Source organism: Pelophylax lessonae (assembly GCF_965119305.1).
Source record: "Pelophylax lessonae genome assembly, chromosome: 8".
Taxonomy (NCBI): domain Eukaryota; kingdom Metazoa; phylum Chordata; class Amphibia; order Anura; family Ranidae; genus Pelophylax; species Pelophylax lessonae.
Genome location: NC_138775.1, coordinates 237,406,907 through 237,467,854, shown reverse-complemented (window position 1 = coordinate 237,467,854; position 60,948 = coordinate 237,406,907). Strand labels below are relative to the sequence as shown.

Genomic DNA, 60,948 nt, shown 5'->3' with positions numbered 1-60,948 from the left:
TTAATTTATGCATCATTTCCCACAGTTTGGCATTTCTAGAGAACTTATGGGTGGCTGAGATAGCTTGTTGCCATTGAGCTGGTGTATATCTACTGCCCAGATCTTCTTCCCAGGATAGGATGGGAAAGGGGGTGATTTGGGGAAGGCATGTTTGTCGCCCAGGTTTATGTATACAAGTGAGATACCACCCTTTAATACGTCCGGGTTTTGGAGATATGTAACCAGACATTCCAGTAACAGGCATTGTATATTGAAACTACCTCTCAGGAGGGAGGAAATCCTCAAATAAGTGTAATTTTCTCTGATAGACCGAACTCCCTCTGTAGGGTAGAAAACGGTTTAAGTTTTTTCACAGAGAATAAGTCGTGTATGTGTGATACCCCTGGTGTGGGTATGTGAACCAATAGTTGAATTGGGCTAAAATTGAAGCTAGATGATAGTCACGCAAAACCGCAAGACCTAGTCCTCCTGCTTTCCTAAGTTCAATGAACCTCCCAAAAGCACACCTTGACCTTCTGTTCTGCAGAGAAATGGATTTTACGGCAAGTACAAAAATCCAATTTTCTCTTTCATTCATCGACGGACACTGTGCTCCATAAATCAACACCCTGTTGAAGAAAGGTTAAGACCTGAGCCACAGAAAAGGATCGAGGATGAGTGCCAATTGACTCACACCAAGAAATGTATGCTTTCCACGTACGATGGTATATCTTGCTGAAAGACGACTTCCTTGCCTTCACCTTAGTAGGGATCACGGATCCAGACAGACCGCTATCCCTCAGTACCTTGTTTTTAATAGTGAAGCCAATAAAACCAGTGACTATAAAGCAGGATGGTAGATCAGCCCTTGGGACAACTGGTTTTCTCTGAGAGGAAGCCTCCAAGGGACCTGTTTCAGCCACCAGGATGATTGGAATATCCTCGCTCTTGATTCCTCGCAGGAACTGTGGAAGAAGCCTTAGCCGAGGGTGATACTGCCTTACTGTGGCCCTTGGACACCTGCGGCGTCTGTCAGAGGACCCCATGACCTTGTCAAGAACTTTGGTATACTCCTGTGGAGCCGAACCTGCTAAAAAAGGAGATGCATGTAGGACTGTGCAAACAGAACTGTCTTGAAGGTGGATGCCACCAGACTCAGAACCTGTATGCAAATCAGGAGGGATAACTGTCTGTGTGACATCAGCCTGTGGTTCCTGGAATTTGTCCAGAGGAAGGACCACCCTGGTCAGAATTAAAATCAAACCTAAGTAAATTAATTCCCTGGACAGGGATAGGGGGGGCCTTAGGTAGTTCAGACATCACCTAAACTTTTGCAAGAATTAAATCTGCACAAGGAGACTCGGGACCTAAAAAACCTGAAAAGGAAAAGCTTTGTCCCCCTTTCAGGGTATACCCAAAATACATTTTACGGATCTCCTTGGCGCTCACCAAAGAAGTCCACGGGGCAGGAAACCAGAGAAGATAATGGGTGAGGGCAGACCTTTATGCTGAAGGAGTCTTTTCTGTTGGTCCTGGGGAAGCTAGCTCTAGGCTTACCAGACCAAAGTTGCTTAGAACCTCCCAGGGAAGATCTATTTCCCTTATTCTCCTTCCCAGAAGCACAAAATAATTTTCTATGGGCTGGGAAGGAGGGCCACTGTCTGTGGTGAGGCTCCTTCCCTTTCCTTGACTGTGGCAGAAAGGTACTCCCCCCCCCCCCTGTGATACCCTTAATGATGTCATCCAGGGTAGCCCCAAATAAGCGATCACCTTGAAAGAGCAAATCAATGAGAGCTTTCATAGAGGCTTGGTCAGCAGACCAATTCTTAAGCCACAGCACACGCCAAATCACCACCGCTGAAAAAGAAAGTTTGGACAGCACAGGAGCTGTATCCAAAGCTGTATCACAAATAAACTGCAGCCCATGGACCAACTGGTCCGCTAAATCAACATAAGCAGCAGGGACCTGCTCACCCCCCTTACCCTAGAGCAAAAGCTTGGGCCATTCAGTTAGGGTCTGAGATACCAGGGCTGAGGCAAAGACTGGCCGTAATGCCGAACCAGCCAAAGTAAACATGCTGCGTGCCACAGCCTCCGCTTTCTTGTAAGCAGAGTCCTTAAAAGGACTAGAATTCCTCGACTGGGATCATGGTTGCTTTATTCAACCTGGAGGGTCCACCACTGGTGGACTAGCCCACTTTTTTTAAAAGTGACTCCTCAAAAGGGTAACGTGCAGCAAAACTTTTGGGGACCACAAAGGGTCATTTTGGTTGTTCCCATTCCTTGCAAGAAAACCTGTCAAAATAAGACACATAAAGAAACACCTTTGGAATACGATGCACATTGTACGTACCAAATGACACAGCCACGTCCGTGGCTACATCAGCTGCATCCTCCATTTTTAAAGTCTCATGCACTGCAGTGATAAGTGCGTCTACCAGCCCGTTTTTATTCGCTGCTGCAACCATGAAGGAATCGTCCTCACTATCAGATGGATGAGGTTGTGTGATAATAAATCCCCCTGGACGGGCCGCATCAGGCTCAGAATCAGATGAGAAAGCCTGAGCAGGGGAAGGCAGGGGATGCTTCCCTCCTGGACCTTTGCCCACACACCACTTCCACCCGGGACACTAAGAACTGCAGGATCGCCGTCAGTGCAACCATGGGAAGCTGGGGTTCCGAGGAACCTTACACCTCCATGAGGGGGTCAGTGGGGGAGATGTGACCCTGAGGCTCCATAAGGAAAAGAAGACCTTGCGGTACAAAAACGATCTTTTGACACCACTAAAGGATCCCCTACAGGCTCAGGGTACCTACTACAGGCTACTGACCGGAGGAGCGCCGAGAATTCGAAACCCAGCATCATCATGGACGCTATCCCTGTTCATATGTAACAGGCACAGAAAGAGGAAACTAAGGAGGAAGAGGGGGAGGAGCTTTAGCATCCCCACGAGGCTTCAGTTGTCTCCAGCATCTCCCAGACTAAGGGAAAATGGCCCCCGTGACATCATTCGGCTACACAAACATGGCCACCAACCGGAGACCAGCCGACTTAGGGAAAATGGCCACCATCAGCTACAAATACTGAAGCATGCTGCCAGGATCTTTCCTGTGCCCTCTGCAATGCTGCACCCTCTGAAAGGGGACCCCCCCTGAACACGTTTAGGGGAGACTGCTGTGCACTCTGCACCGGTCTTTGCCACTGGGACCCCCCTGCACTATACCCACACTGGAAACAGCAGGGCATGTACCTAGGGGACTCCTGCACTGGGGCCCCTCCAGACTACCAGGGCAGGACACACACTATCCCAGGACCCTTACAGAATGGGGATAGCAGAGGAGATCCTAGGGGTCTCTGCCTCATTCTCTGCCCTGGGACCCCCACCAGACTAGGTCCAGACAGGGGGGAATGGGAGTGGGGGAAGCCCAGCTCAGTGAGGGATTTAAGGATGGGAGGAGGGAACCTGCAGGAAGGTCAGACCATCCCTGGAGGTTACCTGCGTCTACCCCAAAGAAAACCACAAAAAGGGGAGAGGGAGGTTTGTACTTACCCTTCCATGGTGCAGGTAATGCTCCAGACAGAACTCCTCACCACTGAAGTAGGGGAGCTGTCGGCCCGGTTATATACGACCCTGAGAGACATTTAACTTGCGGGCCAGCTTCTGTATGTCAGGCTATGTCGCGGCCGACCTAGTGCATAGCTGCGGTCTGCACACGCTCGCTGGCTGGGCTGGGGGGACCAATGGATCTAGATTATCCAGCCCGTCGCTCAGCCCGGCAGTTGATTGTGGATCTCCCAAGAGAGAACAAGGATGTAAGGAAGGAGAAAATTTCTAGGACCAGAGATCCCAACCAGGAGCCCAGGTCCTAACTCCTGACTAGACAGATTAAAACTGATTACCTAGAGCAGAGAGGGGGGTTATATACCAGCTGACGGCCCATGGGTGTAGGCAGGTATTTTTTTTTCTGCCTAGTCCTACTCCTGGAGGAGGCAAAATAACCCATTAGTTATGATTTATGGAGCGCTGTGTCCATCGATGAACGAAAGAGAAAACTATTTAAAGTTCTTTGCAACCTTAATTGAACTAGTGAACTCTAGGCCATATATTAGCTTTCTCAGTAGCTGCGTACCACCAATAATGAAAAGCCTGTGCTAGTTTTTCATTGCAAGAGAACAATTTAAAAATTTTTAAAGTTATTGTATTAAAGTTTTCTTTTTTTTTTAGTTACTCCAAGCTTTTTTTTCTAAAAGAATATATAACGTTTTAATGATTTGATTTATATCAAGTTTAAGATTTTTTTTTTTCTGGTGTTTCATGTTATTTTTTAATAAAACTAAAGTTATTTTCCACCTTGACTGAACTATTGACCACTTGCCTGTTCATTATTAGCTTCTTCGGTAGCTGCATGCCACCAATAATATATATAGCTTGTGTTGGTTTTTCATTGCAAGTGAACAGTTTACAATTTTATTTTCCACTTATGGTGTTATCAAATAAGTTTTTTTTTTTAACCTCCAGTTTAATACACAACCACATTTTACTTTTTCCTAGAATATATCAGCCCCTGGCAAGGTAGTATTTGAATTCAGCAGAGATTTATTTACACTTATTTTGGGTGTGCTCGGGGCGCAGAGCACTGAGCCCTGAGCCCACCGATTTGTGTGACAATAATAGCTATTGTGACACAGATCCTCCTCCTGGCCAATCAGGAAGCAATTCCGAGACCCGTTTCCCGATTGGCCATGGAGGAGGAGGAGTGAGGACTCAAAGAGACGCGAGGGACTGAGTACTGAGGAGAAGCCGCCATTGCATGACTCGCATCTTATGAAGGTACAAGGGCTCTGTGTATGGTCTCTTGCAGGTGGCAATGCTAGTGTTTACAGGCCGGTGTGGTCTGGTGGGGGGTGTATGGTGCGGTCCGTCTGCCACCCCCCCCCCCTTACCCCCCAGTCCATGGCTGGTTCTCGGCACACCGGATCCCCTTCAGCTCAACTCAGCACCCAGAGACATCCGCTTCCTCTGACAGGAGGAGAGGCAGCTGTACTCTCACTCCTGGGACTCTGCTTCCCGCCAAAGACGCTAAATCATGCACACCCCTCAAACTTATACCCACTCCCAGAATCTGCCTTCTGGGGTAGTTACAAGCCTGAAATGTGTCCCTGATTGGGTTTCCTCCTCTCGCAGAGCCAGTGGGGAGACCCCCCCCCTCTCAGCAGACACACCTGAAAGCCATGACACCCTGACCAAAAATAAATCATGGCCCTGCTGTTAGGCAGACAACGCCCACTATGCATTTACCTAGCACCTACCTGTAGGGTGCTACATCCACCCCACACCAAATTGACTCAGGTCCCTCTGACTCTGAGGCAACTGCCTCCTGTCAAAAACTCTGCAAAAAATCAGGAGTATCCCACAAACCTGGAAAGGGAAAAATAAAATTTACAAATAAATTACGGTGAAAAAATAGATCTTTACACTTTACAAATCTTTACAAATTTACAAACAACTTAAGGTGCATGAAAACTGATGCACCCCAAACCCCCCCCCCAACACCACCACACAAACTCGTTTGGTGGGGAACAATGAAGAAAAATACAATGCAAATTTGCTAACTGACTATCTCAAAGATGGTCCCACCTGTAGAGAAGAAAAGGAAGCAAAAGTTAGTCAACTGCATACACATAGAAAAATGCAAGCCTAACTATCTCGACAGTTGAATGGAAAGACCCTCTTAACTGCAAGGGCGACCTTTCCACTCCCTCCCTGACTACCTCTTCTAACCAGTTTCTTGACTCGCCGGGGTCCACTTCTTGGCTGGAAGAGTCTGTCCCCTATCACTGGCTATCTATGCAGAGTCCTTTTGATGAAGCAAAGCACAGCACCCTCTAGCTGTCTTTCCAAGCACTTCTTTAGGAAACAGGGCAAGTCACAGTTCCATATGACCAGCAGCCCTGCTGAGTCAGGGAAGTAGCACGGGGGTCTTGTAGGGCACCCCCCACCAAAGTTCCTGGACACACCTTCCTTGAACTTTGTAGCAGCAAAATCTTCTGTCAAAGCTGTGGATGATGTCCCATGCAGCAATTTGTAATCCACAGAGATCCTGGCCCGATGGCCCAAGGTATCTAGCACAACAAACAATTTCCCAGAAAACACGGGCCCGATGGCCCTAAGAGGTCTGACACAGCAAAATTTCTTCCAAAAAAGACCCTGGCCCGATGGCCCAAGGGGTCTACATCAAACTTAAACTCTTTCAAACTTGTGAATTCAGCATTATATTTGCAGTTCCTTGGTCAGTTGTGGTGGCCAGCCAGCCAACACAATTTTTTTTTTTCTTCTCCTTTGAAAGTTTCTCCTTGAAGTAGAATATTTTCAACCCTCAAATGTAATAGTCAGGGTGAGGGATCTGAACATATTCTCCTTGCTCATTTTTGACTCTGATGGACCAAGCGTGCCTTGATCCATCTGGGTGGCAGACCTCCACCCTATCTATATAGATGGAGCGCCCATAGTTCCATTGAGTCTTTACCTTGTTAAATTTTTCCTTAAGCCCTTCCTCTGGAGAATCCCTGTAGGGTTTTGGGACAAACAGGAAGTCCCAGATTAGCTCGTCACACCAGAAGTCCCGAAACTTTTCCACCATTATCATAACTTTCCTTGGGGAATAGGGGTAGTCATATCCATACTCAAGCGCAACTTTCTTTTGCATCCACAGTTGCATCCTGGACAACCTGGGGAGAGTCCTCCTGTCACCTCTCCCTGGTGGAGAAAATCGGTTACATACCCTTTGAATCATCTGTTCATAGGCCGTATTTTGGTCTATGGCCCTAGCAATGTTTCCTGGAGGGGAGAGGTCTAGGACCCTTTCAACATAGGCCTCACAGAACCCCAATTTCTGGGCCAGTTCCCCTCTCTCTATAGCATCCTTAGCTTCCTGATCAAGTGGCACAGTCACTTCGGGACCTGGGGAGCTGTTCCCAGCTTCTGACCCCCATTCCCACTCAGTCTCATCAATAGATCCCCAATCGTCAATCCCTTCCTCGACTGACCCATATCTGGCCTGGAAGGATGGGGACTCGATGTGTACAGGGCATCTCTCTCCCTCACTACTAGCACTAGAGAGTGAGGCCAAAATCTCTGCAGGTTTATCAGGCTGCTGGATGCTGATGATGGCGGATCCGGTCATGACTGCTGAGGTAGCTAGGCCCTGCGGGCACCTTCCTTGTGCCAGTGTGATCATGAATCCCCTCCCCACGGAACTCTGCGACCAGGTCCCCCCCCCCCCCCCCGTCCTCAAAGTCTAGGCCCTCCGACTGCTGGTAGGGCCTCCAACTGCATCATTAGCCTGAACATGCCTCTACCGGCTTCGCGGAGGAACTTTGACTCAGTCCCGTTCACTTCCTGAGTAAGGCCTGACTCCCACATGACAGAGAGCTTCTTGGGATGGCCCACACTCTTTTCTGCCTGGGTCCAATTGCCCACATTGGACCCACGCTTGTACTTTCAAAGTGACAGCAGCACACTGAGGACATACCGCTCCTAGGAACTCCCGGCCGCCTCCTGTGCACAGAGCGAGTCCACCGTCTGGCACCATCCAGATACCGGTATCCCAGACTAGGGGGTGGGATGGGCTGGTGGATCTGCTCCTGGTTCTGCTTTGCAGGGTCCACACTCATGGTGGCAATGGTAGCGGGCACACTCTCCATCTCTCTCACAAACTACATGCTCCTCCCTCCTACACGTGTCTCCCGCACGGGCACTCCCGAAGGAGGGCATATTAATAGGGTACCTGAGTCACTCCTAATTGGCCAGATGTTCCCACCGTCTCCACCCTTGCGCCATATTGGGTGATGACTCCTCCTACTGTGCAGATCTGCATGTGGCACACTTTCCCTCGTGGTACTGTAACTCTTCCCCTGCCATGCTTCTTCACTGCATGCTTCTGGGAAATAGCTGCTAAGCAGATCATGTCACTTGCTAGACATGCATCCACCCGTCTCAATTGCACTAGGGCCACAGCTGCGCCTTCCTTTACTGAAGCCAGCTGTCCCTCCTTGCTTCGCAAGAGTAATATCCTGCTGTCGGTCACATAGCTGATACTTCTCTTCCTCGCCACACACGTGCAATTCTCGTCTTCCATACTGGCTCCGGGGTCAGCCCCACTGCCCCCTTCGGCATGGCCGACTACGATCCCCACAGTATCGGTGCAACAACTATAGAGAATAAATGCCCCGCTGTCAAATGCACGGTCAACATCCATCCATATAGCATGCACATACACCAGGCCCCTGGCACCTCTCTTCCCATGCCCCCGGCCTCCACCTTCACTGTCCACACTAGGACCTCTGGCGTTCTCTTCTCTGTCCTCCCTGACGCCATTCTTCACTGTCCACTCTAGGACTTCTCTCTGTTAAGCAGTTGCAGCACTCATACCACTTTAACACTTTTTCCCCCTGCTCTCCATCTTCTGACAGCAGAGTACATCTCATAGTCCATATGAAAAGTCCTCATTAAATTACAGGTTCTCTTAGAACATTTGCGTTGCCACAAACAACCTTCGATATGGGCTTCTAGCTTCAGCCCACTCCCCTTGGCTCCCACAGTTGCAGTCTCACACCTGGCCTCGCGCTTGAACAACAGTTCCGGGCACAGAAATAGATTTTTTTTACTTTTCCTTTTGCCATTGCCAGGGGCAACTGGCCCAGTAACTAATAGCAAAATCACGGACGAGCCCCCAAATGTAGCAGGTTTTCTAGGTCTTGAGCCTAAGGTGGGTCTGCCATTGTTACAGGTAACACTCTCAGCCCATTTGAGCTGTGAACTCAGGTGTGAGAACTGAGACAAGGACCAGCAAAACAAACCGGCATCTTTGGTTTGTTTGTTTTATTGTAGTTAGCAGATGGGAGAAGGGAATGAGTGGGATACTCCTCTGGCTCAACTAGGTACAATTTTGGGACTCTTCCAGAACAATGCCTGTTAGCGCTGTCTTGAAGCCAGCCGACGCTAGCCAACGCTTCCTGACGCTTGGAAATACGGTATCACTGAAAACTGTGCTGGAACCTCGACTTTAATTCAGAAGATCCAGGACTGTAGAATACTTGACTTCTGACACTGCTTTGCTCAAAAGTCACTAAACAGCTCCCTCCAGCTCTGTACTAGCTTGAGGTAGCTCTTTGTACATTCCTGTGCTGCTGCAACTCTCAACCTGTACACTCCACACTGTACAATGACTCTTCAGGGCCCAAGCTGCAGGCGCCCCCTTTAACACTTTCAGGGTCCTCAACCTAGGAACCCCCTCTAACACTTCAGGGTCCTCCGACCAGGCACCCCCTTTAACACTAGCTGACTCTTGGATCCCAGAACCTTCTCCAGAGTGGTCCCCTATGACACTATGCAGACCCCCAGGGGCAATCCACAGTACTCACGACCTTTGTAGGTTTTCCTGGGACTGGACCCCGCTCTCTCTCCGCTGATTCTCGGCACACCGTATCCCTTCAGCTCAACTCAGCACCCTCTGGATTCTCAGGCAGCACCCAGAGACATCCGCTTCCTCTGACAGGAGGAGAGACAGCCGTACTCTCACTCCTGGGACTCTACTTCCTGCCAAAGACGCAGAGTCATGCACTCCCCTCAAACTTATACCCACTCCCAGAATCCTCTGCGGCAGAATCTGCCTTCTGGGGTAGTTACAAGCCTGAATGTGTCCCCGATTGGGATTCCTCCACTGCTCTATGAGAAACCTCTCACAGAGCCAGTGGGGAGACTCCCCCCCCCCCCCCCTCAGCAAACACACCTGAAAGCCATGACACCATGACCAAAAAGAAATCATGGCCCTGCTGTTAGGCAGACAAGGCCCACTATGCATTTACCTAGCACCTACCTGTAGGGTGCTACATCGGTTTTATCCAATAAGTATTAAATTGCCTGTTCATTCATTTTATAATTTCTATGTTTGCTTATGGGTTTTACGCCAGATCCCCTTGAGGGCTAATCTCAATTTCAATGTGGGAACCAGAGCGGTTTCTATAGCAACCGCCACGCTATTTAATCCCGGTGATCATCACCCTGTTACCTTTACCCTTGATAAAGTCACGTACTGGAGTGATGCAACACGCCGGGAGGAACTGGGTGATGTCACTTCCGGTCTACGGCCGTGACTGGAAATTTGGAAATTAACACGCCGCCGAGTGCGGGGACCTAGCGGTCCACTTCCCTGCATACTGTACTGTAAGTGATTCATTGTTTTATAATAAATGTTTTTCAAACTACTACATAACACTATTTTACTTTTACATGAGTGAAGGGGATGTGCATAGCCAACACTAGTGAAGCGAGTGTCGCCATTGGAACGTGACAGAGGATCCCTATACATATGCTGAAATGCTTTTATTTGCCTTATTTGAGGTGAGCAGCCACTGCACCCAGTGTTGGATTTTGTGTTTGGGAGTGTTTCACATCGATGACACTGTGATTGCCTGACATCACCACTTTGGATTACCACATATTTTATATGAATTTCCCCTACACAATCACATTGACGTCTTGCATTGAACTTGTTTTAATAATTATAACAATCACCATTTCCTTTATATGAACTATATTGAATTTTGTAACCATTCACCGCATTACGAATGGCTTTTCACATGATTATTTAAATAAGCACTCTCCCATTCACGTTTTTAGATATTCTTGGAGCACTAGTCACTTTAAATTCTATTTATTATTATATCTGCATTATTTATTGATTACTTTTGATTGATTTTTCCACTTACCTGCATTAATTTTTGCACAATTATTCACTGCAATCTGTGTAATTTTAGCGCAGATTTTACATATATATTCTTATATAGATTTTTACAATAAATATGGATTGAAATTCAAACACAAAGGCCGATTAGGAGTAGGTAGCTTTTATTTAAAATGGTGCATTGGTTCCAGTGTATAAAAAGAAAGACTTACTTAACTATGGTTACCACAATGTAGCTATGGCTATACCTACTTTAACATTGTATGGCTATACCTACTTTCCCATTGTGTCAGAGATTTAAGCCACATATTACTCTCTTCATTGTATAGTCCGTTACATAGTGCAATTCATTTAAAATGTAACATGTACATTATTGTACCTGCAAGGAAGAAAAACAAAATGTGCAACATTTTCATCTGCTTTAAAGCAGACCGTAACTCGCTTTAAATTAAGTTGCTCTTACTCCTCCTTCCCTCCTTTTTTTAAGACAAAAACATTTTTTTTTTGGGGGGGGGGGAGGGGGAGTGGATGGGTGATAAATATTTTTAACAGAGCGCTTCCAGTGATTCCACCTTCCTCACCTAGATTAAGATTAAAATTACATTCCCACCACCCAAAGCCTCCTGGTAAAGGCACTTCACACATCTCAGGAGGCTTCAGGGCTGTGCAGAACAAACTATGCATGCGCAGTGCAGTGTCAGGAGGCTGGCTGCTGGGATCCAGAAGAGACAGCTGGCCTCTTGATAATGTCACAAAGAAGATGGTGGCATGGCACCTGGCGTGCAATACGCAATTCACTGGGTGGATGAGCATGCTATTTTAGCTCAATTCATCGGACCAAGTAAGAAGGGGTACAGACTAAAATGAGCCCCCGGGAGGTGAAGTTCCTCTTTAATCTCCAAAATTTTTATAAACTAGTTTATGAATTCCCCTTACTCCCTGTCCTTGGGGCTCTGATCACAGAAGAGTATCAGATGCCCTATAAACTCACTCTACTAGCAGAATCAATTCTGATAATTAGGCACTCAAGGCTTGTTCCGAACATTGCATGCAACCTTTAGGTTGCTACACTGAACAGCATTGCCAAAAAATAGGTCCAAACAGATCAGGCATTTGAGGGGATGCTTGGCAGTCAGAACTACCTGCCACCCCATTTAAACCACCTGTATGAACAGGGAATATAGAATATATGGAGAGTGAAGTTTGCATTACATCGATGGTGGTCACCAGGATAGAACAAAAAATGAGAACAACACACTCTACAAAATATTCACAGGGGATCTAACCCTTCCTTAAAAAAAAAAAAAAGTTTTGGCTGGAGCTACACAGAACATATTAAAACTGAAGATAGGGTAGTAAAGAGATATTTTCAAAAATGCCCTCAGCTGCACAGATAATGTGCAAAACGTACACACATATATATATAATTTACCTCCTTTTATGTATACCTTTACATACTGTAATGTAGTTGAGCATGTTCTTAGTGGGTCTTTTAGGCATAGTGTTTTTTTAAATAAGAAGAGATTAACCCTTTTTAAAGTCTATTAGCATAAATAATCTAGCAATATTAGTAGTGTTTTCCCTTCTGCTGCTTCCCGACAATTCCTAGCTGTCACCCGGAATATTACACAACACAAATAGAGCCCCTCAATCAATATTTTAGACACTAAGAAAAAAAAAAGTAAGGATTGTGACAAAGCGGTTTATGAAGCACAGCTGACATCCAGTGTCCAATTCACCAATCCAGCATGAGCGTCCCTGCTCTCCATAAACAAAATAGGTCCAACTAAAAGATAAAAAAAACAGGTAGAAAGAATTTTAAAATGTTATATCATTTCAATTTAGCAAATGGAATTACATTTTTGTAATTTGGAGTATATTTGGCCAAACTCCATGCACAGATAAGAGTGGGCAAAATTATATTTTTTAAAAAGCTCATATACTAGCACTGCCGTATACAAGGGTATAGCCGTGGACAGCCATTCATTAATGACAGGCTGCACCTTGCACCTGGGCTGCAGAAAATACAGCTACAGTTATGATGAACATGCTCAGATGGCCCATGTGAAAGGGCCCATAAACACAAAGCAAAAGCTCATTGGATTGTCCTGACAACTATCACAGGGAAGTTAGTGAAGGTTTACAACTGGCTGATGTGCCACACACAGTTACCAGAGGTTGCCTAAGACTGCTTCTAATTGTCTTCCCTACAGCCGGCATATTGACCTGTTTGACCTGTTTCCAATGCTCATACTGACTTAAAGTGATACTAAGCACTAATGTACTAATTTACATTGTCCATTTAAATTTCTGTATATGGATGATGGCACTGCAATTAATTTAAATAAAAAAAAAAACAAACATTCAAGTACGCTTTTCCTAATCAATTTACAGCAGTCACATGGCCCAACTCTTTCCCAGCCTGTCTGCAGGGAAACAATCAGGAGGAGCTTCTAGCCCTCTGCTGCTGGTCACATGTTAAAAAAAAATCCTTTGGAATTTAGATTAAAAATTAATATCAATAAAACTATTTTAAATTTGCATACAAATATATATTTAAAATTAAATCTTTATTATTTTGCGAAAATAGGATGGTGTGGGCGGATTTCTGCTAGTCACAGGCTGTGTCAGGCCCGTCCTGCCTGTGTCTTAGAATAAGAGGGAGGTGAAACCTCCTTCAATCTATATCAATATCCTGCCCCCCATTGTGTTTAGCTGTTTAGAGAGCATGGAGGAGGAGGAGGGAGGGAGGGAGTGGGCTGTCTTTCACAACTGTGTATACACCCACATGTGTGACTCTACAGTCACATGGGCAGGTCAGATGTGATAGGGAGGAAGTGCTCAGCATAGCAACTCACTGAAAACTGAGCATGTGCAGAGTTGCCACCAATGCTCTGCAAAATCCCTAGCCTAATTAGGGACATGGACAGAAGGGGGGAATGGAAAGCAGCAGGATCAACCAGGTTTTTTTTTTGCAGAATACAGAAAACGAATCGCATAGTGACTGAGTGAGTATGAACAGCATGTAATACAACATTTATTGATAGTTTTTAATGATGTGGGTTTAGTGAAACTTCCATATCTTGACCTCCAGAAGATTTACCCCTCTTCATGACCAGGCCATATTTTTGCAACTAAACATTGCATTACTTTATTATAGTGTGGATAGTGGCGCGCTTTAGGGGCTGGATGTCAGTATATAAATTAAGAGCAAAGGTCGAAAAATAATCTGTGTTAGGTGTTGATCTGATAAAAATTATATGTGTCTATATATGTTCGTTTTGAGAGGTGTACATCAATAAGAGCTGATTGAAGAAAGTGCTGAGTGCTTCAATACTGGATGTGAATCGTTAAATAATTAAGCAGTTTCTATTGTGTTATATCTATAGTTGTGCTAATAAAAGTGCAATGTGCTTCCTAAAATCATCAAATACATAAAAATCAATTAACATATATCTGATAAATACCAAGGTGCGCTGGCATAAGATTATTCCATCAAATAAATAAATTATTCCATCAATTCCACAAATGATTATCAAAGTGCTATGGTAAAATATTAAGTGAATAAATAATAATATAGTGACATATAAACAATATGTCACTATATTATTTATTCAATTTGCAGACAGGCTGGGAAAGAGCTGGGCCATGTGACCGCTGTACATACATATATACACACACATACATATACACACACACACATTTTTTTTTTTAACTTTCTGCTATAAAACATATCCAATAAAAAAATTGATAAAATCAATAATCTTATATAAAAATGGCAATAAGGGTCTATTGATTGGTTTGCGCAAAAGTTATAACATCTGCAAACTATGGTATATATACTAGAATTTTTTAATATATTTTTTTACTAGTAACAGCGGCAATCAGCAACTTATAGCGGGACTGTAATATTGTGGCTACAATATTGCGGCATGTAATCAGACACTATCTGACACTTTTGTGGGAACTAGTGACATTAATACAGTGATCAGTGCTAAAAATATACACTGTCACTGTACTAATGACACTGGCAGGGAAGGGGTTAAACATCTAGGGCAATCAAAGGGTTAAACGTGTGCCTAGCCAGTGTTTTTGTGTACTGTGTGTGGTGCTTTTACAAAAGGGATATGATGGATTTTTTTCCCTGCTTTGCAGGGACACAAAATCCATCACTTTCCCTGCTGACAGGACAGAGCTCTGCCTGGTTTACATAGGCAGAGCTCTGTTCTGTGTCCCTTCCCAATTAATGATCAACGGGTGGCAGTGGACATCCATTGCCCGGCATTCGCTGATCGGCTTCTGCGGTGAGCAATCACAGCGGAAGCAGCGCATGCTCGCCCCTTGGGCGGGAGTGCAGAATCACGTACATATACAGGATTCTGCACAGAATGGCCACCCTGCAGCAGTGTATCCACTATGGGGCGGTCAGGAAGTGGTTAAGCTGGCCATACATGCATCACATTTTGGCAGGTTTAAGCTAAATTGGTAAAAATTCACTCTGTGGGTGGCCATGTCACTAACACCCAACTTTTGTTGAAAGAGCCAGGTGGAAAAATGTTAGCCAAACAGTGCTGTTTGGGGATTCGGATAGCTGGCAGTGCTGGCTTTTAGAATACAATAACCCCATGTTTAAACCAGGGGTCCCATTTATTGTCATAGAAGTGGGTAGAGTTGTAAAAAGTGTGAAAGATTTTTTTCCATGAGGCTGATTGCATTAATTCTTGTTTTGAGTTGTTAAGAGGGAAAACGATGGCGATTTCCAGTGTACTGTTATCAACCGGTGTATAGCAACACTTATTGTATGCACTAGCCTCATATGAGGGATTGATAGGTGATTAATGGAAGAGAATAGAAGACAATTAGATAAATTAGGAGTAATAGGAGTACCGGAGATAGTGGAAGCAAATTCTTCTAATTGATGCCAAATGTTGGCTATCTTTCCACATTCCCAGAAGATGTGTGTGAAGGAACCTGGAGAATCACAACCTCTAAAGCAATTTTGATAAGATGTTGATCCTTTGCCTTAGATTACTTTGCTGAGTAAAGATGCCGTTAGAAATATACAATATACTGTGACACCAACCACAAAATATTTCTTCTACTTTTATCTGACTGACAACTACAATAATTCTGATATTAGACTATATCCTATCTTTTGTACCCTGATAAAAGTCTATTTGTAATACCATGCTTGTAGATATACAATGTTCTTTTTTACCACCATTTTATCCCATATAAAAAGTTTGTAAACATAGAATATAATAACCCGCAGCAGAAGATTCGTCCTTCCACGCTGTAGGGCAAACGTAAAAATGTGTCTATAGTACTCATATAGATTGTATGTTTTTATATACTTTTTGTTTACACATACTTACACAATAAAGCGCTTTTTTGCTTTGAATTTATAGCTTTTGTATTCTCAGATTGCTATTAAAAGCTGCAAGTGTTGCTATAGAAGAGAGTTATTGTGATGGCAATCTACTTAAGCTGTGGTCAGACTTTCTTGAGTGCATCCTATTGTGTGACAAAGTGATCTCTTTGGAAGCGGTTACAATTATATCATTGTGCCACCTGAGATGGCACTGAAAAGATGTCACCTATGATCTCATCAGACACTTTACAGCACACAGATAAATAGTTTTCATCCCCGCTCACTTTTACTAACTTCTACAAACAGCTCAATAAAAGCAAGTAATGCTTGAAATGATGCTGTCAAGATGTTTATTCAGACATGATTGTCCAATGAGCATATTCTCTGTGTCTGGGGCTGCACAATGGGTTTTCCTTTGTATTTGCTGCTCTTGTTACCAACAGTTTTTTCTTCCTCCCTTTGTTTTTGTTGTAAAAATTTCCAAAAAAACATTTTCAAAAATAAAAAATTCTAATTTAAAAAAGTAATGCTTACAAATACAGGGTAATTTCTCCATTAGCAGACAAAAAGGCAAATCTCTGTAAGTCAGAGGGCCTCAGCATTTCACACCAAAGTATTAAAAATTTTCAGGCTCTCTGGTCTACTTTAGAGAAGACTTAAGGATCCAAAAAGTTTGAAAGTAAGGCTACATTCACATGTGGGCATAGCGGATCACGGGCAGAATCACAGCGATTCTGCCCGCGATCTGGAATCATTGCAAATCGCGGGACGCCTGTGTGATGCCCATGATTTGCAATGGCACCCCAAACGCTGTGCGATGTTGCCGCGATTTCCGCCTGCCGAATCGAGGTAACATTGCGCAAACAGAATGGCGGGACACATGACGCACAAAAGAAGCTCCTGTACCTTTTTGGGCATCATGCATCCCGCGATTCTGTTTGCACGATGTTACCGTGATTCGGCAGGAGGAAATCGCGGCAACATCACACAGCGTTTGGGGTGCCATTGAAAAAAAAAAGGGGCATCGCACAGGCGTCCTGCGATTTGCAATGATTGCAGATCGTGGGCAGAATCACGGTGATTCTGTCCATGATCCGCTACGCCCACATGTGAACATAGCCTAAAAGAGGCAGGTCCTGGCCTTCATATGACACTTGAGAGAACAAGATATCGACCTGCCATTGTTCTCATAAAGATAGCTGTAGCCAACTTCAGGCAAGCCAAAGATGATGCCTTTTTTGGCAGCAGGAAAGAAATCGCTTGATTCCCCACATCAACACTGATTGTGTGGATAGAGGAATCGAGCAATTTTCTTCCCTGCAGCCAAAATCCTATCATCTATAGCTTTCCTAAGGTTGGCTACAGATATCCAGGCTCCCTCCTGCACACTATTGTATTCTGCCAGCAGGAAGCATTCCCTGCCGACAGAACACAATGATTACTGCTGACAGCTATAACCGCCGACTGTAACAGCATGCAAAAAAATGCAACAGGCTGGTGGTAATGAAAACAAGAAATATTCAACGCTGATGTATAACAAAGTTCAGAGTAAATAGCAATTGCCAGCTGAACATTAAAAGGACAATAACATATAAAAAAATAATCAGTGCAGCGCAAACAAGACAAGCAGTAATAACAGCAATATAAAAAGTCCATAAGCTGTAAAGATCTCAGCCACTGTGGGAAAGGTGCTTGATGATGGACAACACAGTGTTAAAAGGTGAGTACAGCCCATCCACCACAGACCACACAAACCTCTTACCTCCTTCATTTGACCCAAAAAGGTCACAAAGCACTTTCCCACACCATGGGGTGTAATCCCCCAACGATCAGAACACTAACTCCACAGGGCTGTATTCGTGGTCCAACCAGGTCTTTGTAAAAGGTAAGTGTGTCCTTTATAAAGCAAACAATTGCAGCCAAGCGTGGCTACAAACGGCCATGCTGCTAGTCACCTCATCCATGGAGACACTCTCCTGGCTGGTGGTACTAAGGTCGATTGATGGATCGACTTCAGCACAAGCAGCCTGCCCATACATGGATCGAATCTGAAGCAGCTAACATTCAATCCATCTATGGCTGGCTTTAGAATTCACAAGATAAGGGAACAACTGACAGACAATAAGGGAAAGAGAGAAAAGCGGTCTCATGCCACCTTTACAGCTCAAAGCTAAGGCAAAAATGTGTTACTGCCCTTTGGTATGGATGACCCTATGACCTTCATAGGGGTGAAACCTATAAAAAAAAAAAAACATGAGCTGGAAATTCAACTTTTTCCTTTCTTTTAACCCTTATTATCTGTGAACATTAAACTGTTTGTGTAGACGGTGGGAGGATGAGGCCTATTACATATGGCAAGAGGAGTGACCATATTGGTGCCTATCAGAGACACTGAGACCCCATTACCAGAAATTATTTTATTACTGAAAATTTTTATTGCTTTTCGGGAATTTTATTGCAATGAGGTTATGTTTTCAGTTTAGAAACAAATAATGCTTTGTGATTTTTTTTTTATACAGAACTATTACCTCTTATCAATGACTCTGCGCTTCCCCTGTCGTCGTGCCGACTATAGATGTGACAGGGTGCGCAGTGAAATCATTTTCTGGTTGATCAAAGAAATATTCCTTTAAATAGAAGAGAAAAAAAAATACGCTTTTCATACAAAAATGGCTACAAAATTGGTGATATTTCAAAATTTACAGTGACATTTTTAACACAAACAAAAAAAAAGAGGAATAATTTTTACAGCAATATTTACAATATGGCTAGCAGTGGTTCCATCTGCAAAACTCATCCCCCTTAATAGAGTTCTATTTTATAAAACAGTGGCTCGGTGTGGGCCTGTCTGGTCTCCCTGCACAGAATTCCTTGCAGAATTTGTTTGAGATAGAAAAGTTAACTCTACAAGGTTATGATACTGGTCTTTTCTAAAGAAAGAACCTATGGAATGTTTGGCAGTAGATTTCCTAGCAAAAAAAAATTCTCAGGTCATGGACCACACTCTTTTCTAAATCCAAAAATTGTGTAAATGTCAAAGTGGGGTAATAAAAAATAATAAATAAGAAATGAACTAGCAAAAAATTGGGGGAGCAAACCCTGAACATGTATATCTAAAGCCAGTGCAGCTATGGACCAAGCAACATGTATATTAAAAAAGAATAGCGCACACATGCAAAAGAAAGGACTATCAAATATGGAGACAATCCATAAATAAAAATGGGGATTTAGTCCCACCATATGGCCATATCGTGCTCAAGCCCACCACTGCGTCAAAGTACCCCATTATCAGTGGGTCCTACACTATCCATAAAAAAGGGGTGAATACAGCCTTTCTTACCCTTGGAGACAACACTCCTTGCTGGGAAGGTGTGCTAATGCACTACAGGGGACTCCTCCTATATCTACTTGATAGTGGACACCAATAGAGTACAAGTGTGTGTGGGGGATGGGATGCTCAACCTCAGAAGTCTGGTCAGACCGAATACATAATAAACAAGCAAAAAATTGCAAGAAATAGTCATTTCTTTTGCATGGTTGCGCTATTCTTTTTTAATAGACATGTTGCTTGGTCCATAGCTGCACCGGCTTTAGATATACATGTTCAGGGTTTGCTCCCCCAATTTTTTGCTTGTTTATTATGTATTCGGTCTGACCAGACTTATGGGGTTGAGCATCCCATCCCCCACACACACCTGTACTCTATTGGTGTCCTCTATCAAGTAGATATAGGAGGAGTCCCCTGCAGTGCATTAGCAGACCTTCCCAGCAAGGAGTGTTGTCTCCAAGGGTAAGAGAGGCTGGATTCACCCCTTTTTTATGGATAGTGTAGGACCCACCGATAATGGGGTACTTTGACGCAGTGGTGGGCTTGAGCACGATATGGCCATATGGTGGAACTAAATCCCCATTTTTATTTATGGATTGTCTCCATATTTGATAGTCATTTCTTTTGCATGATTGCGCTATTCTTCTTTAATAAGAAATGAACTACCCAACAGGTGCCATCATCCAGGTAATAACATTTGAGGAAAAATGAGGAAAGCTTGGTTGGGAAAACCAAACCATACATATATATATATATATATATATATCTTTACAAAAAGTGCAGCGCTAAAGTAATTTGAATAATAATGTGGCAAGTGGAGAACCACAAAAAAAACATATACAATATAAGCAAAATAGTGTCCAAAATACTGAATAAAGTCCCAAAACAGAAATGCAAATGAAAATGAATCCGCATGCAAGGTGTTGAGGAGAACAATCCTTTTCAGTGACACCCAGGGAAAAGTGGAGGATGGGGACACCTCTGTGCACAAGTATCACAAGCAGCTTACCAGAACTCCTTGGCTACTCAATTTAATGAGACAGCCTCTCCCAGCAAGATGTTATACCAATGTCACCAGCGGTTGTCAAGCTCCAATGCTTCATAATCACTCCATCATATAAGCATGAGTATATAAAAAGAATAAAAGCCCATAGCGTAATTCCGTAACATATAAAATCCAATTTATTAAAAGAATACTACTCACAGTGAGAAGGTAAAAAACAGGTACATAGAACAGTGCGGCGTCCCGCAATTGTCCAAAACAGCATCAAGCAATGTAAAGCAGCCGGCTCCGTAAGGGGGCGTGTGGACTTTGCATCTGGAGTCGCCAACGTTTCGTCATCAAAAGACTTCGCCCAGACGAAGTCTTTTGATGACGAAACGTTGGCGACTCCAGATGCAAAGTCCACACGCCCCCTTACGGAGCCGGCTGCTTTACATTGCTTGATGCTGTTTTGGACAATTGCGGGACGCCGCACTGTTCTATGTACCTGTTTTTTACCTTCTCACTGTGAGTAGTATTCTTTTAATAAATTGGATGTTATATGTTACGGAATTACGCTATGGGCTTTTATTCTTTTTATATACTCATGCTTATATGATGGAGTGATTATGAAGCATTGGAGCTTGACAACCGCTGGTGACATTGGTATAACATCTTGCTGGGAGAGGCTGTCTCATTAAATTGAGTAGCCAAGGAGTTCTGGTAAGCTGCTTGTGATACTTGTGCACAGAGGTGTCCCCATCCTCCACTTTTCCCTGGGTGTCACTGAAAAGGATTGTTCTCCTCAACACCTTGCATGCGGATTCATTTTCATTTGCATTTCTGTTTTGGGACTTTATTCAGTATTTTGGACACTATTTTGCTTATATTGTATATGTTTTTTTTGTGGTTCTCCACTTGCCACATTATTATTCAAATTACTTTAGCGCTGCACTTTTTGTAAAGATTTTGGTTATTGATCACTGTTAGTTGATTTTGGTGCTAGCTGCTCACATAATTCATATCGAATACACTGTCATTTATTTAACTTAGCGCAGGAATTTTTTTCTCTCCCTTTATATATATATATATATGTATGCATGTATATTTTCTTAGCGATCTTATGTACTGGTTACTAATTTATGTTCTGTTTCATCTAAAGAACTGTTTTGATTTAAACCAGTCCTGAAGAAGCACGCCGCGAAACCTGTAGACCTGTTGATCGAACAAATTTCTGTAACAGTCAAGTATTACTCTAGATGTTAAACCATTTGTTTCAACGAACATAATATGGTTTAAGGCCATTTCTGATATTGTTTTTAGTTTTTTGTTTCCGTTTGTTGTAGGATTTTTGAGTGAGGGTTGTTTTACCCGTCACCGTTTTAACAATTTTCTATGTAATAAAAATTTACAATTTTTAAGAAATTTTGAGTCGTATTAGTTCATTCTACAAATGTGCCTTTGAAAGTCAGTTTTCCCAACCAAGCATTCCTCATTTTTTCCTTAATAAAAAATATTGCATAATAATGCATGTCTAAATATTTATGGATCATATACATTTTGAGCCATAGTGGTTTGTTTAGGACTGTGTGAATATCATCCCCATTATGGCCATGAGCTCTTCCATGCTCCTGTAAATGCACAGAGCTGAAGAAGGTACCATATCTAATACATTTGGCTTCTCTTTGTCCCCAATCACCCACTCCAGATTATTTTGTAAAGGGCCTACATGCTCAGACCTGACCTTTTTACTATATTCTGTGCATTATTCTTATGCATTCTGAAAAAAAGCCCATTATTTAAAAAACTGAATGAGGCCTGGTTCACACCAGTGCAATTTCAGATGCGACTTGGGAATTGCAAGACATGGAAAAATCACATCAATGTCACTGTTTGGTGGGATTTTGGAAAAGTTTCTTGTGCTACCTTGGAGCAATTTACAGTGCAATTTGGCTCCATAGAATTTGAGCCTCACTGAGGCTTAATCATCAAAAATCAGTGACTCATGCCTTATGAGATGGCAGAGTCAAAAGGTTGAATTCAGGTGAAGGGAACTTCAAAGCAAACTTGTGCAAGAAGCATGCTGATAGTTGGAGTGAGCATAGAGATTAGTCCATCAGTGTGCTGATTCTCCATTCATCATTAAAAGGTTGGGGAGGAAAGCTGTGACAAGTGAAAGTGAAACCACAGCTGAGCAAGATTAGGTCTACTTCCAAATGTTTAGTTAGCGGTTTGCCTGGAGTTCAGCTTCTAGATAAGCATAACTGCTACCTGTTCATCAACATGGCAGGCAGTCTCCCTTCAGAATGAGTTTTCTAGACAGCAACAGAATTTAGCAAAATCATTTGGAGTAAAACAATAGTTTTAAAACATGGGCCCTTTTTTTGGTGGGAATTATAAAAATATTATGCTACAGCTGTTCTATAGGTCCTAATAAATGGAAGAGGGTTGGAGAGTCACACACTTGCCCATTATGTTTCTATATAATCATGTATCATCCTTCTTTTGCATTTGATTTGACTCTTTTGCCCATAAACAGTATGGTGTTATCTTACCCCACAACCAACTGCCAGCAGTACATGGAGCAGCATTATCGCCACTAGAGTGGAGATGGCAACTTTTCGGTTATCTTCTCGTACAGCTGGCCAAAATGTGAGCATGAGCACAGCTCCAGACAAACACATGGCTAAAGACATGAGGACCCAGCGCAAGATTTCTGAGTGAATGATCCACAGGACCTGTAAAGAGAAAGAAATTCGAACAGAGAAAGACATGAGGTGAGAAAAACGGAGAAAAGGCTTTTATATATCATAGCTTAATGACATTTAGTAATATGGTTATATTAATACAAGACCTAGCTCATTATTGGGCAATCGATGATTTTGTAGTTGGCGAACTGAAAACTCTAGATTGATTGGCTATATATAAAAAAGGTCTAATCTCAACTGTAGGGCAAACAGAAATACAAAAACCCAAAGCCGTCTTTATGTTGGTAACAGATTTTTTTTTTTTTTATGTGCAGCCTTATAGATAAAAACTACACTAAAAAAAACAAAAACCTTGGCATTTATAAAAAGGGACAAAGGCTGCTCACCTACACAATACTCTATTTTTCTTCCAGGCATTGCTTCACTGTTCCAGTCCACACTGCAGCTTTTTTATGGTAACCTTATGATACGAAAGCCCTAACTTTTAAAAACAAGAGAACTTTTCCGTAACACACTCACTGCAGCCTACTTGCTATTTCTTGTATACAGAAGCCATTTGTAAAAATGTCAGAACTAAGATTTTTCACCAATTAGATTCCAATCCATCTTAAAAGTTTTAGTGTGACTGATGACACAGGAAGCAGAGAGGAAGCGGAGTAGCACAGAATTCAGGAAGTACAACTTTCGGGACCCTGTGAGGAGTTCAACAGAGTTTTAATACAGTGCAATACAAAGAACTCAGAGGCATAACTAGAACCTTCAGGGCCCCGGTGCAAGAAACCATGAAGGGCCCCCCGGACCCCTAGCCAGGGCCCTTCCCTTAAAACCTGGAGCTCCTCTCACTGATCCTGGGGCCCTTTACGCTCGTTACGAGACCCTTTGACAAGTTCTGCAGTGGGCCCCCTTCCTGCCATCTTGGGGCCTCTCCACGGTGGTGGAATGCCGGGGCCCAGTCGCAAGTGTGACCTTTGCGATCCTGGAAGTTCACCCACTGGTGTCAGTAGTTTTGATTTTAATTGTATTTTTTATCATTTTATTTTATTTTTTTACAATGTCACTGACTATGACTCTCTCCATTCAGAAAAGGAAGGAGCTGGTAAATTACATATTTCCCGGCCCTTTCTGGTTCTCTATTGTGACACATCCCCTGCAGCAGCCTGCAGAAGAGGGAAGGGAGCACAGTGGTGGGGAGGGAGGGGGCGGGGCAGCACAGTGGTGGGGAGGGGGGGGGGCAGCACAGTAGGGGGGGTACCAGGGGAGCACACAGGGGCCCAGAGAAAGCAAAACACAAGTGAACTGGATAGGAGGAGTGGCAGGGGCAGCTTGCAGAGGAACCAATCTCCTCCATTTTCCTCCTGCAGCTACAGGAGGAAAAAGGAGGACACTGATTTCTCTACACGCTGCCCCTGCCCTCCCTCCTAGCCAGGTGTACAGGGGAGCCGCAAAGGCCCCCTGGAGCATGGGACCGGTCGCAATTGCAACCTCTGCAACCCCTGTAGTTACGCCCCTGAAAGAACTCAAGATTAGGGAAAAATTAGTGGGTATCAAAAATGTATACTTTCTTCTCTTAGCAAATAAAAGAAAGAACTTCCTTATAATGCTATTATTATCTCCCTCGTCATGTTTACACTCCTGCATGTGAGTAGACAGATAGCTTAACAGAGTAGCATGTGTCTGTCTTCATCCCAGTGAGAATGATCCCAGGATAAAACGTTCCCATCGTCAGGTTATATCTCACTGGGAGGCAATAAATATCTTGCTCTTCTGTTGAGTCACTTTTATTGCTTTGAAAAGACTTACACAAATGAACAAAATAGATCTTTTACTTAACAGGTACATTACTAAGTGGCAGTTTGACCCTTATTTATTATTTGATAACATGGTATGAGCTAGAATTTGCTTTTGACGGAAAATAGAAACAAAACTAGACAACTACCAGCTGTAACTCGCCTCTGTCAGCAGTGTTAAACCAAACGAAGGAAACAAGAGAGAAGATTTTTCTACTATAGACCAGGGATCCTCAAACTATGCCCTCCAGCTGTTGCGAAACTACACATCCAATGAGGCATTGTAAAACTCTGACATTCACAGACATAACTAGGCATGATGGGAATTGTAGTTCCTGAACAACTGGACGGCCAGAGTTTGAAGACCCCTGCTATAGATCAACTGTGACTAATGTTTCTTTATATGGGCTTAGGCTGGATACTCATTGATTGTCATACGGGTGCTCCATGTGGTCCTTGGTGTAGGATTGGATCTGGTGTATTCTGGTATTTAGGTGTTTGCTTCACTCTGCACAGAAACCACTCAATGCACCATGGACTGCATTTTTTAGGATAAAACTAACACTGCAAGCTTGTTGATCAGCGCTGCTCCCAGCAGAATGAAAATATCTGAAGATTGGCCAAAAAGCCACGTGGATTTACTTCTGCATCCAGTGCCATGCCCAACAAGCCTTAGGCTATAATCAGGAACAGTTAAACTCCAATTCCTGTCAAATAACCCCCAAGCACTCAATGCAAACAAAGACTGTACTGAGCTGACGCTTCCATGTTCTGCATAGGACTGGCTTACACTGCCTGTCCTAGCCAGTGTCCCTGCTAGGGAGGGCAATTAGAATTTAGGCAGAACATTATTCAAATATCACAAGTTTTGCATTAGGATTGCCATCAGAACATAGCAGGCTGATCCAAACAAAGAGTTCTTTCTGCCAAATTATTTTAACATTTATTTTTAGATTATTAACAGAGGAAAAAGCACTGAATGATGATACGTTAAAACCTAATTCCAGGATAAACCTATAGAGAAGGTGTTCCAATAGTAAAGTTACACCGGCCATGAATGGAGCAAATTTTTTTCCTTCCAAAACTTGTGGTTTGAACCTTTGCAGGAAAGAAAATTGCTCAATTCCCCCATCAACAAGGTCAGTGTTTATGGGGGAATCTCTCCCACGGAGCTATTGTAATCTCCTGATTGGAGAGGGGCAGGGGGATCCTTCCTGGCCGAGAGAACACACAGTGAATATTGCTAGCGGCTAAAAATCACATGAAAAATTCAACCGGCTAGTTGTACCCAAGTTGATCAACTTTGGTACAATCCGTTTACTCATACATGGTTCAAAGATCAGCCGGTCCCTGTTAACCAATCAGAACAGGAAGGGAAGTCTTCTTAACAGGGAGACAGACAACATTTACCACTTCGTCATTTGACTTCAAGTGGTTGTACCGGAATGATGCCTGCAGCCGTTTTTTTAGAGCGGACGGTCGGCTCTTTTGTAATAGCAACCAATGCAGCTAAGCAGCCACTCAGTTGTTATTACAAGCAGCGGGAGGGGACGCCCCCCTCCTGCCACCTTCTGCAGCTCACCCAGACACTCTCATCCCACTGGGAGACCCAATGGACCAGCTGGCACGTCTTCGGACTGGTTGGAGACCCAAAGAAAGCCGGGAATTGGCTTTGATCGGGTCTCAGATATGGTAACTCGGAAGCAACGTCATGACATATCTTCCTGTTTACTGGCATCCTAAAGAAAGCCAGCTTGAAAAAAAGAAAAAAAAACGAAAGTATTCAAAAACCCTGATTTTGGCGTTTTGAATGCTTTCATGTGCAAAAGGAGGGATTTGAGGTCTTATAGACCCCAGAAGCCCAGCCTCTGCAGAGCCGCCCTCAAGTAGCCCCAATGCACTCGGTCAAACGCCTTCTCTGCATCCAGAGCCAGGAGCAGAGAAGGTGTTTTAGTTCTACCGGCGCGATGAAGAATATTAAGCACATGCCTAGTGCCATCAGAGATTTGCCTACCCCTGGTAAACCCTGTCTGATCAGGGTGAACCAGTGTCGGCAAGATATCAGCCAGCCTCGTCGCTAGTAATTTAGCATATATCTTCAGATCACAATTAAGCAGCGAGATAGGCCTGAAATTCTGGGGAACATCCAGGGATTTCCCCGGCTTAGGCAGCGTAACTATCAAAGCCTCAAGCATATCTCTAGGGAAAGAGGAGGCGGCTGCAGCTTTCGGAAACACATCACCCAAGTGAGGGACTAGCATGTGGCCAAAGTACTTATAATATTCCCCACTGAAGCCATCCGGCCCCTGAGATTTGTTGCTAGGAAGGGTCTTGATAATTTTTAGGACTTCTTGTGAAGTGAACGGAGCATTTAACAAATCAAGTTGGGGTTGGGTCAGACAGGGAAGGTGCATCCGACTCAAGAAGTCATCTATGGTAGCTTGGGTAGGTTGAGGGACCGTAGAGTCATCCTTTAAGTTATAAAGTGCTCCATAATAAGAGCTAAAAGCGTTAGCAATGGCATGGGGGTCTAGCAGTTTGTCTCCCGAGACCGGATGGTACAAGTGAGAAATTTTTGTTTTAGTTCTATGGCCACGTAATTTATGGGCCAGGAGTTTACCCGACTTATTACCGCTAATGTAATGGGACATTTTGACCTGCCTAAGTAATTTATCGTGAATTTCCAGAAGAACTTTACGGAGCTCAGATCTGTACTTAGTCAATTTGGCACCTAGTAAGGGAGTGGGGTTCGCTTTGTTGTCCGCCTCAGCGGTTCGTATAGCCGCCAGAAGGGAATCTAAACACTGTTGCCTTCTCCTCTTAGCCCTCGCCCCCAGTTGTACAAACAACCCCCTGATGAAGGCCTTGTGGCCACTCCATAACCCAAAAGGATCCAAGATCGAGCCTGTATTGAATTGAAAAAACTCAGCCAGGTTACTTTCTAAAGTCTGCTTAGTATCAGGCAGTTGAAGTAGCGCCTGATTAGTTCTACAGAGAACACTGAGTCTGACCCCCGGAGAGTCTTCAACAGTCAGGAGCACTGGGGGCATGGTCCGACCAGGAGATGTCCTTAATAGATACTGCAGAGACCTTTTGCAAAAGACACTTGTCCGTGAGGAAGAGGTCAAGCCTAGAGTATGAGCAATGGGGCACAGAAAAGTAGGTGTAGTCTCTTTTGGTAGTATGGTGACAACGCGAAACATCTTATAGATCGTTGGAATGGAGTAGAGGTCGGCAGGGAGGCCGGAGACCTCCTCTGGTGAGCAGTAGTGTCTAGAGTAGGGTCAGGAAGAATGTTGAAGTCTCCGCACAACAGAAGAGAGCCTTGCTTAATACCTTCCAGTTTACACAAAAGTCTCCGCAAGAAGCGCAGCTGATGCCGGTTAGGGACATAGACATTCACTAGTGTATATCTCACAGAATTGATGTCACAAATCAAAATAATATATCTGCCCGCAGGGTCTGAAATTTTGGAGATAAGGTTGAAGGACAAGGTATCTCTAATCGCTGTCAGTACCCCTCTTTTCTTCTTAGTGAATGAGGCTGTGAACACATGGGTGTAGCGGGGGTGACTACAGGGGCGGTGGCGAAGTTGCACATATGTGAATCTCTCGGACACACAAGATGTCCACATGGAGATGAAGGGCCTCTCGCCACAGCGACCTGCGTTTTGCGGGGTGGTTCAGACCCCTTGCATTAACCGTTAGGGCGTTGATAGGCATAATAGATCAGGTAACAAGAGCTGTCTGTAGATGGAACGTGGCATACTATAATAGGCAGGTTGATTAAGGAGTGATTTCACATCAGGTAGACCAAAAAGGATGAAGAACAGGTGAACGCAGGTGCCATAGAAGAACTCCGACTCAAAAAATGGAGGAAGTAAAAACATGAAGAAAAACAAACATGTAAAAGGGTGGACTTCTCGTCCAGGTGCAAAGAACTCAGAAATAGCACCAGTGAAAGGGGGCATAAGTCCACTAGCTGAGAGCTTAGCAAGACCATTATGTATCCCAAGAAAAAGAGCAATGGAGGTTAAATAGCCCGGCATGCGAGCTGTTACCTGGCGGCTCAGGAAGGCACCTTGTTCCACTCAGTAGGTTGCTTATGGTGCGCTCTAGCAGATCGGCTCTGCGGGCGGTCCGGGATGATGTTCCATTTCTGCAGTAGCTGAAGCCCATCTTCCAACGAAGCGATCACATGGTTGTGACCATCTTTGGTGATCAGCAGTTTGGTGGGGTTACCCCATTTTTAGGTAAAATAATGATTTCTCAGTGCCTTTGTTAAAGTGTTTAACTTCCGGCGGAGCTGCATGGTATACTGGGAGAAATCAGCGAAGAACTGCAATTGTGCGTAAGGGCTAGGGAAGGCATTAGGGCCAAGTGACCTGGCCATGAGCTAGTCCTTGATGTGAAAAAAATGAATTCTCATCAGAACATCCCTAGGCACATTGTCAGGAATGAAGGACGGCTTGGGGATGTGATGAATGCGATCAATAACTGGATCCGTTTCAGGAGCATCAGGCAATAAATCTTTGAACAGGTCCAGAGGGAATTGACGCAGTTCAGAGGCCTGCACAGATTCAGGGATACCACTAATTTTTAAATAGTTCCGTCTGGACCTGTCCTCCAAGTCTGCTAATTTAGCCTTAATCCATTGCTGGTCATCACCCTGTTCATCATTGGCATCAATGAGGTCATTAATTGTGTGAACAAATTCATCCATCTTAGTCTCTACGTGATCCACTCTGGCTCCTAAGGAGTTAATTTCACCTTTAAAATATTCCGTTAAGTGGATGATATCAGCATGGATGGTGCTGTGCAGGGACACCAGCATGTCCTTCATAGTAGTGTCCAGAAGGGGCTGATTAGTTGTGGGGAAAGAGACAATGGAGTCTGAGAGGTCCCTGGTAATATTGAGTGACCCAGAGCTGTGGGGTGACTCACCAAATGCTGTTCCAGGGACATCCAGGCAAAGTCTCGATTTTGCAGGACTTCTGCTGAGAGGAGTGGATGCTGATGGGCTCTGTGGGGAGAGCTGACTGTCTGTGCAGGGAGAGATGCCTGAGCGCTGTGCCTCTGTAAGACCGGGGCTGCCTCTTGGGGAGAGCTGACCAACGCCATCTTGCCGCTCACTATCTTCCGGCGGACGGAAGAAATCTGTCAGTTTCACCGGACGGCGCTGGTCTTTTCGCTTGCGGGGCATGTTGCAGGAGCCGTGGGGAAGGATATCGCACCATCAGCGGGGAGAATAGCCGCCTGGTATGGTTGCTTGGGGCACTAAAGCTCAGGATTGGAAAGCAGCGCCGCCGCTACACCACCATTCAGCTCAGCGCGCTTGCGTGCACAATTTTAAAGCGTGACAAGTTTGGTACCCATTTACTCAGCGTGACATCATAGTTTATTTTAAAAAAAAAACACATGGGTTATGTTTGTGTTTTTTTGCAGTCAAATTTAAAAAGTGTAATTTTTTTATTTTTTTCAAAAAAACGGTTTGAAAAAAAACCACTGCACAAAGACCGCGTGACACAAAAAATTGCAAAACCCACCAATTTATTCTCTAGGGCAGTGGTCCTCAACTCCGGTCCTCAGGGCCCACTAACAGGCCAGATTTTAAGTATTACCTTGGGGAGATGCAGACTAGAGTACTGCAATCACTGAGCAGCAAATTATATCGCCTGTGATGTATTTCAGTTATCTTGCAAATCTGGCCTGTTAGTGGGCCCTGTAGGCCAGGGTTGAGGACCACTGCTCTAGGGCATCTACTTTAAAAAAAATATATAATGTTTGGAGGTTCTAACTAATTTTATAGCAAAAAAAAAAAAAAGGATTTTCACATGCAAAACAAAAAGTGCCAGAAAATGCCTGGTCTTCAGCCTCACAGATGTCCTAGCCTTTCACCATTACGACCACAACTGATAAAGTTTTGGTTAAAGATGGGATTTAATCCAACATCCCGTATACTGTATATCTCCTATGCACACCGGACCATAGAAATAAACTCACTGATTTGAATGCTGCAGCAATGGGTTGAATTTAAACCAAGAGACCCAGACAATGTATACTCCACTACTCTGCACCATCTACTAGCATTGGTTTGCTTACAGTGTTTCCCTAACCAATGCTTGACTCCTACCAAACGTTCTTTCCAAAATTAAACATGGTTTTGGAATATGCACAAGTAGCTAAATCAGATTGTTGAGTCCTGAAAAATATGCATGGTTATTACGATTTCAGTGCAAGTTTTGGAAAATTACTGATTTACTGCATGTTGTAGTACTGTATTACCTCTATCCATAATGGCAAAATGGCAATACCAAAAAATGTCGACTTTTTGACAATACATTGCCTAAATAAAAAACATAAGGGCTCTAAATAAAATAATAATGGAACGTTTGTGGTTAACAATAATTTCCTGCTTCATGTAAACAGGATCATACTGTACTCTGGCAGAGCCTGGTATTGTGTGTTTGTGCTGGCAGACTGGAACATACTGTATTATATGCTCTTCCTTCTCTAAGGCAAAGGTTACTGCATATTTTAGGTGTACTGTGTCTAATTGGAGCGCCTTGTTTTTCTATAATTAATGCTTATAAGAAGAAGAATCGGTTAACATGTTCACGAATGGCTGCCAGATGGACTTACAGAAGTGGGGATGTAAATGAAGAGCGAGTATCCATAAACACACACTATTTCCAAGAAAGAGTAGGACACCATACTCATCACTTTGCTGTGTCTCCACGATAAGAAGCCCCAGAGAGCCAGAGGCACCAACCAGGCATATGCATAAATGACAGTGGCAGCAATGGAAACTGTAAGAAACAAAAAACACACAAATGGTGAAGGTATATGGATAGATGAAAAATGATTATGGGACAATTTGCCACTGGAGTCCTAGAGAACTAAATTAGCTATAATCTATGTGAAACAAACACTAGCCATTTATATCAGTTCTTAGTGAACCTAGACTTTAACCAGCTGCATACCCTGGGCATATTAGGTATGCTCATTAAAGGGTGTACCAAGCTGTGTCTCTCCCCAATTGCCGTCGCCTCTGTGCTGATGGAAACTGCAGAGACAGTTGGGTCCCAGTCCGTGTCTCTGAAGTGAAAGCAGCACCACAGAGATCTTTAATCCAACAAAACGCTCAAATTGAAGACGTAAGAGATGTTGGTTGACCTATTCACCCAACACTTTGCAGGGAAAATGTAAACAGTAAGGGCTCAACTCCAGGGAGTAACTTCATTAGAATGTGACATCTGTATAGCATGGAGATTTTATGTTTTAAATTATCAAGGAGTTCAACAGGGGATTCAATAAATACAAACTAGGAAAACACTTTGTCATATACAGTATCTCACAAAAGTAAGTACACCCCTAAAATTTTTGTAAATATTTTATTATATCTTTTCATGTGACAACACTGTAGTGTACAGCTTGTATAACAGTGTAAATTTGCTGTCCCCATAAAAAAAAAAAAAAAAAAAAAACAGCCATTAATGTCTAAACCGCTGGCAACAAAAATGAGTAAACCCCTAAGTGAAAATGTCCAAATTGGGCCCAATTAACCACCATTTTCCCTCCCCGGTGTCATGTGACTGGTTAGTGTTACAAGGTCTCAGGTGTAAATGGGGAGCAGGTGTGTTAAATTTGGTGTTATCCCTCGCACTCTCTCATACTGGTCACTGGAAGTTCAACATGGCACCTCATGGCAAAGAACTCTGAGGATCTGAAAAAAGAATTGTTGCTCTACATAAAGATGGCCTAGGCTATAAGAAGATTGCCAGGACCCTGAAACTGAGCTGCAGCATGGTGGCCAAGACCGTAGAGCGGTTTAACAGGACAGGTTCCACTCAGAACAGGCCTCGCCACGGTCGACCAAAGAAGTTGAGTGCACATGCTCAGCGTCATAGCCAGATGTTGTCTTTGTGAAATAGACGTATATATGCTGCCAGCATTGCTGCAGAGGTTGAAGGGGTGGGGGGGGGGGGGGAGGTCTGTCAGTGCTCAGACCATACAATACATACTGCATTAAATTGGTCTGCAAGGCTGTTGTCCTAGAAGGAAGCCTCTTCTAAAGATGACGCACAAGAAAGCCCACAAACAGTATGCTGAAGACAAGCAGACTAAGGGCATGGATTACTGGAACCATGCCCTGTGGTCTGAGGAGACCAAGATAAACGTATTTGGTTTAGATGGTGTCAAGCGTGTGTGGCGGCAACCAGGTGAGGAGTACAAAGACAAGTGTGTCTTGCCTATAGTCAAGCATGGTGGTGGGAGTGTCATGGTCTGGGACTGCATGAGTGTTGCCGGCACTAGGGAGCTACAGTTCATTGAGGGATCCATGAATGCCAACATGTACTGTGACATACTAAAGCAGAGCATGATCCCCTCCTTTCAGAGACTGGGCCGTAGGGCAGTATTCTAACATGATAACGACCCCAAACACACCTCCAAGACGACCACTGCCTTGCTAATGAAGCTGAGGGTAAAGGTAATGGACTGGCCAAGTATGTCTCCAGACCTAAACCCTATTGAGCATCTCTGGGGTATCCTCAAAACTAAAGATGGAGGAGTGCAAGGTCTCTAACATCTAACAGATCCATGATGTCGTCATGGAGGAGGACTCCAGTGGCAGCCTGTGAAGCTCTGGTGAACTCCATGCCCAAGAGGGTTAAGGCAGTGCTGGACAGCACATTTACACTGTTATACAAGCTGTACACTCAATGTGGACCTATACACAAACTTTACAAAAACCTGCAGGAATAACCAAATAAAACCTAACCATTTTCTAAAAAAAAAAAAACCAGTGGTGTACCAATAGTAAAGATAGGCCGGCCATGAATGCAGCAATTTTTTTTTCTGCAACCTGTGATTTGCACCTTTGCAGGAAAGAAATTGCTAAATTCCCTTATCAGCAACTCAGTGTTTATGGCAGAATCCCTCCCACGGAGCTATTCTGTTCTCCAGCTTGGGGGGGGGCTTTGGAACTAATTTATATATATATATATATATATATATATATATATATATATATATATATATTTATACACACACACACACACACACACATCGCAGTGCCATCATTTTTCCTTTCTGCCAGGCAACCATTTCTCCAGTCTTCAGCTATTGCCAAACATCGGCGGCATGTTGCGCTGGTTAGTCCTAACGGTTCCATAGGCATCTGTTTTGTTTTGCAAAAGAAACTCAAACTGCAGGAGATGTATAAAAAAGTTGTCGGTTGTTACACAATTGCCCTGATTTAGTAATGGTTCAATGAGTGAAAGAACAGAAGATGTTGTCATTCCATAGTTGCTGTATTTTGGATTGAATTGTGTTCCTTTTCCAGTGTATATGACTGAATTCCAAATGTAGTCAGTTGACGATTCCCATAGCATGTAGGATTTTACGCCAAATCGTGCCCTCTTTGATGCAATGTATTGTACCTAGCTCAGCCTTTCCTTGTAGACCCTTAGATTTTCATCTATGCTCTATCTGGCACATAGCTCCGTTGGAAATTCTTTAGAATCATTTGAGATACTTCCCAAATTTTCTTTAGTTTTGGTGCAGCATGAGTAGTTTTATCAAATTCTCTGTTTTTTTCGAAGTGTAAATATTTCATGATCAGGGAAAATCTGTACTCTGACATGACCGTACCAAAGAATGGAGTGGCAAGTAATGTATTAGTTTTCCAATATGAATTCTGCAGGGGTTTCCCCACCACTCCCTGAAGCATTATTAGGCCTAGAAACTTCCAAATATCCTCTTTGGTCACTGGTTCCCACTTTCTGCTTCTTTAAAACTTCCGATGCAGACTAGCTAATTGTTACTCTTTGTACCAGTTTGTCTCAGTAATGGTCAGAAATAATTGCCAAGGGGTTGTCATGTTCAATGTCTACTTTCATACCAGGTGCTCCAGTAAATGTGGGTGCCACCTGATCCGTACCACAGTCAATAGAGCACCAATTTCGCACATCACTGAGCTCAGTCGCAGAATCGTCGTTGTCATCACTTTCGGTGTTTGATGGCAAATCTCCCCTATTACTCACTATCGCTCATATCATCAAGTACTTCCACATCACTATTGCTATTTTCTAGCTGGTCTAAAACCCCCCTTGAAAATCTGGGAAAGAGTAGCCTGATGCCAAATAGCCAGCAAAGTGCTTACTGATCTACTTAGTGCACCTTGACAAGAAAGGGGAGACTTGAACCCAAAAGCCTATAGGCTTGAATTAAGATCTTTCTGAAGCACTGAGTAAAGGTGAAAAGACAGGCATGTTCCCATTCATGGGGACCATGCAGAATGACAAAGAGAAAGTCAGTCTTTATTGGTTGTACAGCACAAACTACAGCCACACAATAAAGGGAGATCTCATGATGAATTGATGCCAGACAGTTGGATGGAAGAACAATGTCCTGGTTGAGGTGAGAGAATGAAAACACCATACAGAATTTTGGGCCTTAACACAACCAAATACAAATTCAGAACCCATGCAATCACTGGGAAGTTCACAGAAGGAGACACATATGGACTCACCCTCTATGACCATCGTAATCAAGGAATGGTAAGCTAATGGTCTTTAAAACAAGACTACCAGCAAAAAGGTCTAGTCCTTGATGGTACTCATGACCATATGTTGATCCATGCCCAACTGAAGAAGTCATCTCACTGAGGATTCCCTGGGTGGAAAGTTTCTCTCATTGCACCAACTAAAGTATTCCTTTCACATGTGAGGATAGACCTTGAGGAAAGTGTATTTCCTTGCTTTCAGCATCATGCAAATCACTGATTCAAAGATGCTCCTGTCCCTCAAGACCTGAGCTTCAAGAGTAATGCTGGTAAAAGCAGCGAACGTAACACAGGATGGTAAATTGCTCCTTGAAACAGAAAATCTACACAATCTTAAAGATCCCTGGCAGCATCTGTCAGGAGTCTGATTGGTTTGGAGTACTCTATCTGGGCCCACTTGGAGCTATGAAAATCACTAGAATATCCTTCATCCCAATCCATTGCAGCAGACAAGGAAGGAGTTTAAGAGGAAAAAAGGCATGCATCAGGCTGAACTAATGCCACTGAGCCACTAACGCACCCACTGTTTCCATCAGACACCCAGACCATTTTGTTGTTTAATCTAGAGGCCAGGAGGTCTACATCCAGCAGCATACACCAACTGTGTCACGTCTTGGAATACCTCCGGGTGTAGGGACCACTCCCCCAGGTCCAGTGGGGCTGCCTGCTGAAGAAGTCTGTTTATCTTGACCAGCCTACTCACAATGCGATGCTTCAGAAACAGGGCCACACCTGAGACTGGACCCAGAAAGCATTCCACAGCTAACCAACACAGTACACAAAGGTTTGGAAAGTGTCATAATGCAGAGATCAGTGCCCAAAGGACACACATGCCAGGGCCCACAATCATCAGTCCAGCGGGGTACATGTATGGTCTCCAACTAGCTGCACACAGAGACTAGCTTAAGCAGCGTGTAGGGGAAAATGATTTTGATTGAGAAAAAAAAAAAGAAGAATAGCTAGCAAAAAGTACTGTATTAGACTTTTCTCAATAGAGAGAAGACATTGATCCTCCTAGGACACTAGCAAAAAACAAAAAGCATGCTGAAAGTAGGGGGGGGGGGTTATGCTGGACTGGCAAGTTTTTGTTTTCAGTGTCCAAATCCTCCTCTTGCTGAAAGCAAGACCCAACATTTGTTTAATTCCTGTGTTCCTCAATGAACAAACGCTAAAGAAAATATCCTTTAATAGGCCTTACACAAAATATATGTTCTAATCTAAAGGCATCTGTTACAGTGGTACAGTAAACACAAACATTTTCAAAAAATGTTATACCCCTTGTTTCTAATTTGCCATGTTTCCTCACAGAACACTACATTGAATGTTTTGATCTAGCTGAGCTGGGTTTGGCAGTAATTTCCCAAGGATTTTTAGCAGATGGAACATCTACCAGGGCCCAAAAACTGAGTGCAACAAGCATCGCCCTCTCCTAAGTGCAGCTACATGATCTGTAGAATCTTCTAAATGACACTCCTCCTTGCCCAGAGTATAGCTTACTTTATGTTCGGCTGAGACACCCACTCCCATCTCGCTTCTGTCCTCTGGAAAGTGCTAAAGTTGCTTTACTATTCTGTAAGCTGGCAGTGGCATATGAAAAGCTGTCAGCAAAAATAGCAAATCATGTTTTGTGAGTAGTATTTCACTCTGCAGTAGGAAAGGAAACTTAAAGTGATCCTGTCACTGAACAGTATAAAACTGAAAGGTGCCTGCAAAAGAAGAATACTTACCTTTTTTTTTTTTGCTGCATTTTATATATAAATACTGCTAACCTGAACAAACCTACAAGTTAGTCGAGTGCCGGTTCACATTTATGCGATGCGGGAACGCTGCGAATATATAGCGTGTTCCCGCATCGCATGCGCAGCACAGGCAGTTCACACTGCCATATGCGATACGCTGGGAGGGTCAATTCAAAGTTAACGACACCCCCAGATCAGATCGCATATCGCAGTGCGATCTGAGAGTTCGCACAGAATCAGATCGCATTAGTGTGAACCACCATGCGATCCGATTCTGCTGCAGACCAAAAAAAGGGTCCTGTGTGTGTTCACTGCGAATGCGGTGCGAATTCAGCCATACGAATTGTATGGCTGAATTTGCAGCGCACAGACATCGCATGTAATTTTAGGAGCAGTGCACTCCGAATTACATGCGATCTCTGTGATCGCATAAATGTGAACCGGCACTCAAGCTGGTTTTGCAATGAGAATCCTATGCTCCTCAGGTCTATCTATTTCAACTTCCAATAGGGAACATTAACTTATTCACAGATAAATAAATATACATCATATTCACTAACCTTTTCTAAATTCAGGCACATAATGGTATTGTGGCTCTCCCTTGTGCAGCAGGAAGTTGGAAAGATTTCCACTTATTGTGATGGTGAAAATCAGGGTGGCACATATCCACATAGGACCTTTTAAGAAAAGAAATGTTATGCTCTACGTTTTTATATGCAATACACAGTCAATGAAAACAAAAGTCCATAATCTAAAGGAACAGCTAGGGTAAAAAAATTACATTTATTAAAAAAAATATTTATAACAAAAAAAGGAATGTAAAGAGAGCTATCCAATCAACAGGGTTCATACACATTTTCACCAATAAAATTCCATGACTTTTCCATGACTTCACGTAAATATTCATGACCTAATGTTTCATGAAATGTCTATGTATACATGTTAAATAAGAAGAAAATCCATGTCACACCCAGCATATTTTTACTAAAATAAATGACAATCTTTGTAGTGTACAGTACCTCTGCAGTTAGGGTTTCGTTTCTGGATACAGCCTGACTCAAAATGGTCCCTTGTTTTACAGTGGATGAGATGGAAGCACCGCTGCTGCAGCTGGGAGCCGGTGTCACTTCAGGCGCACGGGTGAAAAAGCCAGTGATCAGATTGGAAGCTGTCAAGCACGCAGCTGCAGACTGGTGCTTTGCACCTTTAGCGTGGCTAGACAGCGCTGCCTCTCCCATGTTCGAAATGTCAAACATTTTACGACACACACTGTAAATTTAGCGGACATGATACAGGAGAAGGTCAGAGGCTGCGGACATGATACAGGAGGTGGTCAGAGGCTGCGGACATGATACAGGAGGTGGTCAGAGGCTGCAGACATGATACAGGTGGTGGTCAGAGGCTGCGGACATGATACAGGAGGTGGTCAGAGGCTGCGGACATGATACAGGTGGTGGTCAGAGGCTGCGGACATGATACAGGAGGTGGTCAGAGGCTGCGGACATGATACAGGAGGTGGTCAGAGGCTGCGGACATGATACAGGAGGTGGTCAGAGGCTGCGGACATGATACAGGAGGTGGTCAGAGGCTGCGGACATGATACAGGAGGTGGTCAGAGGCTGCGGACATGATACAGGAGGTGGTCAGAGGCTGCGGACATGATACAGGAGGTGGTCAGAGGCTGCGGACATGATACAGGAGGTGGTCAGAGGCTGCGGACATGATACAGGAGGTGGTCAGAGGCTGCGGACATGATACAGGAGGTGGTCAGAGGCTGCGGACATGATACAGAAGGTAGTCAGAGGCTGCGGACATGATACAAGAGAAGGTCAGAGACTGCAGACATGATAGAAGATAGAAGAGCACAGGGGACGCAGAGAGCACTGGAGGAGCTGAAGGGCACGGGGGGAAGGGGGGGACTGGAGAGAATTAAGGGGGGGTTTGGAAAGCATTGCAGGGGGGTTGGAAGGCGTGCAAAACGGTTACCGCCCCCTTCCGCATCATCATCACGTTCATGCGGCCAGCCCGCCCTCCAGTGACACTTCCGCTGCCTCATTGGTTGATAATCTCCCGGCTGTTACTGCTGCTGCTAGCCAGTCACAGTGTCTCCAGGCAAACCGCGGCCGGCCCTCCCCGCTGCCTGATTGGGTCATCTCTTCGGCTGCTGCTGGCCAATGACAGCACGCGCATACCGCGGACCCGGAAGGACGCTAATACAGCGAAATGTAAATACAGTATGTGGCAATATAATTATAAAATAATTTAAATAATTAAGCATCAGCTCCCCGCTCCTCCACAGTAATTTAATTCCATGACTTTTCCAAAACCTAGTGTGTTTCCTCATTTTCCATGATCTTTCCAGGCCTGGAAAGTGTCATCTAAAAATTCCAAAACTTTTCCAGGATTTCCATGACCGTATGAACCCTGAATCAAGCTTTCCAAGAGTGTGGATATTAAAAAAAGACACTGTCACTTTGACCAGGCAAAGTAACAATACCTCCTGATAGCCTCCCAGCAAAGTATACCCAGAAGATCTCTCTGGGCCCATGCTCTGTCTCTTTAATGGAGTGGGGCTTATGGAGAGGTATGTGGCCTCCCACGTGTGACAGTGCTCGAAATCATGGATCGGTGTGCCATTCTGCCCTGCAGGGGGGGGGGGGGTGATACAGTCTCTTTCAAAGTCCACTCCTACTTTGAGAAGTTTCAGGCACAGAATAGTGAAATTTAAACTCACCATAAAGATCTGGATTGCTTCTGACATACAGTCTTACAAAATTTCTTCCTGGTATTGGTAAGACGGAGCCTTTTATCCTATCCAGAACCTGTGGCATTGTGTCAGAATAAGAAAGAGAAAAAAAAAACAGTTTTGGTAAAGGCAATGTACAGTATGGAATGTTCATTGCTTTTAGTTTTACAGAGATAAGCTTGATGTTATCAGTGTGTTTTCATTTTATTATTCTTTTTTCTGTGTTTAGTTTGTAATTATGTATATTGTAAGCTGTACATACAAGGGGGAAGCCACACTGGCTCATTACATTGCTAGGGTTGGCTTGTTCTCTGAGGAACACTGGTTGCGTTTATGTTCTTCACACAATGCAAGTCTTAGGCTGGGTTCACACTGATGAAGTTGCAGACATCACATGTGATTCGCACAGTTTTTATGGCTGAAATCACATTTGCACCAAAATGGTGGACCCTTTTTTTGTCCACACTGGAATCAAAATTGCATGGGTGTTTGATTCCATCCAATTCCACAGTTTGCACTGTGTTCTGCAAATCAGTTTAGGGGTGTCATTAACTTTATATTGACACCCGCATCAGTTTTGAACCCAGCCTATAGGCCTGCCGACTCCCTCCCTGTGTGGCTGATATCTTAACTCAACTGTGAGGCTAATCTACTAATATCTATAAATTATTACACTAAGTCCATTGCTCCATAGAGGAGACTGAAGGGTCCAATCAAGTCCCCCTGAAAAACTGACCATGTGAGAGGGCCCTTTATTTCTCTACTCACTCTACTCTCTCCTCCTCCATCATATTCCTTGCCCACACATGTACTGTACATGCAGCAGAGCTGGAGTAACTAGCGGCTCTTCCAGTCTCAGAGTTTACAAGGGATCATAAGAGGCTGATATCAAGTTAAATTTAGTTTCTTACACTAGCTGCAATTAAAAATATATTAAAATAGTTTGTAAAGAATACATAACTACATTCATTGGTGTTATTTTAGATCTACCTGATACACATTGCAACCACAACAAACTATGTGCTCACTGAAAATATAATATATTTTGCCTTATATACACCAATATGGGTACAATATATATATTATATATAATATAGACTATTTACATTACAGACTCTTGGCAATTTTTACCTGGTAAGTATCAACATCAAAGAAAGTCTGATAATATTCAAATGTCCAGAAGGGGGCCATTTTCTTCTGTCCAGCAAGCAGCTGAAAAGTAAAAAGATATTTGCTATACAAACCAACCATAGGCCTTTCCTCTAAAATTATACACCAGACCGATACTTTTTCTTGATGTATGGTATATATTTTATGGGGGAACCCAAAAAAAAAAGCATATCAGACCCTTATCCAAGCATACAGACTAAGGGAGGGGCTTCCCCTGACCCCCTTCATCTTATTAGAAGTAGAGGACAAGAGAGTCTATTTTCCACAACCTTGGCCCAGTAGTTGTAGGGGTCTGCTTAGGTAGGGGGGGGCTTATCAGAAGCTGAAGGCCTCCTTTAACGATACCTGAGGCCCCGAGATAACATCTCCCCATATGAATAAGTAAGAACCCCTTACATTGTTCAACAATGCAAATGTATTGTTAATCATATTGTGCATTGATGCAGAACCACCTCAATTATATAGAATGACACTCGACACCTGCCAAAAGAACTGGCTAGTGCCAAATGATAGCTCCCGGGCCCCGCTGCTAAAGGTAAATAAAGGGGTGTGTTTCTCGAGTGATGCAAGTGACCCATTATGACCGCAGCAATATTTGGTCAAAGTCATTGACTGAATATGACCATATTTTGTCAGTAGTGTGACACTCAATCCGGGGGGGGAGGTTGGGTGATGTCACTGGTTGCTAAGGATGTGTTGGGTGCCAGCACCCACTGTTTCCCTAGCAACAACTGGCAGCATGGAAGCTGTCATATACAGTAGTGGCAGAAATACTGTTACTATTCATGACATTAGGCTGCAGCCAAACAAGTTAAAAATCCAGGGTTTGGTTGAATGCCGAAAAGCCAAAAGTTCAGTCCGAATACTTGGAGCTGTTCCCTAATATCCAGTCCAAATACTTTGAGCTGTTCTCTAATATCCACACATTTTTTAAAGTGAAGTTTCCCATCATTGTTTATAAAAAAACTATATGCCTTCTGGATTTAAAGCTATGACTACAGATATATATGATCTTGGAGCTACAGTAAAAGATATACAGTATTTGGTTTCTCACAGCTAACATAATGGCTGTTTGGAGTACTTAAAGCTGATCTCCATGGAGTGAAATGAATACCCTTTCCTATACTACCTAAAGATTTAAGTTAAAAAGTTAAAGGAAATCTATCATAGAAATACTGGAGCCTGCCATCACTGACCTTTCCTTCTAAAAATACTAACTTCCCTGCCGTCATGTTAATGCTACATTTAATATTTGAGTTAGCTTGATAAACGAAAATCCCCATGGCTTGTCCTGTATTTCACCTCTGTTTTATCAGAATCTTCATTTCCCAGTAAATCCTCCTCCACTTCTCTGGATTGCAACCCTTTCTTTTTCCCACCGCTGTCTTCAGGATCACCGATATTCACAGTAGTGGCATCTGGGTTGGCAGCTAATAAATTGGCTGCGTCATCAAACTCTGTCAAACACATAAGCATAATCACTTTGAAAACCCCATAGCCAATGACATAAATAAAACAGAAAATTAATGGTTACAGAAAAGATGTTGTTATGATATGAAAGGAATACATGGGTGCCATTGCAGACCGTCTTCTGAAAAAGCTAATTGCCTGGCAGTCTTTGGCATAAATGTCTCCCGAATCAGTACACGCATGCATCAAGTGAAACGATAAGTCCAGATTTAAATATGTGCTACAAAACAGTGACCTATATAGTATTAAAGTCACTAGATACATGTAACAGTGAGGCAATTATTATTTTCATTACAAGACCAATAATAGGAACCACTGCATTTCTCATTTGTCTAATGCCCACTGTTGGCTAACGTCACAGAGCTTATCCAAGTTCTGCAGAGATCCTGACAATATTGTCAGGATCCGCCCAGATTCTTGATCAGTAGCTGGCTCAGCCTCTCATTGGGCCGCTGAGAGTCTGAGCCAACCGCTCCTGCCCCCTCCACAGTTGGGTGCTCCACTGAGCATTGCAGGGGCAAAGCCCAAAGCGGTGACTGACAGTCTACTGCTACTACTTTTCACCACTACAACAAAAATTGCTTTTAATTAAAGTCAGAAAATCAACTTATAGATATATAGACACATCTGTGAGTTTAGCACAAATCCTTCATGCTAGCGGTTGAGGAAGGCAAAACCCAGCGATGATTAATTTTTTTACAGCCCCCTTTAACTTCAGAGGTAGTGGCTGTACACATGCCGCACCCATGTTGCTTTGCTTTATGGCCATGGCAGGAATTATACCTCTTGTCACATTCGGCAGGTTTAGTGCCCGCCAAGCACAATCCATTTAAAAATGGTAGTAAACTCTGTTATACCACTTGTAACTACAGGTAAGCCTATAATAAGGATTACCTGTAGGTACTGTAAATAGCTCCTAAACTTCCACTGTTTCGGAGATATTCAGAATGTATGCACAGCCTGACTACACAGGGTCAAACAAGGATGCTATGCAGGCGACTGACATCCTCCATAACTTATGATGCCATTGGTCATTAGGACGCTGGCAGCTAAAAGGTTGTAATGGTGCACAATGAAAACCCGTGACTTTGTGTAACTAAAAAGGTAGGCTTCATCCATGTGCCAGTTTGTATACAATTTTTAGGCAATTTTGCCAAGGCACCCCTGAAGAAACCTCAAGGCACCATTGCTGAAAAAGGCTGGAGTAAATTGTTGATTATGTGGCATGTGTAATTATTTTTCTCTGAGACAATTCTGCAACAAAATGTCTTTCAAATCCTCTTATACATTTCCATTACTCTCCAAACTTCTCTAAATAGGAGAGAGATGCTTGCAGCAGTTCTCTCAGAGCAGAGACAGATTCATATACACGTTACTGACATGTACACAAGTCTGTCACAAGCTACCCCCATTTGTTCCACTACCGCAAGACTTTTCTAAGAATTATCTAGGACACTAATAATTCCAGGAAATAAGTCTCATTGGTCTCAAGCCAAGTGTGTACTTCACACAGTTACCTGTGTAATATACAGTCACACAGTTACCTGTGTAATTTACAGTCTCTATTCTAGAATAGAGATTTAACAAAACTGATTTGAAGTTTAGGATTTACCTTGAAATGTAAGGTCATTGGTGCCTGCCATTCACCCAGTTTGGCGGTGTCCAGTTTATGCTGAAAAATACACAAGATATCATTTAGCAAATCTTACCATCCAATATACATACAGATGATTTAGGAAGAAGTTGCAAATGAGAGACCTCAACCTGACCCATAACCCCACTTAAAAGCTGCATTACTCAATATTACAAAAGATTGGCAGTTACAGAGAAGAGAGATTGTCCAGAATTAATTGAATAAAGAATAAATTGCAAGTAACTCAAGTAGAAGCTAACGTAAATGTATGAATTTCCCCCATAAAGAGGAGATTAAGGGGGGGATATAATCACCATGTATAAATACAGTGGGTACGGAAAGTATTCAGACCCCCTTAAATTTTTCACTCTTTGTTATATTGCAGCCATTTGCTAAAATCATTTAGGTTCATTCTTCTTCCTCATGAATGTACACATAGCACCCCATACTGACAGAAAAACACAGAATTGTTGACATTGTTGCAGATTTATTAAAAAAGAAAAACTGAAATATCACATGGTCCTAAGTATTCAGACCCTTTGCTGCGACACTCATATATTTAACTCAGGTGCTTTCCATATCTTCTGATCATCCTTGAGATGGTTCTACACCTTCATTTGAGTCCAGTTGTGTTTAATTATACTGATTGGACTTGATTAGGAAAGCCAAACACCTGTCTATATAAGACCTTCCAGATCACAATGCATGTCAGAGCAAATGAGAATCATGAGGTCAAAGGAACTGCCTGAAGAGCTCAGAGACAGAATTGTGGCAAGGCACAGATCTGGCCAAGGTTACAAAAAGATTTCTGCTGCACTTAAGGTTCCTAAGAGCACAGTGGCCTCCATAATCCTCAAATGGAAGACGTTTGGGACGACCAGAACCCTTCCTAGAGCTGGCCGTCCGGCCAAACTAGCTATCGGGGGAGAAGAGCCTTGGTGAGAGAGGTAAAGAAGAACCCAAAGATCACTGTGGCTGAGCTCCAGAGATGCAGTCAGGAGATGGGAGAAAGTTGTAGAAAGTCAACCATCACTGCAGCCCTCCACCAGTCGGGGCTTTATGGCAGAGTGGCCCGACGGAAGCCTCTCCTCAGTGTAAGACACATGAAAGCCCGCACCTGAAGGACTCCAAGATGGTGAGAAATAAGATTCTCTGGTCTGATGAGACCAAAATAGAACTTTTTGGCCTTAATTCTAAGCGGTATGTGTGGAGAAAACCAGGCACTGCTCATCACCTGTCCAATACAGTCCCAACAGTGAAGCATGGTGGTGGCAGCATCATGCTGTGGGGGTGTTTTTCAGCTGCAGGGACAGGACGACTGGTTGCAATCGAGGGAAAGATGAATGCGGCCAAGTACAGGGATATCCTGGACAAAAACCTTCTCCAGAGTGCTCTGGACCTCGGACTGGGCCGAAGGTTTACCTTCCAACAAGACAATGACCCTAAGCACACAGCTAAAATAACGAAGGAGTGGCTTCACAACAACCCCGTGACTGTTCTTGAATGGCCCAGCCAGAGCCCTGACTTAAACCCAATTGAGCATCTCTGGAGAGACCTAAAAATGGCTGTCCACCAACGTTTACCATCCAACCTGACAGAACTGGAGAGGATATGCAAGGAGGAATGGCAGAGGATCCCCAAATCCAGGTGTGAAAGACTTGTTGCATCTTTCCCAAAAAGACTCCTGGCTGTATTAGATCAAAAGGGGGCTTCTACTAAATACTGAGCAAAGGGTCTGAATACTTAGGACCATGTGATATTTCAGTTTTTCTTTTTTAATAAATCTGCAACAATGTCAACAATTCTGTGTTTTTCTGTCAGTATGGGGTGCTATGTGTACATTCATGAGGAAGAAGAATGAACTTAAATGATTTTAGCAAATGGCTGCAATATAACAAAGAGTGAAAAATTTAAGGGGGTCTGAATACTTTCCGTACCCACTGTACATAGGTGGTCCATAAACTGAAGGTGGTGTTAAGTTTTCAGTTTCAGAGAACAAGGGGGCACTCTTTATGTCAAAGTGAAAAAAGATTTAATCTATGCATATGGAAAGGCTTCTTCACAGTAAGGCCCCTTTCACACGAGGGATCCGATCAGGTCCACTTGTCAGTTTCAGGTGGACCTGATCGTATGGTCCATGTATCCCTATGGCCCAGCGAGTGAAAACAGACTTGTGTCTGTTTACACCTGCCTACCTCCAATCCGGTCCGCTAAAAACAAACGTAAGAGGATGTGCTCTTTTTTGTGTATGTGGATCGGAGGTAGTCGGGTGTAAACAGCCAGCCTGTCAGTTTACACCTGACTGCCCCTATAGAAGAGCAGGCTTGGTCCATGTCCACTTTGCATAAACTGAGCAGACATGGACCTGTCATCTGCCCGCTCTGCTATGATCTGCCTGCTGATCCCCTGCATAGCAAAGCAGATCCGCCCCATGTGAAAGGGGCCTAGTAGCTGTGAACATGTGGAATAGACTCCCTCAAGAGCTAGTTGTCACCAGCTTAAAAGGTTGTTTAAAATAAAAAAAAAAAGCTGGACACATCCCTAAATGCACAAAATTTAACAAGATATGGACAGTCTTTAAGTAATAACACCAGGGGTAGTTGATGCAGGAAATATCCAATTGCCTCCTGGAGGATCAGGAAGAATCCCCCCCCCCCCAAGCAAATTGGATTATGCTTTATTGGGGGGTGGGTTTGCACCTTCTTCTTGATCAACTGTGGGTAAAGGGTTTTGTAAATGGAGGTTTTCTATTTGTCTAATTGGATGGACAACATGGCTAACTATGTAACAATGCTGGTGATTAGAGACTGTTACAGCATTGAGTAGCCACACACCCCTACAAATAGAGAAATACTGAGAGGGGGATAAAAAAACTGGAGCACACATAATCTGGAGCAGCTGTGCATGGCAACCAATCAGCTTCTTTTATTTTCAAAGCTTAAATCAGGGATCCTAAAACTACGGCCCTCCAGCTGTTGTGGAACTACACATCCCATGAGGCATTGTAAAACTCTGACATTCACAGACATGACTAGGCATGATGGCAATTGTAGTTCCTGAACAACTGGAGGGCCATAGTTTGAAGACCCCTGGCTTAAATGAACAAACTAATTGGCTGCATAGCTGCTCTGGTTTGTCTGCTCCAGTGAGTGTTCCTTTCGTACTTTCTTCCCTCCTGGCAGATGAGAAAAGCAACAGGCCAAAAAAGAAATGTGATTATGTGTTGCTGGGGATAGGGGACTGGGGGGGTAAAGAAAATAGTTGCTTTCAGTGTAGGCAAAGTACATTTTAGCTTGAAAGTGTATCTTCACTTTTACAGTCATATTTGCAAAAACCACAATATAGGTTTGTTATGTGGTCCCATTAACACACCTAAAAATATTGATGTAAAAAAATATTTCTTGCCCTTTTGGTTGTTTCTTTGGAAAATGTTTATACATAGGAAACTATAAGCAGCATCTGTTTCTTTGAAACAGACTGAGTCAGTGCACAGTGCATACAATGTACCATCCAAGCCTTTTTATCTTTAACAAATTCGGTAGGAAAGGCAGTCGTGCAAATCTTAATGGAAAGTGTGTGGCTCCCGCACTATCAAAGATGGGAGAAAGAGTGATAGCCTATGGGTAGCCAGCAGCGCCGATATAGTATAACTAAACTATTCAGAAGTTGAAGTGTAAAAAAGTGCTGCGCTATGTGGCTATAGTGATATATACTGGAAGATAAATGATCTTCAATGATAAAGAACAATGGGTCTTAAGCCCCGTACACACGAGTTGAAATTCGGCTGGGAATTTTCGTCCGATGACCGATCTGCCGATTTTCGGCTTGTTAGTATGATGCTTCCGACAACCGACTGTGACTTTTCGGCCAAAAAAATCTGGTGTGCAGGCTATAAAATTTTTGTCCTCCGTCAAAACACGTCCAATTTTCGTGCAGTCAGTACAGATTTCGGTGGGGAAAAATCTTATGAGCAAGACTGGGCATGCTCAGAGATGAAAGAACACAAAGAAAGCAAACCAACACATGACATCACTTCTGAAGTATAATTCTGTCATGCGGGAAAATTTGTGTGCAGTCTAGAGCACATTCCAACCAACAGACACCACTCTGGACAAAAGACGGATGACCGGTCGGCGGAAATTCGTTGTGTGTGTACGAGGCTTTAATGATATAACGTGACAGATGAAACCAATGAAATTAATAATAATCCAAATTCATATGTAAATGAGGGTAATAAATAGATCTTGATTAAAACTGATAATGAGATCTGCCAGCAGAGGACAGATAGAGGTAGTTCTGGAAAATAATTCCCCAGCTCCCATCATAAAGATAACATAGAAAAAGCAAACATGAAGGATAGTTCAGTCCTAGAGTATCAGAAAAGTATATGTATAAAAAGGTAAGCAGCAATCACTTTTTTTTAAATATTTTTTTTAGTATGTATGCTATGTGAATGAGAACATACAGTATAAAAATATAAAGAAGATACTATCTCAGTTTGGCTGCAAAAGTGGAAAGAGACTTTGATTTTCCAAAGTCTTGGTGCAGACTTGCCAGAGACATTCCTGAGCCTTGGAGTTTGCCTCTGGGTATGTCATTGGTTTTGAAAACTGATCAGACACACAAGGAATCGTGTTTTCCTAAATTCTGAATTAATTTTAAAAAGACTTGAAAAGAAGATAACTTTCAAACCTGTATTACAAAATGGCAGTTAGAAAATAAATGCAGGAATCTCACGGTGGTTGTTGGGCAATAATGACAACTCCTATTAGTGATGAGCTCAGGCGTGTTGGGAACACAATCCAAATTCACATGTACAAGCCTGCCAGCCAGCAGTCACCTATACAGGCCAATCACCCGCAGCCAAAGCATTCCCTGCCCTGCAACTACAAATGTACATGACTCTTCTTGACATGTGGCTGTGGGGCTGGGAATGCTCCGGTCACAGATGATTTGCCTGTATAGGTGACAGTTTTCTGGTGGGTTCACATCTGAGGGTTTGAATCCTGGTCAGAAAACATTGAAGCTCATCACTGCTCCTAACGGCAGAATGTTGATACACCAGCCCCAGAAAACTCATAGTGCAAGGGCAGATTCATAGTAATGGGCCACACACACTATAAGATTTTCTGAAGACTTTTTCCTTTAGATTTACCAAAACCATATAATATGAGGTCAAACCTAAACACTTTCAATTTGTATGCAATCTGGCAGGCCCTTGCACAACATAGAAAAGGTAAATCTGAAGGAAATCTAACCACAAAAGTTGGATAGTGTGTATCCAGCTTAAGGGAGGATTTTTACTTTGCTTGGAGTTGAGCTGTGAAAGAAAACATTTTTATATTCAGATTTGCGAACAGAATGGTCCTGGGTTTCAGGATTGTATGAAGGAATACATGAAGGCAGTAATTTAACTTACTTAAGAAAATGGTACTTACCTGGCTTTCCTCTACCTCAATACTGTCTCTCGATCACTGAACCTGGAACTGCATGCAGTTAGTGAAGCCAGAGGGACATCAGAACTCCTCTATGGATGTTTCTTTCAGATCAAAGTATTGAGGTTTTCAGATTCAACGCCCAAGTAACTGGAATTTTCAAAAGGAGAGTTAGCAAATGTCAGCTTACATATGTACAGTAGTCAGTACAGGGGTACAATGCTTCCAATTCCGATTCCCCCACAGAATGCACTCTGAGAGCACCCAGGTATATTTAAATAAAATCTATCTGAAGGGTTAGACCTCCTGTCAGGTTTTAACCACTTGCCGACTGCGCACAATATATTTACTGCGGCAGTCGGCCCCGGCCAGGCAGAGTAACGTAGATCTACGTCACTCGCCTGTCACTCCTTCTAGAGCCAATAGCGGGCGGGCGCGCGCCCGCCGAGGCGCGCGCCCGCCGAGGCTCGTTCACGGAGGAGTGCGGGAGTGTGACTGGCGGACCCGATGTCAGGGTGCACTGTGAGGCCGGGACTACATCACCAGCGCCTACCGAACACCAGGAAGTTCCAGGAAAATAGATACAATTGTTAGGGCTTTTTCATACTTGCAGTGGACTGTGGTGACCTCTGACGAACAATCAGCGTCCAGACAACTTTTCAGAGGGAACTTTTGACAGACAGTGAGGTGGTGATCTATCTCTTCGTCACCACCTAGAATAACCCCTATAATGCTGCATCACCACTCTGCAATCATATGCATTGTCTGCGGCTGCGGAGCTGCCCCACTGAACTCAATGGGAGAGTATGAAAAGCGTTGATACCGGTCAATCTCTGCACTCAGAGTTAAAAATGCCGCAGCCACGAAGCAAAGCACGGTGTCCCTGGCATGTGTACAGCCCTGTTCTAGTGTTATTTTATAGCCTGGGGTGGGTGATAAGACTGTAGCCCAGCCAACTTTTTTACCACCCCCAGACCACCTGTCTGAAAGGGACTAAAAAAAAAAAAAAAAAAAAAAAAAAAACTTTATGATGTTTATGTGCATGGACTATGCATTTCTGTGTTTGGGAGGGGGAAGTTCCACTTTAACCCATCCCCCACTCCACTCCAAATGAAAATGAATGGCTCGGAATATTCTTTACAGTACTGTATAACTGTCATAACTTCTCTTGTAGTTTTGGATAGGAGTGGAGAGGGATTAGAACCCCTGTCAGTTTTTTCTATTTGTCCTGATCACAGAGAGTGAAGGAAAATCCCTGATTTGGGTTGTCACAAGAACAGGAATAGAGGGGAAATCTTCCAATGGGGACACTAGTTTTGATGACAACCAAGGATTTCCTCACTTTTGGAGAGAGGAAAATCTTTTCAATGGAACACATATAGCAAAAAAGCTGACACGTTATAGTCCTCCCTTACTCTATCCAATCTTGAACTGGTGTGTGTTTGTGTGTGTGTATGTGTGTGTATGCACACCATATACAACTTTCAGGGACAAACCTTTACCCACTTCCCGCCAAAGGATGTCATATGACGTTGTGGACTTTGAGTGGGAATAGCCGAATGATGGGTGCAGCTTCTTATTCTGCCAGCGATTCCCTGTCACGTAAAAAGGGCTATTCCCCGCTTGATTGTTTTTACTGGTGGTGGGAGGGGACGCCCCCCCACTGCCCTCCAATGCTTCTATCTGCTCGCCCATGCGATCAGCGAGCCAGAGAGGGAATTAGCCATAGATCAGATGGCCCCCGGTCATCTCTATGAACTTTGGAGGTCAGCTGCGACATTTTGACATTGTTAGATATAAACACTGCCATTTCTTCGGCTGGGAAGTCAAGATGTTTTTTTTTTTGTCTCAGGGTTTCCAGCCTAGAGGTGCAATCTGGGGACTTATAGACCCCAGATCTCGCTGTAAAGAGGACCTGTCATATGTTTACATTCCTTGAAACAGGAATAAGAGCCCATTCAGACTAGCGCGACACGACTTTGGGGGGCAACCTGTGAAGTCGCGTGCACCCTGACTTCGGCGCGACTTGCAGAGACTTCACATAATGGAAGTCTATGCAAGTCGCCTCCAGGTCGCCCCAAAGTAGTACAGGACCTTTTTTCTAAGTCGGAGCGACTTGTTTCGCTCCTATTAGAACGGGTCCTGTGCTAATCAATGGACCGCGACCGAGCGCGACTTGTCAGGCTGACAAGTCGCGCTAATGTGAATGGGCAAAAGTGATCAAAAAACGGAAAGTATCAAAACTAAAAAGTAAAGTAAAATTAACAAAAACAAAATTTTCAGGGTCCTTTCACATGATCGATCCGATCAGATCCGCCTGTCACTTTTTTAGGCAGGTCTGATCGGATCCTCCATGCCTCCCTATGGGACAGCGGATGTCAGCAGAGACATGTCCGCTGACACCTGCTGCCATCCGCATCCGATCCTATCCATGAAATCCGGACGGATGGAAACCCTATTTTCCATGCGTCCAGCGGATGGGATGGGATCAGATACGAGCGGACAGGCGGTCTGTTCTCATCCGATTCCCCCATAGAGATGCATGGGGCTCTGACACCTCCCTCTCTGCACACAGAGCGGAGACGGAGCTGTCACCTGCCTGCTTAGCGGGGGATCTGCGTATCGATCCCCCGCTGAGCAGCACAGATCCACCTACGGAGGTGGACCCTGTGAAAGAAGCCTAAAGCTTCCTCTGTCCCCGCACCCAAAGGCGAACGCATACGTACGTTGCGCACACATATACGTAAACGGCGTTCAAATCCCATGTGAGATATTGCTGCAAACATTAGAGCGACAGCAATAATTCTAGCCCAAGACCTCCTCTGTAAATCTAAACAGGTAACCTGTAAAAAAAATTTAAAGCGTAGCATATGGAGATTCTTTAATACCGAACTTTGGCGCCATTCGATGAGTGTGCACAATTTTAAGGCGTGACAGGTTAGGTATCTGTTTACTCAGCGTAACATCATTGTTAATATTATACAAAAAAAATTGGGCTAACTTCACTGTTTTTTTTTTTTTTTTTAATGAACGTTTTTTTTTTTTTTTTTTTCTAAACAAATGCGTTTGAAAAGTTGCTGCGCAAATACTCTGCGACATAAAAAGTTGCAACAACCACCATTTTATTCCCTAGGGTCTCTGCTAAAATAAAAATATAATATTTAGGGGTTCTGAGTAAATTTCTAGCAATAAAATGAAGATTTTTTTTACATGTAGGAGAGAAGTGCCAGACTAGGCTTGGGCTGGAAGTGGGTAAAGCAGGGACCTGGGACTGCCTCTTACATTGGGGGTTATTTACTAAAGGCGAATGCACGGTGCACTACAAGTGCACTTGAAATTGGAGTCGCTGTAGACCTGAGGGGGACATGCAAAGAAAAATTAGAAAACAGCATTTTTGCTTTGCACATGATTGGATGATAGAAATCAGCAGAGCTTCCCCTCAGATCTACAGTGACTGCACTTCCCAATGCACTTACAGTGCACAGCAGATTTGCCTTTAGTAAATCAACCCCAAAACGTTATCATGCACACAGCTCCTGAGCATGTCTCTACAATGGATCTGCACTGTCACTGTGTACATTACACTGGAAGATAGCAGCAGCTGCGAGCACATGAACGGCAGAGCTCTCCCACCCGGCGCCCTGTACACCCGGGAGGTGGTTGGGGATACTCTGTGTCAGTCCTGGGCAGCAGGGAGCACACTCACTTACAGCTCGGTTCACATCACCATTCAGCTCCGGTTGTTGCCGGAAGTCTAAGCAGCCTCTGGTCAAGTGACAGCCTGCGACCAATGGAGGCGCCCGGTCCTGAGACCACGCCTCCGGGGAGGTATGGCCTGCTGTATCCTGAAAGAAGACGGATCTGCGTCACGTGACTCTGGACAGTGAGGGAGGAGCAGAGTGCTCAGGAAGGGCACTGTGAATATGCAAGGGTTTATGTCCAGGCTGGGAATCCCTGTCTCTGGGGATATACTGTATCTGGTTTATGTAACAAACCCAATGTGCCAACAAAAATTCTAATTTTGCTGTATATATCAGAAATCATTTCTGAGGAACATGGAAGCCGCTGTTCTATCAGAATAGCGCTACCTATCAGATTCTGCAACCGGAATTGATGTACAGACAGAACAACTTACTGCGCATGCGCCATGTGTTCCAACATTAGACACGGTGCCGTGAGAATTTCATGCCCACCGAGCATGCGCACTTGTCAAATTCTTTCATGTTCATTTACGTATCCGGGGCTCTGAGCATGCGCACTGCTGCGCTGCTCAGCTGTTTCAGACCGGAAATGACAACGGTATGGTTTCTCCACGGGGTATGGTTTTTTAACGTTACACCGCTATGCCTTCCAATAGGTTTCCTAATGTGACAGAACACGAAGCAGCAGTGGACATCTTTATTTTAGCAGTAAACTCACCTTATATACTGAAATAGACTATTTCACCATGACCAAGTGAAATAGTCTACTTCACTATATAATCACTATATAATTCACTGTATAATCAGTTTGTCGCTGAGCAGTGCGGGGTGTACCAAGATGGCCGTCACCACCCTTTACCTGCAGGTTTATCGCTATAGTTACTATTTTACAATAATAATACAAATGTAATACTGTGAATCAGTATATAAGGTAAATTTACTGCTAAAATAAATGTAAAATGCAAGACTTGCGTGGGCTGCTTCGTGTTCTGTCACATTAGGAAACCTATTGGAACGCATAGCAGTTGTAGCACTACCCCCTAGAGGACTGCTGGTAAATGGCACTTTTGGATTCCCCTGGGTTACCTGTAGCAACTTCTTGCAGAAACATAACACTTTATGTTCTTGTTTTTGTTATTTTATTTCATACTGGGATTGGAGAAAGGGATGAGTGGGATATTCCAACTGTTAACTATTCACAATTCAGAGGACTTTTAACTTGAGAATGCGGCAAGGCCACTACTTCATCCTGACACTTGAATGAAGATGAGGTAAGTGTTCCTATTAGTGTTTCTCTTCAGGGTACTCCCCTAGTACCCCCTTTCTCTCTGTGCTAGCTGACACCCGTCCACTGACTCTACACTCCGGAGTGCTCCCCTTCCTGGGCAGACACATTGGCAAGAACCTCTGTACTCACAATTCTGTTTTTCCAGGTTCTCCAGGGCCCCAACTCCTCCAGTCAGCTCTCCTGGACCTCTGGGTTCAGTCTCACACCACTGGCTCACCAGGCCGACTGCCTGTGACCATTACCAACTGCTGCAGAAGAGAAAGCAGCCGCCTCCCCTCCTTCTGGTTCCCGCCAAAAGACCTCTACCTCATGTGCCCGTGGCTTTTTATACCCTTCCCCATAATGCACTGAGACCATCTGTCTGTGCCAACCCCTGGGGCAGTACCAAAAGCCTGTGTGTCATCGGTCAGGTTTCCTCCAGCATCCAACGTGCCTCCCCATTGGATCAGCTGGGGACACTCCCTGAGACCTGATAAATCACACACTGAGCACACTGAGAAGACCTAACTACAGATCCTGCTCCCTGTTAGGCAGGGTGCCATATAGATTTTGCCTGCTGCTCCTCTGATAGGCAGACAGAGCCAAAACTATACTCTACCTAGCACCTGACTAGGAGGGTGCTACACAGCCATGTTGGAACGCAGGGCGCATGTGCTGTAAGTTGTTCTCCGAACGTCACTTCCATTTGCAGAATCTGATAGGTAGCGCTATTCTGATCAAACACCGCCATTGCAGAGTTCTCAGTTTGCAAATAATAATTCCCTGGCTGTTTGGCTTCATGAACACAGCTGTACAGAGCCTGTGTAATACCTCCCTCACAACCTGCTACAGACGCCCACTGTAATGAATGGGGACAGGCAGATGAGCGCCAGGTAGAGTTGCCACATCATCCCTTTAATCCAGGACATATATGGGTCCTTTCACACAGGCTTTCCGATCAGGTCCGCCCGTCAGTTTTTCAGGCGGACCTGATAAGATGCTCCATGCACCTCTATGGGGCACCGGATGTTAGTGATGACATCTCCTCTGACACCCGCTGCTATCCGATCCTGTCCGTGAACTCCAGACAGATGGAAACCCTATTTTCCATCCGTCTGGAGGATCGGATAAGATCAGATGAAAACGGACAGGCGGTCCGTTTTCATCTGATCCCCCATAGAGGAGAGAGCGGAGACGGACCTGTCATCCGCCTGCTCAGTGGGGATCGATGGATTGATCCCCGCTGAGCAAAATAGAGTCCGCCAGACATAAAGCCTGTGTGAAGGGGCCCTATGAATTACACAGGTTCTGAGGCTGATATAATGCACATAAGGCACTAAGTGAGTTTAATTACCACCTTAATCAGCCACAGAACCTGTGTAATTAATGTGTGTCCTGGTTTAAAGGGATGAGGTGGCAACCCTAGCGCTAGGGTGTGCATAGAGCAACAACATGTGCACTGACTAGAGATGGGCTCAGGTGTATTCGGGATCCTAGTCTAAACTTACCTGCCCGATCCCGCCAGGAAGCCGTCACCGCACATCGCCATTCACAGGCAATGAGACATTTCCCTGTCTGTGCAGCTGCGGACTGTGAAATGTCTCACTACCTGTAATTGGTGGTGACGGCTTCCTGGTGGGATCGGGCAGGTGGGTTAGGACTAGGATCCCAAACACGCCTGAGCCCATCTCTAGCACTGATGTATATGATATACAGTGGGTACGGAAAGTATTCAGACCCCCTTAAATTTTTCACTCTTTGTTATATTGCAGCCATTTGCTAAAATCATTTAGGTTCATTCTTCTTCCTCATGAATGTACACATAGCACCCCATACTGACAGAAAAACACAGAATTGTTGACATTGTTGCAGATTTATTAAAAAAGAAAAACTGAAATATCACATGGTCCTAAGTATTCAGACCCTTTGCTCAGTATTTAGTAGAAGCCCCCTTTTGATCTAATACAGCCAGGAGTCTTTTTGGGAAAGATGCAACAAGTCTTTCACACCTGGATTTGGGGATCCTCTGCCATTTCTCCTTGCAGATCCTCTCCAGTTCTGTCAGGTTGGATGGTAAACGTTGGTGGACAGCCATTTTTAGGTCTCTCCAGAGATGCTCAATTGGGTTTAAGTCAGGGCTCTGGCTGGGCCATTCAAGAACAGTCACGGAGTTGTTGTGAAGCCACTCCTTCGTTATTTTAGCTGTGTGCTTAGGGTCATTGTCTTGTTGGAAGGTAAACCTTCGGCCCAGTCTGAGGTCCAGAGCACTCTGGAGAAGGTTTTTGTCCAGCATATCCCTGTACTTGGCCGCATTCATCTTTCCCTCGATTGCAACCAGTCGTCCTGTCCCTGCAGCTGAAAAACACCCCCACAGCATGATGCTGCCACCACCATGCTTCACTGTTGGGACTGTATTGGACAGGTGATGAGCAGTGCCTGGTTTTCTCCACACATACCGCTTAGAATTAAGGCCAAAAAGATCTATTTTGGTCTCATCAGACCAGAGAATCTTATTTCTCACCGTCTTGGAGTCCTTCATGTGTTTTTTAGCAAACTCCATGCGGGCTTTCATGTGTCTTACACTGAGGAGAGGCTTCCGTTGGGCCACTCTGCCATAAAGCCCCGACTGGTGGAGGGCTGCAGTGATGGTTGACTTTCTACAACTTTCTCCCATCTCCTGACTGCATCTCTGGAGCTCAGCCACAGTGATCTTTGGGTTCTTCTTTACCTCTCTCACCAAGGCTCTTCTCCCCCGATAGCTCAGTTTGGCCGGACGGCCAGCTCTAGGAAGGGTTCTGGTCGTCCCAAACGTCTTCCATTTGAGGATTATGGAGGCCACTGTGCTCTTAGGAACCTTAAGTGCAGCAGAAATATTTTTGTAACCTTGGCCAGATCTGTGCCTTGCCACAATTCTGTCTCTGAGCTCTTCAGGCAGTTCCTTTGACCTCATGATTCTCATTTGCTCTGACATGCATTGTGATCTGGAAGGTCTTATATAGACAGGTGTGTGGCTTTCCTAATCAAGTCCAATCGGTATAATCAAACACAGCTGGACTCAAATGAAGGTGTAGAACCATCTCAAGGATGATCAGAAGAAATGGAAAGCACCTGAGTTAAATATATGAGTGTCACAGCAAAGGGTCTGAATACTTAGGACCATGTGATATTTCAGTTTTTCTTTTTTAATAAATCTGCAACAATGTCAACAATTCTGTGTTTTTCTGTCAGTATGGGGTGCTATGTGTACATTCATGAGGAAGAAGAATGAACCTAAATGATTTTAGCAAATGGCTGCAATATAACAAAGAGTGAAAAATTTAAGGGGGTCTGAATACTTTCCGTACCCACTGTATATTACTGAAAGTATTGGGACGCCTGCCTTTACAGGCACACGAAAGTGGATTTACCCTTTCATTTTGCTTTTTTTTTCCCCAGAAGGAAAGCACCTTCCTTGTTTAGGCACTATCCAGGGTCAGTATATTCTTCCAGGATCAAGATGCTGGTTTAAGGAGAACACAATCATGTAAATCCTGGTTTCTCTTTAGTTTTTAGATACCTTGCTCGCACTCTGCGCTCTAATTCATCCCAAAGGTGTTCTATTGGGTTGAGGTCAGGACTCTGTGCAGGCCAGTCAAGTTCCTCCACCCCAAACTCGCTCATCCATGCCTTTATGGACCTTGCTTTGTGCATTGGTGCGCAGTCATGTTGGAACAGAAAGGAGCCATCCCCAAACTGTTCCCACATAGTTGGGAGTATGAAATTGTCCTAAATGTCTTGGTATGCTGACACCTTAAGAGTTCCCTTCACTGGAACTAAGGGGCCACGCCCAACCCCTGAAAAACAACCCCACACCCTAATCCCCCTCCACCAAATGAGTTGGAAAGCAAGGTCCACAAAAACATGGATGAGCAAGTTTGGGGTGGAGGAACTTGACTGGCCTGCACTGTCCTGACCTCAACCTGACATAACACCTTTGGGATGAATAAGAGCGAAGAATGCGTGCCAGGCCTTCTCGCTGAACATCAGTGCCTGACCTCACTAATACGCTTCTGGAAGAATAGTTAAACATTACCATAGACACACTCCTAAACCTTGTAGACAGCCTTCCCAGAAGAGTTGAAGCTGTTATAGCTGCAAAGGGTGGGCCAACTCAATATTGAACCCTACGGACTAAGACTGGGATACCATTAAAGTTTGTGCGTGTAAAGGTAGGCATCCCAATACTTTTGGTAATGTATTTCCAACGCAGATAGTGTTACGGGTACTTTATGCCCACCCTGATGTACAACTGCATACAGCCTCCAAACGTCCAAAGAAAAAATAACAAATTTCAACTAATATGAATGAAATTATAACAAATTAATTCAGCATGATTCGCTCATTTGTTAAAGATCTAATGAAACAGCATTTCGCCTTATAATGGCATAATGAATGATCTGAATGAAAAGGTATCAATTCGCTTTTATTCTATTAGTGAGCAACTGAGCAAGTGGAAAGGAATTGATCCATTAGAGTTACAGTTTTCTAGTCCAATCAGTTGATTCCTTTTGTGTAGGGGGCTGGATTACTGGCACGGCGTAAATCAAACTGAGTAAGTCAAACAACTTTCCAAATTACGAATCGTTATCACGAATATATATACATACAGGTGCATCTCATAAAATTAGAATATCATCAAAAAATGTATTTATTTCAGTAATTGAATTCAAAAAGTGAAACTCATCTACTTTATATAGATGTGTTACACACAGAGTGATATATTTCAAGCATTTCTTTATTTTAATTTCGATGATTATGGCTTACAGCTAGTGAAAAGCCAAAATTCAGGATCTCCGAAAAATAGAATATTACATAAGCACAGCTCCAAACTGTCCGTGATTTCGAGGGACTGTCCCTGATTTTGAGGGACTGTCTCTGATTTGGAACAAAGGCCCTCTGTCCCTCTTTCCTCCTCATTTGCCGCTCATTTTGGTCTGATCTATATAGTTGTATATAAAACACACTATTTATTTATCAAAAAGTGCTAAATCTTTCAACCAATTTATGAGTTGCTAAATGCGTAAATTCCAAAAGCCAATATAAAGGAATAGTAGTGGTAAAAAAGCAGTTGGAGGTTTAACCAATAATTTTTTTATGTACAATTCTCCTTTAGGCGGGCCTGGCAGGGGATGTGTCCTATGCCTACATACTTTTGTTAATAGGTGTCCCTCATTCCCATCTTGGAAATTTGGGAGGTATGCATAAGATCAATAAAAAAAAGTATTTTTAATACAGAAATGTTGCAGTTTCATCACGGGCCGTATCAGCATTATGGTTGCCTTCAAAGGGCCGATTTTATCTGTAGGACTAGATTTCCAGAGCACTCCACCTCCCCTTACATCAGATGTCAAGAGAACCCCCACCATCAGAAGTTAAAGTTCCCCCACACTCCCTTACATCACTGTGCACCCCCCTTACTGTGTGCTACTGCAAAGCTGGGAAGCAGAAAGGGCTGTAGGTTTTCTGAAAATAACTCTTTTTTTTTATTCAACATGCTGGGTTTGAGGCTCCGGGGTTTGCAACGGACGTGGAAAACCTACACCTACAGGAGACCCATATTCCTTCCCCGCTCAACAGGCCGCCTGGGCATGTCCAAGAACCAGGGACAATTACAAGCTCACCCGCAATTATCCAAGAGGAGATCTCATACCCCATCCGCTGAAGGGTCACGTGAGTCATGGCTGTCATGGTCTTTGCAGGACCCACTTAACCCTCCCTGCGTTATAGGCTTTTGAACGTTTAACTGTATATACACCATATATGGTTCAGAACCTTCTGATTGATCTGCTATCTTTAAGGAAACCTGTTGCGACAATTTCAACACTGTCCATAGACACTAGAGCCTCCAGTGTCTGGAGCTTGATGCACTCATGGGAAAAGGACTACATGTTTTATTATTTGCCTCACAAACTATACTCACATATTGATTATTTCCTGATACCATACTGTCAGTTACATATGGTCCTGGACTCTTCCATCGGCGACATTACGTGGTCAGACCACGCACCTGTGATCTTATCATATGCACTATCAGATATTCATTCATCCAAAGCTCGGATATGGAGGTTGAATGAGAGTCTACTCCAAGATGAGGCAGCCCTAACAGATGTTACTAAAGAGTTGGGCTACTACTTCCAAACTAATGACATCCAAGACTGTAAACCCCGAATTATCTTGGAAGCCCATAAAGCGGTTATGTGCGGGGTGCTTATCAAGCATGTCTCCTGTATCAAGAAGCAGCGCATGATACAGCTGACTTCTCTTCTATGACACTTACATGC

At 43.8% G+C, this 60,948-nt stretch overlaps 1 protein-coding gene across 1 annotated transcript; it reads right to left on the bottom strand.

The window, feature by feature from the left end:
• Positions 1–18,592: 18,592 nt before the first annotated feature.
• On the bottom strand, positions 18,593–44,264 carry YIPF1 (Yip1 domain family member 1). Its single transcript, XM_082266099.1, has 8 exons — positions 44,205–44,264; positions 42,425–42,579; positions 41,084–41,164; positions 39,941–40,028; positions 37,767–37,883; positions 31,543–31,709; positions 22,962–23,144; positions 18,593–18,723 (listed from the first exon to the last, which is right to left on the bottom strand). The coding sequence occupies exons 1-8, from the start codon at positions 44,233–44,235 to the stop codon at positions 18,631–18,633; spliced, it is 915 nt and encodes a 304-aa protein (XP_082122225.1). The 5' UTR covers positions 44,236–44,264; the 3' UTR covers positions 18,593–18,630.
• Between the last annotated feature and the right edge of the window lie 16,684 nt (positions 44,265–60,948).

Excerpts from the sequence above, each read along its gene's own strand:
- YIPF1 (XM_082266099.1), bottom strand. The coding sequence starts at position 44,235 with ATGGCAGGCACCAATGACCTTACATTTCAAG. Across the intron at positions 42,580-44,204 it reads CAATGACCTTACATTTCAAG|AGTTTGATGACGCAGCCAAT; the intron begins GTAAATCCTAAA and ends TGTGTTTGACAG. Across the intron at positions 41,165-42,424 it reads AAGATTCTGATAAAACAGAG|CTGCTTGCTGGACAGAAGAA; the intron begins GTGAAATACAGG and ends TTTACTTTTCAG.